The sequence below is a fragment of the Eublepharis macularius genome, chromosome 7 (assembly GCF_028583425.1).
Source record: "Eublepharis macularius isolate TG4126 chromosome 7, MPM_Emac_v1.0, whole genome shotgun sequence".
Classification (NCBI taxonomy): Eukaryota; Metazoa; Chordata; class Lepidosauria; order Squamata; family Eublepharidae; genus Eublepharis; species Eublepharis macularius.
In genome coordinates, this window is record NC_072796.1 from 96,386,252 (window position 1) to 96,458,340 (window position 72,089).

Below are 72,089 nucleotides of genomic sequence, written 5' to 3' on the forward strand. Positions count from 1 at the left end.
CTGGCATATCGGTAGGACAACCTCTTCCTCTATGTTCCACCACAGCAGCTTTGCTCACCTGATCAGGGCTGTCTTCAGATACCGTCGAGGAGGGAGGGAGAAAGCTGCCATTTGTCTACTGAATGTAAAGCCTTTGTCCTTCACATATGTGAGAAGCTGTTCTCTTCCACATATGTGACGGGGAGGTAAAAACCCCCCACCAATCCTTGCCTTTTGAGTGCTGACATCTACAATGGATGCCCTGGCTCCATTTTTTGGGGTTCACCAACCCACACTTTACAAACCAGTGGGTGAAGAAGACATCATTTGTGCATGTTATCTACCTACCTCTTTGTGGCTGCATGGCAGACAGATGTTTGGGATATAAACTTCCCTGTGTCCCAAATACCTGGTTCCAGGTCACAGTGTTAGCAAATATGAATGCTGTGCTGTCACAGGATGGCATTGTCAATGATATCAAAAGGCACTAAGAAGTACAGGAAAACAAACAAGGATGCAGTTTCCAAATAAGAGGATCAGTGTAGGGCATTCATCAGGGCAACAAATGATCTTAGTCTGCCATGATGAGGGCAACAATCAGACTGAAATGGATCATCTTTATGACGTGGCAACGGGGGTGGACAGGGTTGCCAAAGAAGCCATGGAAAATGGTTCTTCACCATTGGTCCCATCCCTCTTCCATCAACACTGCCTCATCTGGAGGAGATCCAACAGATAATGGGCTAATATGCAAGTACAAGCCAGCAGCAGGAGGCAGCACCACAGTGAAGCCAAGGACTATTGCTGCCTGTCTCCCTCGGCTCGTCTTTGCCTCACTTGCCTCATCATTGGTCATCTGTGGCTGGTGTCTCTGATCAAGAGGGATCACTGATGGGGCAACTGAGGCAAAGGCAAGCCAAGTGAGGAGGATAGGCAGCAGCTGCAGCACCAGGCTTTTCTGCACCACTAGACCACTGGCTGATTCTTGCCTAGCCAGCCTTATTGGCCCTCCTGGCTGCCTGGGCACTGACGTGTGTGTGTGTTGTGTGCAGACAGGTGGTACCCCAGACCACCATCCCATAGGAAATTTTCTCCTAGAGCCCATAATGGCAAACCTGATCTTGCTTAGAAGCCCTTTATCTGTTACATTCTAGAGTATGATATTTGCTGCTTCGCCATCCTCAGCCTCCCCAGTCTTACAGTCGCTGACTCCTGCTTGTGCCAGCAGATTTAGGGGTAATATCAGAGGATGGTGTGGTTTAGGAAGGAAAGGAACCTCGGTGGCATATAATGTCATAGAGTCCTCCCTCCAAAGCAGCTATTCCAGGGGAGTTGATCTCTCTTATCTGGAGATCAGCTGTAATTCCAGGAGAACTCCAGGCTCTATCTGGAGGTTGCAACCTTACCCAGTCTCCTTCTCTTCAAATCAGCTCTGCTGTTCCCTCCTGTATGCTTGAACCGTCTCTCCAAGCACCTGCTGACACTTTAGTCAAAACCCTCTTCAGATACTAATACTTCATGCAGCTTTCCAACCAAGCTGTCACGAATTTTTGCATCACTGATTTTGTTCACATTAATCCACTGTTCACTGTACAAACACACACACCCTTCGCATCATTTTTGCACTCACCTTCATTTTGACCCTCTAACTGAATTGGTCTATGGGAAGCAATCCTTAAAGTGGATTCCTTTTTTTGGTTTATTATATATATTAATCGGACATCTCTTAATTTTTTTTCAAATAAATAAACAAATAAATAACTGAAAAAATAGGACATATTTTTTTATTGTTACTTGGAGCATCCAGCCAGGTAACTCCTCTTCGCCTGAGGCTAAGTCCCAGGCTACCAACAGATAATTGTTGGGGTGGAGGGAAGCGAAAAACATGGTCTGGGTGTGCTTTCAGTCCCGAGTCTGCAGAAAACTGCAGTCTGTTTTGTGCTGTTCCGTGAGCATATTGGCATAGAAAGGGTTAATTGAAGGGTGCCAGTCCAGAGTTTTCATTTCTAAAATATTGTTCCGGAGTGTCTCTAACACATCCCACTGTTTCTTGTGGCACTGGCGTTTCTTTAGTGCCCGTTCCGGGCTGTTTTGTGCTGTTCCGGGAGCTTTTTGGCATGGAACGGGTTAATAAAAGCAGGGCAGTCCAGAGTTTTCATTTCTAAAATATTGTTCTGGAGTGTCTGTAACACATCCCCCTCTTTTTTGTGGCACTGGCCTTTCTTTAGTGCCCGTTCCGGCCTGTTCCGTCTCGTTCCGGCTTTTACCCTGTCCCTGCATATCCTGCTTGTCAGTCCAAATCCCACCAAAATCCATGTATCAGCATCACGTTTTATTGTAAAAAGATTTCAGCACAACTAAGTTATCATTTGGGGGGGGGGGGTGGAGTTCTTTTAGCAAGTACAGTTTCTATCACAAAAATTCGCTTTACTGAATAACATGGGGGAGGGAGAAATGTGTTTCTTAACTTATTGCTGTCTTTAAACTTTGTGTTCACATTGCCTTGTGAAGGTTTAGAATGATTTGAAATTAGGAAGTTATCTATTTTCAGCAATGTATTGCTAATACTAAACTTCTGCTATACTATGTTGCGGTCAGAGTTATAGTCTGGGTGCCATTTTGCTCTACCTTTTAAGAAGAAAAAAACAGCTCCTTAAATTTATAATTTCTAGAAATAATAGCTTGTCTTTGGAACAAGTAATGCTTTTTCTTTTTTTAAAAAAAGGTTGGCAGCCACTGCTTGCCCCAAATGCTCCACACTTGATTTACTTACCGTCCGCCTATGTCCCCTTTGGCTAGGGGAGATCTACTGTTGCTGAAACAATACTTAAGGGATCCTGAAACAAGTTTCCCTTGGTAGGGTACTCAAAGTTGCTTTTTAAATAAAGGGCTTTGTTATTAGGTAAAAGCGTATAACAAATACTTGTTCTTATTCTATATCGGTGACAGTCACTGAGTATCTTGGGAGCCACATGTGGCTCTTTGCCATGCAACCTGTGGCTCCTCTTATTTATTTATTTAATTCAATTTATATTTTCCGCCCTCCCTGCATCAGCGGGCTTAGGGCGGATTACAATCAGTATAGTAATTTAAAATTACTCTGAGGGCTGTTCTCCAATATGGCACATGCCCCATGTTTCAGGAAAGTGGCCAGGGCCATTGCACAATGAGCCTTGTGGTCAGTTGGTGGCTTCTGACCTGAAACAACTGCTGCTAGAGGGACTGGTGGATAAATAAGCTGGGTGCCTCCCTGAGGATTATGCCTAATACCCGGAGTGGAAGACTTCCACAGCAACCCTCCCCATCCTTTCTCTCTGCACCTTTTGGGTCATCATCCCAGCACCCAGGTGGCTGGCTGCCAAAAGGACAGCAAGCTGACGGCAGAGAAGAGAATGTAAAACTGCCACCACCACAGCAGACAAGCAGACCCCCAGGACAAGAGCAGGCTGCCTCAGGAAGCTCTTCCTCTCACTCTAGATAGACTAGGGCTGGCAGAGGTTCACCACTGGTGGGAACAGATAATCTTACATGCTCAGAAGTAACCTTAATATGGTACTTTAAAAGGATGTCGTTATATGTTTAATATTAATTGTTATATCTTCTGTTATTTTGTGTGTGTGTTGGTGGGAAGGCACACGGAAAGCAGCAATCATGTGGCTCTTTCGGTTGATGGAAATTAGAAGTGTAGCTCTCTGTGAGCCATGGAGTTACCACTGATCTGTATGTTTCTATTACTAGGAGATCATAGATGAGTAATAAAACAACTATTCAGGATATCTTTTATAAATGGAAAAGAGTTCTAGTTATTGTCTGAAATTCTACAGTTTTTATTGCATTGTTTTATTGTTGTTGTTATTTTGCCTTTCTCACTAAAATCCAGGGCAGATTACACAGTGCAAGTGAAAATACAATATAATCAACAGCTAAGAAAGTCACTGAGCAAAGTACAATTATGAAGAATAGGACATTCAGTGAAAGAGATACAATAGGGTATTGAAGCAGAATATTTTTTAAAAAAACATAAAGCCAAGCACAGAGATGGCATCTTTTTGAAACAAAGCATAACTAATTTATATGGCATGTTTATCAACGTGGAAAACTCCCTAGTAGGTTCATGTCTATGTCAGCAGACAGTTCTCAACAGAGGAATGTATAGTCCCTGTCCCTACTAATGCATCTCTCAGAGCTACTTCTTACGACACAGTCCTATAATCTGGGTAGACAGCCCTTCTAAACAATTCAGTTTTGCATCATTTGTGGAAAGCCAGGAGAGTGGGAGCTTTCCTGACCGCCTCAGGCAGGCCATTCCATAGGGTGGGGGCCACCACAGAGAAAGCACATATGTGGGCAACTGTTGATTTTGCCCAACAGCAGGGCGGTATCTGCAGAAGGCCCTATCCAGATCAGCAAAGTTGCCATGGTGGAACATGGGGGGAGAGGTGGTCACACATACGTGATGGGCCAAGGCCATGAAGGGCTTTGAATATGATAGTCATGATGACCTTGAATTGAACCCAGTAACGATTGAGAAGCCCATGAAGTGACATTATATATTATACTGTATTGTTACCTTTTTCTACATTTTCATCCTACTTGATCATATTTTCTATTGTATTCTTTAATTCCGTAAGCCATTTTTCACTGTTCTTTATATGTGTTTTACTATTTCAATTGTATATTGCTTTTAATTGCGTAATCCACCTTGAGCCTTAACAAAGAGAGACAGACTATAAGTGAAGTAAATAAACAGATACAGAGATGCTTGGGCTTGTGATGGTGCTACCTGGTGATGAAGTCATCTACATAGCAAAATACTGGGCAAGTCCTTTTCATTTGCTTTGTGAATTAACTCCTTCCTCAGTTCTTAAATGGCCATGCCATCGAAACCATGTCAAACATTCTCCTGGAGGCAAATACTTATGACTGGTAATAATCAAGACTGGCATGAGGAGGAGAAACTGGCATTTGACTGGCATGGGAAGAAGAAAATGGGTGTGCCCTCCAGAGCAATCCCTTTTGTTCCTCAGCTGGCACAGACAGTAGAGTACTCTACAACTAGCTAACGGTGAAGAGCAGCCCCATCACAGTGAATTATTGAAATGGTTGCTTGTTTTACTGTTTTGTTTTTTATGTGTTTTCAGTAGGTGATCTGAAGAGTATTCCTTGCCTTCATGGAAGAAAAGCAATGAATCAATTGTATAAATGTGAAATATGAAATTAAAAAGTAACTGAAGCAGTTCCTATACGACTTGTGAATTATAGCCCGGCCTCCCTAAAATGTGGACTATTGAATGAATCATAGGAATGCCAAACCATTAAAAGTTAGTACATTAATACAGCTTTCCAATGGTCCTGCTATACCTGTGGCCTGCTAGTGTCAGTTTAATAATGGTATAGTTTCAATGCTATCTTTACTGCTCTCAGCAGAGAAAGTGAAAGGGGGAAAAAACCAATATAACTTTATGGAACAGAGCATATAGCAACACTCCTTGAACCTGTGATTCCTTAATACTTCATTTATACCCTACCTTGTCTGCTTTGGGACTTATGTTGTTCTCCTCTCCTCTGTTATATCACTACAACTCCCCTGTGAGGAAGGTTAGGCTGGGAGTATGTGACAAAGCCAAGGGCACCCAGCAAGTTTCTGTGGCAGAGTAAGGATTAGAACCTGGGTCTCCCAAATCTAGCACAGCAGGATTTGGGCCCAGTGGTACCGTAGAGATCAACAAGATATTAAGGGTATAAGCTTTTAAGAGCCAAAGCTTCCTTCTTCAGATACAAGTAGGAGATCTAACCAATTCAGATCTAATTTTTGCTCTAATCAAACTGCATTGTAACATTGTACCTTTACATCCTGACTCCCTTCTTTGGTTCACCCCTCCTACCTCCTGACTGGGATATAAAGGCTCAGTGATCTCTACTCCTTCCTGTATCTGAAGAAGGGAACTTTGACTCTCAAAACTTTATACTCTGAAAATATTGTTAGTCTCTAAGGTGCTACTGGACTCAAATCCTGCTCTTGTACTGCAGACCAACACAGCTACCTACCTGAAACAGATCCTAGTACAACAATCTTAACTGTTACCCACACTGATGACACTGCCAACATCCACTAACCATGAAGTGACATGCCAATGACAACTCCCTTGACACACATCTCTCTCTCTCTCTCTCTCTCTCTCTCTCTCTCTCTCTCTCTCTCACACACACACACACACACACACACACACACACACACACTTGTATAAGTTTTAATTTTCTTGTGATATATAATGAATAAATATATTACGTAATGTGGCAACGTTATATAAAAATCAGAATGTAAGTTATATTTCTGTAAACAAATATAATCCATTAAATTAATTCAGAGCTACAATAGACTCTAGCAGTTGCACAAAATCTGGCTATTTGAGCTGTGATCCAATGCTCATGGTCTGAGAGAAGAAAAATACATGATTCCTCTGACCTATCTGGAATTTTGCGGGGAATAAGGTACTGTATGAGATGTTTCTCCCTCTTCTAACACGAGCCATAGCACTTTGGAGTATATGATTGCACCACGAATGAAGCATTTTGTGTGATACCTGGTAACTTACATTGTGGTTTGCTAGAAGGTGCTGTCTTTCATCAAATGCTTGATTGAAAAAGGAGTGCATTTGGGTACACATTAAAGGTATAATGTAGAAACCTCACAGACGGCATCTGGAACTTAGGAAGAGTGATTTTGCATCTTAGTTCTGGCTTCTTCTAAATGTCATTGTGCTAGTCTTCATAATGTTTTTGTTATTTTTACCATACATATACTATTATTGTTCTCATCTGGTAGTTTCAAATAACTGGAACTGGGCTACAGCATTACAAGATGTTTTTTGTGGTTATGAGGGCTTAGGCTGCATCTACACACATGTTCCCTAGCTCCGCAGTAGCTTCTGTTTACAAATGGCTGCTAATACTTTCTGGTGTGTAAAGTGGAGAACAGCTTAAAGATGGACTAGTCATTTTTCATTGAAAAATAATCAAAAGATTTCAAATGCATCAAGAAGGCAGTCTATGTTTTTGAAAACAAACAGTTCAGGCTGTCTACTTGTTAATGATTCCACTAGTCAGAAATCTAGTCAGGAGACTGAATATGAAGATAGACTGCAGTGAGAAAGCTAAGTTAATATTTTCTACCATTTTGGCTGGCAGTCATGGAAAGCTATCTTCTGATTATCTTATTCTATGTCTAAGTGCCACAATTTCATTCAGTGCTAACTTCCCGCTTCAGGTAGTTGTTTACATGCTGATTACAGGTACTGAATTCAGCCTTTGGAACTTTTTCACATTCCTCACAAAAATAGCTTTTTGAAAACATCTGAAGGCTTGCCAAAATCATGAGGCGACTATAGTGTATGCTTTTTCATTCTTTCTACTCTGAGAAACATGCATGCTTTCATTCTGGGAATGCTTTATGTGATTTTAAGCTACCAGCCTCACAGCAAACTTACATGATAAATAATTGGAAATATATTGTGAAGAATTTCATGAAAGTAGCTAAATCTATTGACTTATTCTTTCCCATAGTACAAATTCCAATAATTTAGGATAAGAAAAGTTCCACATAATCTTAAAAGACTCTGCTTGTTTCTTCAGATGTTGGAGAATGTCTGATTTTAGCCTTGCGAAATAAATCTTTACAGCCATAGATCTTTTAAAAGAAATTGTGAGAACGTACTCAGTCTGTAGATGGCAGCAACAACACCTCTTAAAGACAGTTATGAATTCTATCGTTACAAAATTGTGTTTAATTAGCAGAAGATGAAAATCTTAGGAGGACATGCAGTCCTCCTAAGCAGTTTTATGGACTTGACTCCCACTGAAATCAATGGGTCTGAAACATCCATAACTTTATAGTGGATTGCATCTGCCTTCTTTAAGTCACACTGGCAATTGCTTCTTTTTAAAAGCAAACAAGTGTCAGCTGACAATCCTGAAGTGATGTTAGCAATTCTGTGTGGTTGCAGTCAAATTCCATTTTTCACAATTCATTGACTGAAAGAGCTCTTCTGCATTTTTATTCAAAACGTATTGAAGATTATTTTCTTTGGATGAAAATGAATTGAGGTGTGTGAGAAAAAATAGTTAGAAATGTTGGTGGAAAGTACCATCCAGTCATAGTAGAATTATGATGACCCCTGCTGGGATTTTCATGGCAAGAGACTAACAGAGGTGGTTTGCCGTTGCATGCCTCCGCATAGAGGCTCTGGTTTTCTTTGGAGATCTTCCATCCAATTATTATCCAAAGCCAACCCTGCTTAGTTTCCAAGATCTGACAAGATCAGGCTTGCCAGGGATCTCCAGGTCAGGGCATTAGAAACAATAGATGCAAGTTTTCAACTATTTATGGTAAAGGACAAGGTATAAATACTGGGAAGCATCACAAGGAATCTTTACTACAATAAACTGGGATTGAATAGAAGCCTACTTTATGGATTTTTCCTCTTGGGGTGAATTTTTTTTTTCCACAGTGGAGAGAAATCCAAGCCTGTGTTACCTCATTGGTTCCAGTCTTGCTTTAACCACAGATAATGTCTTAGGTTTGTTACTGTGCATTACTCACAAGTAATACAACTATGGAGTCTCTGTTTCTATTTTAAGCCTTTATTATTACAAAATAATTATTTAATATTCTTAATATCAACTCAGTCGACATAAAATCATATAATCCATTATAACTACATAGATCATTCAAGGAGAGAAATTACAAGAGTCCAAAAATTATCTTACCCAAAGATATGAAGGTAACAGCTAGGAGCCTCTTCTAAGAAGAATCTCACTATCAGTTTAGCTTGTCATATTTATAGGGTTTCAGAACGTTTTCTTAACAATAGCTGCATCAGAGACTCAAATTCTTGGCTAACTTATTATCTTATGATTTAATACACCAAACATGATTATTCATATGTGAAACATCTTCTTGAAACATATAACAATAGCTAGTTTACATAGTCTATGTAGAATTAGTGATTAAAAGTTTCTCATACATTTCAGCATCTTTTGACCCTCTACCAGTACATCTATAATATTTCTAGCTTCTATGAAGTTAGACATTCCTGCCATTCTCAGATACTCCCTGCACCTGTGCCTTGGTACATTGTATGCATTAGCTTGAGTTAGATGGCTCTGCTAATCTACACATGGCAATACAACTGGGTAACTCTTGTTTTATTCATCTCTCCAAGGTAGCACAGTGGTTAAGTGGTTTGGCTGCGAATCAACACTTTACTGGTTCGAATCCCACTACTGCCATGAGTTCAGTAGGTGGCCTTGGTTAAGCCACTCCTCTCAGCCTCAGCTCCTCAGCTGTATTGTGGGGATAATAATAACACTAACTTGTTCACTGCTCTGGATGAGGAATTAATTTTCTATAAGAGGGGTTTATAAGCACAATTGTTGTTGTTGTCATTATTCTAACTTATGCTACAATAAAATTGGTTAGTCTTAAAGGTGCTACTGGACTCTTTTTGATTTTGCTACTACAGACTAACACGGCTAACTCCTCTGGATCTATGACCATGGAAAGCACCGCATTCAGCTGAATGGAGAGGAAATCCATCAACCTCATGAAGAAACTGGCACAAATACAAACAGACATCATCTTTCTTTCTAAATGCAAAAGACTGGACATTCTACCCAAGGGACTTCGTGTGAGGAATCCATTGAAATCCACTTACTACACAGACTACAGTGAGAAACTATGTAACACCTTATCCAGGAAACTCTTAATTCACCTCATTGGACTGATGTACAGCAAGCAACAATGGATCAAGCAAGAGATCTCTGAACTAGACTCTTCCATGAAGTGCACTCCCTCTGCACAGACCGGGAACTGGGAGATGTTTGCCACAACCAGAGAAACTATTTATTGCAATCTATTCACTGAATTACAGAACAAGAAGGAGAAGAAATTCTCAAAACTCCTGCCTGCAACAGAGAGCAAAAACACTTTGGATCCAAGCAACAGCATCAATCTTTCCAGTTACAAGCTGAGCCCAGCAGAGGAATCAGTCCTCTCACGTGGACTATCCTTTTGCCCAGCGAGACCCACACAAACCATACAACTTTGTGGAGACCTGGAGGCCTATTTTAGACGCCTAAGACTGAAAGAATTCTTCAACTACTCTGCTGAACAAAACGACGAACAAAGCACTGAACAGACACCATCACAGCAGCCCCCACCCAACCCAGCAATACACAACCATCGTTACAAAACTCCAGGAAAAAGAATTCCACATGGACACCCCCTGAGGGCCGTAACTCCTCATTGGACTTTTACATTGAATGCTTCCGTAGACGTGCTCAGGCTGAGATAATTGACAAACAACAACACCTAAAGCAGAACCTCAGCCGTGGAGAAAGAGAGGCCATAAACAGCCTCCAAAATAATTCTGGGATCGTAATCAAGGAAGCTGACAAAGGCGGAGCAGTTGTCATCATGGACAAACAAAATTATATACAAGAAGCTGAAAGACAACTCTCCAACACAACATTCTATAAAATACTACCTTCTGACCCCACGGAACAATACAAAAGGGAACTCAATAAAATATTAAAAACACTCCCCATGGACATACAAGAATGCATCCATACGGACACACCCCAGGAACCACGACCAGGAAGATTCTACCTACTACCCAAAATCCACAAAGCGGGTAACCCAGGACGCCCAATTGTTCAAACCTCGCCACTGAACTTTGTCACTTCGTACTCACTCACAATTACTTCGAATTTGGTGACAACTTATATCTACAGGTTAATGGCACAGCCATGGGCACACGCATGGCACCACAATATGCTAACATATTCATGGCGGACTTAGAGCAACGCTTCCTCAGCTCCCATCCACTGGAACCACTACTATACTTAAGATTCCTTGATGACATCTTCATCATTTGGACCCATGGGAAGGAAGCCCTTGAGAGATTTCATCAGGACTTCAATAACTTTCACCCTACTATCAACCTAAGCCTGGACCACTCTACACAACAGGTACACTTCCTGGACACCACTGTACAACTACATAATGGACGAATAAATACCACCTTATACCGGAAACCAACAGACCGATACTCATATCTACATGCCTCCAGCTTCCACCCTAAACATACCACTCGGTCTATTGTCTACAGCCAAGCCTTACATTACAACCGTATCTGCTCCAATGCTCTCGACCGAGACTCACACCTAAGAGATTTACAACAAGCATTTTTGGGACTACAGTACCCACCAAATGAAGTGAAGAAACAAATCAACAGGGCCAGACTAGTACCCAGAAACAGTCTGCTCCAGGACAAACCTAAAGGAACTAACAATGGAACACCACTGGTTGTCACCTATAGCTCCCAGCTCAAACCCATCCAACGTATCATCAGTGAGCTACAACCCATCCTGGAAAATGATACCTCTCTCTCAGAAGTCCTGGGTGGAAGACCTTTCCTTGCCTACAGACAGCCCCCCAATCTTAAACGACTTCTCACTTACAATCATGAATCGGCCAGCAGAGTCACCAGCACAGGTACCAGGCCCTGCAACAGACCCAGATGCCAGCTCTGCCCCTATATCTACCCAGGGAATACAATTACAGGACCCAATGGCATCAACTACACTGTCTCTGGCTCTTACAGCTGCTCATCCTCCAATCTGATATACGCCCTCATGTGCCAACAATGTCCTTCTGCTCTGTACATTGGACAAACCAGCCAACCTCTACGCAAAAGAATAAATGGACACAAATCTGACATTAGAAATGGAAACGTCCAAAAACCAGTGGGAGAACACTTCAATCTACCAGGACATTCCGCCAAAGACTTAAAGGTCGCTGTGGTTCAACAGAAACCTTTCAAAAACAAAATCCAACGGGAGGCTGCTGAATTGGAATTCATATGCAAATTTGACTCTGTCAAGCTGGGACTGAATAGAGACTATGAATGGTTATCACATTATCACAGGTAACAGATTCCCTTTACAGAGGCGTGATCTGGGGGAGCCCAGTGACGCCTGGTGTGGGCTTTCGGGGACCACAGTTCTCTTTGTCAGATGCAGCTGGCAGGGAGAGCTGTGGTTATCGAAGGCTTATACTACATAGGAATTGGATACTTTCACTGCTACAAACTAATACGGCAAACTGACTGCACACCAAAAGGAGATGTTTACAAAGGAATGTTTTGATTGCCTCCATGCTAATTGCATTCTGTCCCCTTGTGATTTATGTCCCCTTCTTTCCTCTCTCTCTCTCTCTTCCCCCCTCCTCTTCTGTATCGGCCCAGTTTTGATCAGGCATCTGACGAAGAGAACTTGATTCTCGAAAGCTTATGCTACAATAAAATTGGTTAGTCTTAAAGGTGCTACTGGACTCTTTTTGATTTTTCTAGGTCTCTAGACTCCTTTGTGCCCTGTCTAGTATATGGAGCAGGCGAGTCCTGTTTCTGTGTGTACAGGTGTCTTGAACAACTTCCTTGGTCCTATCCAGCAATTGTTCCCTATAGTTCTAGCCATATCCATGATGGTTAGAACTATAGGGGAACAGTTGCTAGATAGGACCAAGAAACAGGATTAGCCCAGTTCCATAACAAGACATGCCACAAACCTTGGAGAGGAGCATGAAACAAATGAGTAACATGATTGTATCCCCTCACAGCCTTAGCTTCTTTATTTGTTGTTTGCCATCAGCCACTGTGGGCCCAAATGATTACATGCGGGATTGTGCAATATGCACTGCTGAGGGTGAGTTGTGAAATTGGCAACTGCTCTTTTATGCTACCAGTTTTAATTGCTTTAATTGTTTATTTCTGTAATTTTAAACTGATGTGATCCACTTTGAGCCTGCTTGTGGGGAGTGGACTACAAATTGAATGAATAAATAAAAAATGCATAAACAGACAAACCTGTTTGTGTTCTAACCTTGTAGTGTAACTGGTCCATTTTTGGCTATAGGAAATGCATGTAGAGGGTTTTCTTGCATTAAGAATGACATGAATTGCTTCTCTAGAAAAGGTAGATGAGGAGGATTTAGCAACTATGCAGTAGTTTCAATGTGGTTACATCATGATCTATATGGTTACATCTTGGTCTATATGTAGGAGGTCTGGAACTTCTGATAGATGGTAGTACTGGCCCCGGGACATGGCCAACAGGGTGGAGAACCACTCTTGACAGGGCCCAAAAGGGGTGACTAATATGCAGTGAGTCCAGTAATGGCAGATTTTGTAAAGGATCTTGGTGATTAATGGAGTTAGGGGAAAGGTGTAAAAGAGACCTTGAGTCCATGGGATTTGGAAAGCATACCCCAGTGAATTGTCATCTGTCCCAGCTAGGAAACAGAAAGCCCTGGTCTTGGTGTTGAGGTGTGTGGTGAAGAGATCCTTGGTAGCAGGGCTTTTTTTCTGGGAAAAGAGGTGGTGGAACTCAGTAGGTTGCCCTTGGAGAAAATGGCCACATGGCTGGTGGCCCCGCCCCCTGATCTCCAGAACTCCATTCCACCGTGTTCCTGCTGAAAAAAAGCCCTGCTTGGAAGGAAGACCCAACGCTGAAAAATGGGTAAGATGTATTTGTTGTTGATTGTCTGCTCATGATGAGTCTGAAAAATCCTGCTTAGGATATTGGCCTGGCTGTTTCCTGTGCCAGCTATGTGTATGTCTAACTCCTATGAGCTAATTGGTTTAGCCCAGTAGGGCGGAGTCAGTAGCTAGAGCCAGTCAGCTAAGGAAGAAGCCAGTTGCGGGGAGCTTGACAATTAATGTGCTCTTATCACCTTGAATAAGGTAATCAGAAACACGTTATATGTGAACAATAGTAACTAAAAATAGTGTATGTGTGTTATAATTAGTTGGTATTATTGGAATCATATTATTCTTGCAGGGCTGTAATTCCTCAAGAGGAGAACAAAAGCCTCAGTTCCAGTTACTTCACAATTGGAAGGACTGCGGCAAAGGATTCTATCACTTGGTGGGATCTGACAAGTTGAACACTAGTGAAGGGTAAGAAGCAAGTTCAGAGGTAATGCTGGATATGGAGACACATTCCTCCTCTTCTTTCAAATCAGAGAAAGCTGGAGAAATGGTGATGTGTAGTAGACAGAACCCTGTGTAGTAGACATCAGCACTGAAGTCATTGGAACTAGAGTTATCAGAACTGAAGACATCAGAACCTGAGTTATCTGAACCAGAGGCAATGGAACCGATGGGAATCAGTGTTGCCAAAGAATTGGAGCCTCTGGCCATCTTCTTAGATGGTATCCTGCAACCCTTTGTGGTAAAAGTTGATTCATATGTCAAGGACACCACAGACTTTATTACCTTTGTGGAAAATACCGATCTCCCAGAGGGTGCTTACTTACTAAGTATGGATGTGCAATCCTTGTACACCTCCATTCCTCACTTGGAGGCTAGACAGGTGGTAGAAGCGACTTTAGAACAAAGACCCGACAAGTTCCCCCCAACTCATTTCCTACTGGACTTGTTAGACCTGATCCTGGAGAGGAATTATTTCAGATTTGGTAGCCAATTTTACTACCAAGTTAAAGGGGTAGCGATGGGGTGTTCCGCAGCCCCCAGTATCGCTATTCTATTTATGGCCAGGATAGAGAGGATGATGGTCCTTAACAGCGCAATAAATCCCTTTTATAATCAAATTATCTGTCTGAAAAGATATATTGATGATGTCTTTGTGATATTGAAAACTGATAAATATGTTGAGAGACTTATGGATAGGATGAACAGCATAGATCCTAACATCAAATTTACCTATCAGGGTAGTTCCCAATGTGTTACCTTTTTAGATATGGTGGTCTTTAAACAAACATCCACCACTTTGGGCGTCAGGCCATATCGCAAACCCACCAATAGATCAGCCTACCTGGAATATACATCATTCCACCGAACGAATTTAAAAAGAAATATACCTTTCAGCCAATTCCTACGCATTAAAAGGAATGTGTCTTTTCAGAAGGATTACTTAAGGGAGGCGACGAAAATGAGCCAGGCGTTCAAAGCCCTTGGTTATCCAATAGACATAATTCAGCAGGCTAAAAGGAGGGCAGATGGAATTCCCCGCAGCACATTGCTAAAATATAAGGACCGCAGCCCTTTAAGGGAAAATAAAATCACTGGGGCTCTAAACTTCTCGCCTCTCTCTGGGAAGATAACTGAGATAATAAAAAAGAATTGGCACATTATACAGGATGTCCCAGGGTGTAGTAATATTCCACAAATTGGATATAGAAGGACTAAGTGCCTGAAGGATCTGTTAGTACATTCCGATTGGAAATTACCAGCTGGAGTGAATAAGTTGCCACTGGGGCGTTTCCCCTGTGGACACTGTAATGTCTGTTCTTTGAGCATTGATCTGAAGGAATTGAAACACCCCTGTACAGGACGGAGGCTATACTCTAGGGATTTTTCGACCTGTGCTACTGCAAATGTAGTGTATCTTATTATATGCACGTCCACTTTAATATACGTGGGTAGCACCTCCTGGCCTGTCCGTTTACGAATACAGGAACATCTTTCTAAAATTAGAACCCAGAACAGGGAAGCACCTCTGACTGAACATTTTGAACGTCATCATAAAAATGAGAAAGAATTACAATTCTCAGTATTAGAAGTAATTAAACAGACAGGTTATACAAATAAGGTTTTATTGCAGGCTGAAGCCAGATGGATATTCAGACTAAGAACCCTAACCCCTAACGGTCTTAACAACGAAACTGATTTTTCAGCCTTCTTGTGAAGGTTTGATATTCCACCTCATGTGCAATACTTTTCACCTTATGTGCAATAAATTTCATATGGATGTGATGTACATTATGAATTGTATTCTTCAATGTAGGTATTTGTAATGAATGAACATTTTAAATCCAGGATGTTATTTATTTATTTATGATATTAAATGATGAAATTGTGGTTGATTATGAAACAATGGAGTAGTGGTATGGTTCCCTTTAATTATCTTGGGAACGAGTAAGATGAGAAGTATATAAGTGGTCCGAATGGGAGGAACTTCACCCCATTGATATTGACAAATTTGTAGACGGAGGTTTGAATGCATTTGTGTATATTGCTGACTGCAGAACACTGTAAGTAATTTATTGGTCGTGACAGAGTTCGTTTGGATGAGAAATGCCCAGGTGTAAAAACTACTGTGACATTGTGATTTATTGTAGAAATATTGCCAGCTGTTTGGAATTATCACCGGAGTTCTCCCCCATATCATGGGAGACTAACAGCGTTTATGAACTGATAGAGAGCTATGAATGTATTAGCTCTGGTTTTTGGCATTCTCAATGTATGAATGGAATATGTTTTGTATATAAGTAGCTTCACATGTACTATCTGTTGGGGACTTATGTATATAAGTATTTGATATATTGAATTACTCCTATTAAGGATTTGTATATAAAAGAAAAAAAACTTGGATTTGGATACAAACGTAAGGTGTATTATTGTTACACCCTTGTTGTACTTCCTTGAGCTTGGGCTCTCTGTGTTTGATGTTTACTTAGGAAGTTTCCCTCTTTGCTTTTGTATTATTATCTCCACAACAACAGTCACTGTGAGGTGGGTGGGGCTAAGAGAGCTCTGGAAGAGCTGTGACTAATCCAAGGTCACCCAGCTGGCTTCAAGTGGAGGAGTGGGGAATCAAACGTAGTTCTCCAAATTAGAGGTCTGCTGCTCTTAACCACTACATCAATCTGCAGCCAGATTATGAAGTTTTGCCCATTTGCTGTAGGAGTGGGCAAAGGAACCAACAGCCAAGATGACAGATGGGAGGTCTGTGGAATAGGAGCAGGTTGTGATAGCTATACTGTAGGGCCCTAAAAACTGGTTGGAACCAATGTCGGATTTATGGGGAAAATCAAGGTTGAGCCTGCAACCAGTAATGCTGGGAGACCCTCAGCAAGAGTGTACCCATCATCGTCTTGATGTAAAAATGGGGAGAAGGGGTCGAAGCGAAGGTTTACCTCCTCTTCCTCAAAGGCTATTGGTGTGGGAACCAGAGAGTGACCATGAGCACTGCATGTCATTGAAGACAAACTTTAAATGTTTAGACTTCAATTTGGACTTTTGGGTTGGTGGTTCGGACACAGCACATTCCAGTCAGGTTGGAACCAGTGAACACTTTTTCTTGCGTTCTGAGATGCCAGAATGAGCATGGCCAGATGGGGCATCACAGGGCACAGAAAGAGGATCCGAAGAAGACCTCAACAGAACTGGAGAATGATGTTTGGTCAGATCTGATGTTTGGGGGCCTGGAACTGATGATGGTGGTTTACGTTAGGGCGCTGCCTCTTTTGCGGCAGATTTCTTTGCTGCTGGTTTGTTGGAGCTGCTGGTTTGCCCGGAGTGCTTCTAGCCTTAGGAGTAAAATGCTGGCAATGCAAACAGAGTAGAAAAAGGTCATGTTCATCGGAGTAAGGCATCTTCATTTCACCCTGAGAACTTTTTTTGAATAACATTTTCTGAGACATGCCCTGACCTGGATTGGTCAGGAGAGCCTGATCTTGTCAGATCTCAGAAGATAAGCAGGGTCAACTTTGGTTAATAATCGGATGGGAGACCTCCAATAAAGACTAAAGTTGCAGAGGCAGGCAATGGCAAACCACCTCTGTTAGTCTCTTGCCATGAAAACTCCACAGTAGAGGTGGAGCACCCCCTTACAGGTTTAAAAAGAAGAAATCTCTGTGGCTGCACAGAAGAATAACGACGAACTGAGATTATCATACTTTGGTCACATGACAGAACAAGACCCTTTGGAAAAGTTAATAATGCTAGAAAAAGTTGAAGGCAGTAGGAAAAGAGGAAGAATCAAAGTATTAAGTATTGAGCCTTGTGCTCAAGTGATTTCAGCTCAAAGCAACATGTTTATTGACAGCCAGAACAGACAGACCGACTCTAGCTCAATGTGAGCCCAAATATATACACACAAACCCCGCCCCGATAATAACGAACAACCAATAGTAACACGCACAATTCAAGGTGGCTTCAAAATTTCCTAAATAAATAAATTTTCCCAGAGTCTTCAGCGTTCTGTGTCTAGTGAATATGAGAAATTTATTGTTTAACTTCGTGGAATAAAATATAAGCAAGTAAGTGTAACTTATTGATCCTGAAGGCAAGAATGTTATCATAGATAATTGGAATTTGCAATAAAAGATTACTAAGACTAAAGAATAACTGACTCACTCAACAAACGCTGTCACAATTCACTTAGCTGGGAGATTATTAATCACATCACGTGATCTATGAATGGTTGCTGTTCAGTTTACACTGTGCCCCACACCCTTTTGTGTGTGTGTTTTTGTCCTAGTTAAAGACTGCCAAGGATCACAGTACAACTATTCAAAGCGCTCAGAACTCCTGTTCTCAGAGGGTTTTCTACTGAACTTTTAATGTGTTTGACAAGATTTAAGGTAAGTCCTTTCAATGATAGTGTTCTGTATGTGCTGCCAGCAATCAACAGATATAGGTAATATTTATTTACACTTTCTGAACAGTCTTTGAGTGGAAATCCACAAATTATCATAACAAGCACGCTGATCCATAAAGTAGATTTGTCACATTGATCTCAATGGGTTAAAGGTAGCTTAATGGCAAGTATTGCCATTGGTTTCAGAACTGATATGGTTAATTTATATTGGCCTGAATATTAAGTATGCTTCTTTATCATCTGGATAAACATGTTAGTTTTCTTAAATCATTTAAGAAACTTCAGTCTGCAGTACGGAATAATAGGGAGGGTACTTCTTTACACTGGTTCTTGGCCAGTGGTTACAGAAAAAATTGCCTCTAGGAGGGGGCTTAAAAATTCATAGTCACCATAAGTATTTTCAAACATGATACTGAAAGAGGTTTCTGTATTTCCTTCTATAATGCATATTCAGTTTCAAAATGGCTGTTTTCTACTCTGTGTATACCTTCATATACTATTAATACAAGCATGGATCAAAGTTGCTATGAGACATTTTAAATGCCCTAGAACTTAATTGTGCTGCATGATATAAGTGCCTAAAGAAAGCTGGCAAATTCAGATAAGTAGTTGTCAGAATAAAGAACGTTTATTTGTCAGGATTTCACAGTCTGTTGTACAGATGCCAGGATACTGTAGGGAGGATGAGGCAGATAGTGATCATGCTGGTAATAAAAACAGCTATGTTTCAATGGGGAATAAAATAATTGTGTGCTTTTTCAGATGCTGTAGTTTGCTTGACAGAATTGCACAGGTGTTGTTGAATTACACACAGACAGCAAGTTCTGTTGTTACTGGAAAATTTTTTTAACAGTTCTCAAAACAGCAAATATCTGGTATATGAGAATTCTTGTCTCAGCAAATGCAACTGTTGTGGACGTTATGCTGTGCTAACTGACAAGCAATTTGTGAGGCAATTGTAAGCCTTCAACTTACCTTTGGTATTTTGACTGTTGTTCCTCTGGGGTCCTCCCAGAACACCTATTCCCTTCAGACATCCTTAAAAATAAGGTCCTCTATGTTTGAAGACAGGAGCTCTGAGTCTTGAAAGCTTACACTCAGAAAATCTTGTTATCTATAAGGAGTTTCAGAGTAGCATTAAGTAGTATGCTTAGGACAGTGGTCACTGATCTTTTTTAGCAACTGTGTCATAAATCAAGTCCGGAGGATGAGAGCGTGGTGTTCTGGTGTGCCTGAAAATTTCAGTGGAGTCCCTTCTATATTGGTTGTGATTTTTCTTCAGTCTGCTAGCAGAGCACAAAGTGAGCCACATCAATGACCTGCCACTCCATCCCTCCACCAGCATTCAACTTCCCTATATGTACAGCCGTTTATAGTTATTTATTGATTTAGATATTCATAGTTCACTTTTTTCACCAATGGTTTACAACAGGTTTACAACAACTCCATTATATCCTCACAAGAGCCCTGTGAAGTAGGTTAGGCTGAGAGAGAAACATTGGCCCAAGATTACCCGCACAGTGAGCTTCCACTTACAATGATTCAGTTTCAATGCTTACTTGGGTCCATGATATTGTAGCATATTTCTCTTAAATTTAATTTTGAACTAGCTACATATATCTAATGTTTGCAATATTATACAGGAAGTACATGGGGATATAATTAATGAAAGATGATTTCTATGTTCTTCTGCATTCTTCTCCTTCAAAAATCCAATCAATTAATTATTCAATGTTCTTTTCAGGAACTGTCAGGATGAATGAACCATACCAAACTCCATGTGGAGTACAGATGGATACTTTTCAAAATGAATTGTTAGTAATTGGACAGGATTAATCAATAAGTAAGGTTTGATATGCCACTCCAAGAAATACAAGCCACAGTTTCTTCTATAGACAGAGAAAGCTGTATTATTTCTAAGTATCCAATAATGTCAAGAAATGGCATAATATATTTATGCAATGCTTAATCCTGAAAACAAGACAATGAGATTTACAAAGCAAAACTTTGCTATGGTGGTTCTTGGAATAGTGACTTACATCGCTGACATTGGAGCAGATCTTTGGATAGCAAGAAACTATTTCTGCAAGGGACAGTATCTCTGGTGTTCCTTAACATTGACCATAGTACTTCTTTCATCATTGGTGGTCCAGTTTTTCAGTTATACTTGGTTTAAAGAAGACAATGAAGTGAAGCTGAATTGGATTTGTCTATTACATTTCTTTCATGGTGGAATGTTTACAAGGTGAGTACAAAATTTTCAATCTAAAACAAAAAAGAGATTTGTAGTATTTTAAAGACTTACAAATTTGCTAACACATGAAGCTATCCTACTAGAATTTGTAACACAGAATAGTGTATGTGTTATAGTGTACAAATAGATTTTTTATGGGGTGGTTATAGTGATTCAGTCTCCATAGCAATCAGTTGAACAGCCCTGTTTGCACAGAAGTGTAAAGTAACTAAAAAGCAACACAGCAGAGATATGACTTAGACCTGGGCCGATTCCAGATGACTAACCTTAAGGCGCTTCATGCCGCCCTCTTCCGGATCGCGACGGGGAAAATGCGAAATATCGCGTTTCCTCGCGCGAGTTTTGAGGGACGATGTGCAAAACTCGCGCGAGGAAACGCGATGTTTCGCATTTTACCCCTCGCGATCCGGAAGATGGTGGCATGAAGCGCCTTAAGGTTAGTCATCTGGAATCGGCCCTGGTCAATGGTGGCATGGGTCCAGGAGATGGTGCTTGTTGCCTCCTGTACCGCTAACACCGGAAGCAAACAGCCCCTAAGAACATTGGTGTCCTCTCTTTGTTGTACTGCCACAAGCAGCAGCTTGAGTGGCTTGGTTAAGAAACCAGCCATGGAAACAGCGATTTAGAAAGGGAGGAAAGAGGCGTTACCCAAGGAGGCAACAGATCAGGCTAAACTGGAAGGAAATTATTATTATTAATATTTATTATTATTATAACAACTTAATGCCCACTCAGAGTGGTTTACAAAGTATGTCATTATTATCTCCATGGCAAAAGGACAGGGGGAACGGTCCCAAACTCCAAGGCAAAAGGCACACTAAGGACACGCCAAAAGACCGCTGCTGCAATCCAAGCTTTATTCACAAGTGCCGAGGGTCAAATCAAGAAGACAGGGGAGCGCCCACACTCTCCGGCTGCTCCCGGCGGGAGATTGGCAACGGGTTTGCCTGGCTAAATTGTCCCGTTTCGCAAGGCTCACAGCTTCATCAAAAGCCACAAATAAATTCTACAATGGAATATACAATACATATGTTGGTTACATCACAAACTGAAACAAACCCGGCTCTCCAGATTAGAGTCCCATGCTCTTAACCACTACACCAAACTGGAGATCGATTGGTATAGAGGAATGTGGAGAACCAAAGCCAGAGAGAAGAAACAAAGAGAATGGATAGCAAGGAGAGGTACATACATGTGTCCAGGGGACGTGGCGGTGAAGGGGGGTTGGTTCATGCACTGATTTAAAATCTCCCAAATTTTTGGTTGTAAATCTCTGGTTGTTCTAATTTCTTACATCAATTTAATTAAGAATTGTTATTTTCTTAATTGTCTTTTTCTTATATTTTTACATATCTAATGTTCACTCTTCTGTGGAGAGCGAGTCAAATATGGATTAAGAGTGATGCATTTACTATTCACCAAGTAAAAGCAACCGAAACATAAAATATATCATTTCTCTCTCTCTCTATATATATATATACACATAAAAAAAACCATTGATATACAAGTATATTAGCACATTTTTTCTCCATATGTACAGAACTGAAAACCAGTTGCATTTTGGCCCCAAAGCCTTCATCAGTGGTATATATATCTCATAAACAGCACTCATTCAATATAATAAATAAATCACAAATGCATGACCTAGCACAAAATAGACACTAAGATATAATATAAAACAGCTTGCCATGAATTCATTGAAATTCTCCCACAGAACAACAAGAAATATAGTAAGGGCAGTGCATTCCTTTGCCCATATGTCTCTTATATCCAGATCAAGAATATGGGATTCAAGATGGAGTCCTGGAAACCAACCATTTCTGGCAAAGGAATAACAACTCCTATCTGGATGTATTATAGTTATATTTTATTTTTTTCTTTTGTTCCAACTTCCTTGGTTACCCTTCATTTGCAGGGTTGTTGTTTTTTCTCCCCTTTTCATTGGCCTTACCACTTTTTTGTTGGTGGGAGGGGTCTCCCTCTATGCTGAAACTTGGCAACCTTTGCATCTAATTGCATTTGTTTTAGGATTGGCCCATGAGTGAAGGTTAGAATGAAAAAAAAATTCAGCGCTTAGTGTAGTAGGGCTTAAACATTATTGAAAGATTTGAAAACATCCTTTTTTAAAATGACCCTGAGAATGATTCTTAGATTTCTTTGAGATCTAAACTTAGTCTGTACTTTTGTTTCTGTCAAATAATTCTGTTTAGCATGTAGTAAAACAACTCAAAATCACTTAGGGATGTAAAAGTTGACAAAGTCGCATATATGTGAGTTTCATCCAGAGCCAGCAGTTACTTTGCCAAGATTTTTTCTTTGGAGGATTGACGTGAACTTGTATGTGTTCTGTGTTCTTCAATCAGCTTTCTCACAGTCATTTTAGCCAAAAGAACCATTATATGTTAAATTTTCTTCTATTCCATCCTGTGGAGTTTAGGAGTTCTAAAGTCACTTGCAATTAACATGCTTTTTTGTCATCCCAAGAAGACAATAACAAAAGCCCTGCATAACTGATTCCTTTATCTTTGGGTTCCAGCAGAAAGAACAAGATGTGGACAAGTGGCAACTGACTGCTGAATCATTACTAAGGAAACAGTTTGGGCAGTATCAGGATAACACAAGCTCAGGACTGAAACGAATCACAGGAAGGGGAAACAATATAGAAATTCTATTGCACCTTTAAAATCTTCCCTTCCAAAAATTCTATAAGCTTCCAGTGGCTTCAATAGGGAAATTTGCCCTTTATTTTTTCTCAGCTCTCAACATTCTAGATTTCTCGGAGCATCTTTAGTCCTCATCAGGCTGTATTTTGTTGCTTGATCAATTCACAGAGACATCTTTTTCTGTGCACCTGGAGAACTCCCCAAATATGTAGAGACCCCTTACCTTGGCTGTGCGTGGCCTGTTTTGGCTGCTTTTGTGATTGCTGTAGGGGCCTTGGGAGCCCTGTGAGGGCAGAAAGGCAGGGTAAAAATCCTATAAATATATAAATAAAAATAAATAAATAAATCTTGCTGTTAAATATAGTGATGCTACTATTGTATATTGCCAAGCTTTCATTTCTTGACTGCTACATATATTTACGACTTCTTTATTGGCATGAGCAGTTGTGACTGCTGAGACAAGCAAGGTTGGGTCTAGTGGTAGCATTATAGACATGTCCTTCATTTTGTAGGGAGTTGTTGATCAGAGCCGCTGGCACTGGCCAGGGTTCACTGCTGTTAATTCTCTTATGGAACTTTAATCATCCTACTCCTGCATCTTTAGCAACCCTGGTTCTTGGAATTTGTCCTTATTCCGGACACCAGAGCTATTGCTTATTTATTTATTTAGAAAACTTGTATGCTCCCTTTCCCAAACTACTTGAAGCAGCTCACAACTAAAGCAGTAAAACAATAACAACAAGCCAATCGAAAGAAGCGTAGCAAATTAAAACAGGTCAGGGCTTTAAAAAGTTCAAAGTCTGCTGTCAACCGGTCCATTTTTTTCTTCCTTTCCTGTTTTTTCCCATTAAAAACCAGTTTCCAACTTCGCTTCTTTTGTTGTAACTGACCTATCACAGTGAAATTTAGGACAATATTTCCCCATTTATTCAAAAAAGTACACTGATTAAACTTCTTTAGCATAGTAAAGTAATTGAGCTGTGGTGCAGCACTCTGCTGGTTCAAATCTCACTACTGCCATGAGCTCACTGGGTGGCCTTGGGTAAGCCCCTCCTCTGAGCTCCAGTTCCTCAGCTGCACCTTGGGCACTGCTCTGGGTGGGCACTAAACTATCCAGAAGAGCAGTATACAAATGAACTGTTGTTACTATTTACAAAGTTAACATATTTAAATGAATGTTATTACAAAGCCGATAAGGAAGTATTATTTAAATATATGTGGCTGTCAAGAAGTGAAACCTAAACAGAACTCAAACATTTCTCCCTAAGTCAAATGCTCACTGATATCTAATAAGCATCTTGCTTGGCAAGAATTCTTGCCAGAAGTCCAAAGTTCACCTCACACCTGATCACGCTTCCCAGCTGTGAGCTTGGGAGCTTCTCTGTAATGCAGCAGATTTATTCCAACACACAGTTTGGACAACCTCAGAATTGTTGTGGGTTTTCCGGGCTGTATTGCCGTGGTCTTGGCATTGTAGTTCCTGACGTTTCGCCAGCAGCTATGGCTGGCATCTACCCCTCCTGAGTAGATACAAATGACCTGCCAACATCTTTTCCACACTGTGACTCTGAGAGATCTCTGTCTTTTGGTCCTACACTTCTGAAGATGCCAGCCACAGCTGCTGGCGAAACGTCAGGAACTACAATGCCAAGACCACGGCAATACAGCCCTGAAAACCCACAACAACCATTGTTCTCCGGCCATGAAAGCCTTCGACAATACAACCTCAGAATTGTGTGGATGACTGTGTGTAACTTCGATTTACATCAAAATGTTTGATTGAAAATACAGTGGACTATACAGATGGCCAGGTTTCTGTGGCAGGGACCTGATATTTGATTGATTTGTTTTATAAACTGAAAACACTGGAGAGATATTTTCATTCTGAAAGATAAATAAGCATCGACATAATACAAGGAAACCGCACTGTCTGGAGAACTTTGTTCTTGCTTTTATTTATTAAATTCAAAGCCAATAAGAGGCCACTATAGTTTCTCTCTGCATTGCAGGGATTATCAAAGGAACAGGGCTCAGATCTTAGATTTTAAGTTTGCTACTTTGCAGCTGTTACTACTTCTTTAAGGGCTGCGACATGTAACTTCCATGAAAGGAAGGAAAGGAGGTTAGAGGAAAATGCATCACCATCAGATGTGTGATGGGTTACCACAAGCACTTGTATCGCTTAATCCAAGATTTGCACCTCAGTTTCCTTGGAATGTCCCAGAGGAAGCTGGGATGTAGTTTTTGAATTGCTTGTTGCTTTATCAGTGTTTCAAGTTACCTATTCTGATGAGCTGGTGCTGGCCAAGAATTTTATGTATAGCAAGGTGCCAATTGAGATAGAGAATGGCAAGTTAGACCTCTGCTTATTCCAATCATTTTAGCAGAGCAATATTATCTGTAAATTATATCCACCAGACAAGGATAGGAACACTACTAAATCTCCTTCTGATGGCAGGAGTCAAGAGGACACTGAAAAAATGATATATAACCTCCTTCCAACAAAAATGAACCTGAAAATTTGTAGTGATGGGGCATTCTCGGTGCAAGGAAGGTGTGGCAAAATTGGTTACAGGGACTACTGGGAAAATAACTATAAAGGCTTACTGGAAAGCGATAAAGTGCATATGAGTTGGATAAAAAGGCAGAACAACAAAATGGCAAGTTTTTCACTGAAGCTGTTGTTGCCATGGTGAGGCCATCTGATGGCTGCTTCTTCCTTGATTAGTTGTTGTTTATCCTACTGAATTATAGTTTTGTTTATCTGTACCCCCATGAGAAAGAGACTGAAACTCCTGACCTCTCTCATCATCAGTAATGTGTAACAACCCAATCTGTTCCAGACTTTAGGACAAGAGTCACACCTGAAAGATTTATGACTGGATTAACACCCAGGCTATCTCTGCTCCACCACCTCCCCCCCACCCACCCCCGGCCATGGTAATATCCCTATAAAAATGTGGAATATGATCTTCAGCCCATCTGGAGTTCCGGTCATAAAAGCTTATGCAGGAATAAATGTTGGTTTAAGGGACCACTGGTCATATATTTTATTTTGCAACCCCTCTAGAACTGGTCTTCATACTACTCACTTTAACTAGGGATTGCCCTAGGTGTGCAAGAATGTTTCTTCTTAGCCCTTCTCTTGGAAGATAGTAGCCAAAGATTATACCAGGCGATCGTATGTGGTAAATTTGACCCAGTGATTTCTTGGTCCATATAAAAAACAGTTTCGTTCTCAGCCATATGACTGAGTTCATATGGGGATGAGGGGGGAGGATTCCAGAAACATCTAATATTTTTCATGATATTTTATGACTGTGTGGGGAGGGGATATAAATTTGTATTCTAATCATGCTTCCTGTCAAGTTTTCATTTAAAATTATTGATGTTTTTGGGACACTCAAATGATCAGCTTGGTCCTGAGTGAGTTCTGTTACCCTTTCCTTGGAAGGGCTCAAATCTAAAAGTCCAGTTTTCTATAGCTTTGACTTGCTCACTGAGCAAACTAGTGGCTCCCAGCAGGGGCGCAGACTTTCCAATTTCGGGGGGGGGGGGTGCTGGGGCTGGGCTAGAGGCATTGCTATATCCGGTCCTTAAAAGAACTGGGGCCCAGTGACATCATATGGCGGAGCCAGTGACATCACAGGGAGGGGCTTCCATTGCCAACATCTATGGAGGCGAAGCCATGGAGGATTTAGGGAGGGACTCCCCACAAATTTAGGGGGACCCGGACACCCATGAGGATCCCCCTAACAATGACCTTGGGTTGGGCCAAACCTAGGAAAAGGTGGTTGGCCCGTGGTTATAGAGCTATCTCAGTGATCTCCTGCTTTATCCTGTTTTTGAAATTCACTTTTAGGATAGCCACTTTAAGATCTACATATATACATACCATGTGTATAGGACAAATTAATGGTCACAAATTTGACACTAAGAAAGTCAACACAGAAAAGCCTGTAGGGGAACATTTTTTTTTTTGTTTTCCTGGACGTTCATTTACAGGAGTCTTGATTCTGCCTTATTCATAAGGGTGACTTAGTACTGAAATTTACTAAATCGTGGCATTGCAGATGCCTTCATTTGGTAAATGTGTGGTTGAAGTCTGAACCAGGGCAGAATACAAAACAGTTGCTATGCACTCGATTTCTGAGCAATGTGCAGAGTTCAGAGTAGTAGCAATCTCCTTCTTCTCATTTCAAACTCATATCCTATAAGTGAGCACAAGCACATTTTGAGGCAAGTCAGAACAGTGCTAGTTACGACCCCAAAGAAAACTCACAGTTATACTACCTAGGATTGTATATACCTTGCTTTCTTAGCACACTGCTTAGAAACTCCACCTTGAAAACACAGTCATTTTCTGGTGGTCCTAGGAGTGGGGCAGTCCTTACTTTTGGGATACAGCTACTCCTCTCCGAAGGCAGGGTCAGTCAGCTGATTTTGATCCTGGAGGGGAGGGGCTTGTCCCTGGAATCACCAGTCTTTCTGGCCCTGCCATCCGAGCAGGACGTCTTCAGCAATGCTCTGCAGAGTGCAGTGATCTTGGTGAAGAAGAAACTGACAGAGATGAGCCGGGAGTGGCAGCGCGTGCCTGTAATCCCAGTACTCAGGGAGGCCGAGGCCACAGGCAGTGAGAAGCTCGCAGGGGAAAGGAAAGGCCCTACCGCCTACCCCACCCCCATTTTGCTCGGAGCGACAGCAAGCATTAGAGCCGACGGCCCTAGGTTGCTCCTAGGTTCCACGGCCACAACCACAAAACTCCACCAAGGTTCCCCACCTTCGGGTTGGAAGGAATCCCACCCCCTCAGACGGCCAGAGGGTGCAGTGTTTGAGTCTGCGGTAGCCTGTTGTAGAGACCGATATTATCGGGAACTCCTTCAGGCTTTGAAGGAGCAGCCTCCAGCAGCAGCAGAGGACCTGCTCCAAACCCGGCAGCCCCAACTGAACCGTGGTAAGACTGATCCTGCGGGTAATGGGGGCAGCGAAAGGAAGGAGGGAGGAGAAAAGAGTAGCAGAAGCCTCAGAGCCAGCTCACCCTAAATAAAAGGGAGCCCTCCTTTATTTCTCTTTCCTTTCAGCCGGGACTTGTGAGGTACGCTTTCACTTTCATTTCTCCTTTTGGAGGGAAAATTTCTGTGGGTAGCCCAAAGGCAGACCTAGCCACCTCACAGGCCTCAAAGAGTGTAAGCCTCCAGCCTAGACTTTCCAAACTCCTAGGCCTCAGCCCCTTCTAGGCCTTTCAACAGGCCAGTGAAAGAGAAATGTCCAAGGGCCTGGATGGCAGAATTCAGCAAAGGCAGGCCTAGCTACCTCCCAGGCCTCAAAGAGCATATGCCTGCAGCCTAGACTTTCCAAACTCCCAGGCCTCAGCCCCTCCTAGGCCTCTCAACAGGCCAGTGAAAGAGAAATGCCCAGGGGCCTAGATGGCAGAATGTCAGGAAAGGCAGGCCTAGCCATCTCCCAGGCCTCTAAAAGTGCAAGCCTGCGGCCTAGACTTTCCAAACTCCCAGGCCTCAGCCTCTTCTAGGCCTTTCAGTAGTCCAGTGAAAAAGCCCAAGGGCCTGGACCCGTCAGGCAAGAAGGCCTGGAAAATTTTCTGCTGGTGGTAGGTCAGCAAAGGCAGGCCTAGCCTCCTTCCAGGCCTCAGAGAGTGCAAGCCTGCGGCCTAAACTTGCCCAATTCCCAGGCCTCGGCCTACTCCCGGGTGTCTCAAGAGGCTAGTGAAAAGGAGAAGGTCTGGGGTTTGCATCCACCAGGCAAGGAAGCCTGAAATGAGTTGCTGTAATGTTGTGGTTAAGTGCTGTGCCATGAATCATTACCCTGTTGGTTCGAGTCCCATAATTACTTGAACTCGGTGGCTGACCTTGGGTAAAAGTCTCAATTACCTAGCAGTTCTGGGGGAATAATGATGATTCTGACCTTATCACAGCCCCTGACTGTAATATCACAGTCCAGGCAAGCCAGATCTCATCAGATCTCAGTACCTCAGCAGGGTTGGCCTTGGTTAGCAATTGGATGGGAGACCTCCAAAAAAAGACCAGTGTTGCAGAGGAAACTATGACTGGATGACATTTTCTACCACTAAGGAGAAAGAAATCACATGCCCCCTATTTACATAGTCGCAGCCATAGTTACTATTTAACAAATGAACTGGCATGGCCCAGGATGAAGTAAGGAATTCAAAGAGATCCTGAAGGCACACCAATAAATAGTCTAGCAGCTAGACGCTCAGATGGGCAAGGGAGGCATTCCAGTATGGGAGTCTGACTCCAGATAGGTAAAGGGGTGCCCCCTCCCCAGATTTAAGAGGAGGCAAGGGCCATTAAGAGCACAGATCTCGGTTAAGCTTTCAACCTGAGGATCCTGAGCTATCAGTTTTCTCCCTCAGCCAAGAAGAAAGGGGAGCTGTTAAAAGAAGGGAAAATTTCCTAGCAGGTCTTCATCAGGAGCCGTATCCTAGAAAGCTCCCTATGGTGATGAGGGTCCTGGAGTCTTCTCCCTTAAGGACTAAGGGGTTGGAGAGAATCCTCCCTAGAACCAGGAATAATCTCATCAGGGATTCCCTTCCAGTAATCTCACATACTTGTAGAAGTCTAAGAGGAACACTTTGGCAAAACTAACTACTCTTATTTCCTTTCCCCCCTCCCCCCCCAAGTCTTAAACATTAGTTCCAGGGGTTACTGAGAGGATCAAGCTGCCATTGGTGGATGATCTGGTAACCAGCCTGCCATCTAATCCTGTGCTGCCCATTGACAAGGAAGGACTACCTAGGATTCCAGCCTCAGGTGGTTTGAACTGGCTGTGCACAGAAAATTGGAAGTTTCCGCTACATCCTTCAGAGCATTGGTGACAGCTCCACTCCTTCCTAGAGTTACATTCTCTCGGGTCTCAGACCTGGCTGCAGTGAGCAGTAAACCCCTGCCAAAGAGCAAAACTAAGAAAATAGCCCCAGCAATATGCTATGCTGTGGTCAACAAGGACCATGGTTTTCAGGCAACCAGGCACAACACTTAGCTTAGAAATTGGAACGTGGACCATTTGCCCCAAAGCCAAAGTAACCGTGGTTCCTTTCAAAGATATCAACCTGTCTGGAGAAAGAGCAAAACTAAGAAAATAGCCCCAGCAATATGCTATGCTGTGGTCAACAAGGACCATGGTTTTCAGGCAACCAGGCACAACACTTAGCTTAGCTAAGTGACACTGACACTGTGACACTGAGAGATCTCTGTCTTTTGGTGCTACACCTCTGAAGATGCCAGCCACAGCTGCTGGCGAAACATCAGGAACTACAATGCCAAGACCATGGCAATACAGCCCGGAAAACCCACAACAACCATCGTTCTCCGGCCGTGAAAGCCTTCGACAATACATCTGTCTGGAGAAACTCTAAATAAAGGAAAGCAGACCAAACATCGAGAGGAGGGTATTACCTTCTCCCTCAACAAATCTGATCAGAATACTAAAGGGCCAAAGAAGGGAACTCAATGTGTCTACACCAAGGCAGCAGGCGCGATGGTGTTTGGGGGATGCTTACAATATTTGACAAACCCTTGGCAGTTAATAATAACAAACAGGCGGATACTATGACCAGCGGAATTCAGTTCTGTGCCACCTGGTCCCTTTTCCCCTAGATCCAAAGGAATTTGGTCAAATAAAATAGTTGCCTAGGAACAAGAAGGTGGGAATGGAAAGGGTAAAATTTGTCATGACTGCCATTCAGAAGGGAGATTGTCTGGCTTCCATCAATCTCTCAGAGGCACTTCCACCATTGGGCCTTTCCTTTGAGCTGAAAACGCCACCTATGGTGTTCTTCAGAATCCTAGTATCACTGATAGCATGGCGAGGCCACGGAGAGTGGTTCCTTTCCCATATCCAAACGACATCTTGATCTGCGCACTTCAGAAATGCCTGTTGCCATATCATGGGGTGTTAGATCACAAGAGGTCCAAGATAGTTGAATTGCCAGAGATCCTCAAACAGGACAACAACCAGTGGCTGTACCTCATTCAGTCCCACGTTGGTGTCCCACTCAAGGAACCAGAGAGAACAGTGATGACTATGGACATGTCTTTGGGGATGGGGATCCCACACCCAAGGAAGAATGGCATAGGGCATCTGGCTGAAGGACAAATGATCAACAGGGTAAACCCTTTGGAACTCGGAGCCATCAGACACGATATGGTGGAATCTCAGAATCTTCCCACAGGTCACTATATGTTTATACAGAGGACAACTCTGAGGCGAACTGGCTAAGCCAGAGAGTGATGAACCAAGCAGAATGGATGCTATCCAGAGAGATTTCCCCAACTGGTCTACCGCAGTTTTCAACAAGGCGCAAGGAGAAGAAACCCTCAAACCATAGGAATAGATGATGTGAGCAGCAAGCTGCCTTCACACGTCCTGTATATCTTCCACAGTACAGCTATTGCACAGAGCTGTTTAGAAGATCACACAGTAAAGTGCAAAAGTGATGCTAATAGCAACCTTCAGGTCCAGAAAGACATGGTCTCAAAACCTGAAGAATCTTTCAAGCATGGATCCCTGGCACCTCCACTGCAGGAGGGCCCATTGATGCAGGGATCAATACGACACCCCTAACCAGCTCTGACAAGCCTCACAGTGTGGAGGTCGAACACAAACAGCTAATAGGGTTGGACTAAACAGAAGGCATGATTGGTACTATGCTAATCTCCAGGAAGAGTTCCACAGAGTTTATAAAAATTCCTGCCAAGTTCCCAGAAGAGTGCATGGATAGAGTCATGTAATCTTTTGGGGCTAATTAGGGAGTTACTATCCTTTCTTCAAGAGGGGTTGAAGAAAAGTCTTAATACCAACACCCTTAGACAACAGGTAGTGACCAATTAGTGTTTCTAGGAAGGGACGTTCCCTTATATATCACCTTCATGGCAGTGGATTCTAAAAGGGGACCTCATTGTAGAATCTTCCAAGGATTCGCTGGTTTTTCCCACATGAAATCTTAACCTGGTATTGAGAGCATTATACAAAACATGCCTTGAGCCTATGACCTCATGTCCCCTAAAGGAACTGACCTTTAAATCCATCTTTCAGATGAGAATAAAATCAGCTAGACAAGTGTCAGAATGGCAGGCACTAGCAGTAGATAGAGAGCCATGCCCTTTCCTCCAAGATGGTAGAGCAAATTATGAACAAAAACAACTTTCTTCCAAAGGTGAACTTCATGTTTTCATAGGACAGGAGAGATAGTACTTACCTCCTTCTAATCTAATCCAAAGCACAGGAAGAAAATGAATAAATAAATCTCACTACCTTGATATATGTAGAGATGTGAGATTCCACTTGGGCAGGACTAAACAGTGTTTCAGAAGTCTGGGACGCTAGTTGTGTGTTTACAGGAGGCCCTTCTTGGGACCCAGAGTGTCCTTTTCTTGGCTAAGTAGGTAAAGCAGAAGGTACATAATTCTGGCATGTCAAGCCAGAGGTCTGGAGATGCCCATAGATGTCAGGGCGCACTCACTAAGGGTCAAGCCAGAGGTCTGGAGATGCCCATAGATGTCAGGGCGCATTCCATTAAAAATGGAATGGAAATTGAAAGAGGCGTTTAGGAGTGGCTGAAGCAGCCCCCCCCCCTGCCATGAAAAAACTAACTGTTTTCCCACACCCAACCCCAACCCCCAAAACAGCAAGCAAGCAAACAAACAAAACTATTTCAACAAGGAAACATAGGGTCTACCCTTTCCCAGTGTTCCATTTCCAAAATTCAATGTAATGATAAAGTAACTAAAAAGTAAAATAAAATACTCACTTTTCCTCCTATTAAAAGGAACAGAAACTGTTCCTTAACAAAGTAGCATAGATTGCAGAGAAAACGTGATAATGAGTGGTTGGAGCATGCTGGCTAGTGTGAGTGTGAAAGAGAAAGAGAAAATAACAAACTTATACTTGCTTTAGTTTTAGAAGAGTTCTTTATTATAGGAATTCCATACTTTGATAGGAAAGTGGAGCGATAGATTCCTATCTACCAATCTATTCCTGAGGAGGAAGTCCTGAGATTAACAATCTACACATCAAAGGATAGTTCAGGGCAGTAAAGGAGTAAACAGCAAACAGAAACCCTGACTTGTCTATCTTTCTAACTCTCTGGTTTCTCCCCCTCTGAAACCTGAGGAAAGGGACAGCGTTAGGAGTGGAGTCTTGTTGTTGTGACTAGAGATGGGCACGAACTGCATTACGAACATCAAAAACCCATGAAAATGGCGATCGCGCGATCGTGACCAGGTGGATCGTGATCATCCACGGCCAATGATCCAGCGGTCGGGAGAGGCCTGGATCGTGGCGTTCGGGCTCGGTTCGGGAATCCAGACACTCAGGTGCCAGCAATCTATTCCCCTGGCAACGGAACCAGGGGAATGCCTGATCTCTTCGCCCTCCTTCTGTTGCCCTGGAAACCCCAATGGAAGCCCACCAGTTTCGGCTGCCCTCGGTGGGAATACCAAGGCGCTCCACTTTGGCCTGGTGGGCGGGCACATGGAGGGTGCTGCCAGCGAGCGGCGAGACCCCCCGCCTCCTCCCCATGCCCACCAGGCCCAGCGGCTGCCGGCATCACCCACCATTCCTGTATCGTTGGGAAGGGAACAGTGAGGCGCCCCTCCGCTTTTGTCTCCACGATCCACGATTCGTTTCGGGAATGGGAGATGTTTGTTGCTGTTTGGGAATTCGGGATCGTGGTCTGCACCGAACCACGATCCTCTGGATCGTTAATTTTTTTTGGTTCGTGCCCATGTCTAGTTGTGACTAGGGGTGTGCAAAGGCACACTGTTTCGTTATTCTTGTTTCAGGTTTACCCAAAACAAGAATCTGTTTCGGATACAGGCAAAAGCCGAAACGGCTAGCCATTTCGGCTTTCGGCTTTCGGCTTTGTTTCTGCTTGTTTCGGCTTTCTTTCGGCTTTTTCAATGGGAAAATGCCTCCGTCTTCCCGGACGCCTGGGGGAGGCATTTTCCCACCGAATCATCCCAAAATTGGTTGGGACCTTCCTCTAACCACTCTCTAACAACCCCCCAAGTTTCAGACCGATTGGACTTTGGGGGGCCATGTTATGGCCCCCCAAACCAGGTCCCCCTATCCTCGCATAAGAAAGGGAAGGGTGAGCATATTGTTAGCTTGCTGCTGCTCATCTTCTTCTTCATTATTTCCTATGGGGAAAAAATGAAGAGGCAGGCTTCCAATGCCAGGGGTGGCATTTTGCATGCAAAATGCCCCCCAACCCTCTGGGGCCCTTCTCCCACCCTTCCTCCCACCCCCCACCAAGGCACAGCCTGCTCCCACTTGGGGGGGGGCATTTCATGGCCTCCCCAAGTAGGTGCTCTTTTCTCTACTACTTACAGCTGGGGGAGGCTTGTCTTGCCAGGGGTGGCATTTTGCATGCAAAATGCCCCCCAACCCTCAGGGGCCCTTCTCCCACCTTTCCTCCTACCCCGCACCAAGGCACAGCCTGCTCCCACTTGGGGGGGGGGCATTTCATGGCCTCCCCAAGTAGGTGCTCTTTTCTCTACTACTTACAGCTGGGGGAGGCTTGTCTTGCCAGGGGTGGCATTTTGCATGCAAAATGCCCCCCAACCCTCAGGGGCCCTTCTCCCACCTTACCTCCCACCCCCCACCAAGGCTCAGCCTGCTCCCACTTGGGGGGCCATTTTATGGCCTCCCCAAGTAGGTGCTCTCAGCCCCCAAAGTCCACCTCCTACAGCCCCACACAAACCCAATTCCCCCCCAGCTGCCACACACAGACCCAAATCCCCACATTAGCTCCTCACAGACCCAAATCCACCCCCAGCAGCCCCACACCCATAATCCCAGGAACAGGCTGGCAAAGGCCAGCCCTCTCCCTTTGTTCCCTATGCTGGGAACTTCTAAACTCTCTTTCCCTGGGCAATTCTGCACAGCCCAGGGGTACCACAATGGTGGGCACACTTCTGAGTGCCAGCTGGTCCCTATGAACGAGCACCTGAACCACAGACACCCTCCCTCAAATTCCCCCACCACCTACAGAGATGCCCCATTGTTCCCTATGATGGGAACCAACTGCACAACAAAGAATAAAACACGAACAACACAAAATAAAGTTTTTTAAAAATTATTTTTTCCCTTTCAAAGTACAAGTAGGCAAAGTATTATGACACATTACACCAGCAGTCCCCCGCACAGAAAAATAACACAACTCACTTAACATCAGAGAATCACAAAGCACAATTCCTGTCAAAAACACTTTATTTCTTGAACAGCTTTAGGTTACACAGCAGGGGGGCACACCAAAGGGCATGGCAACAGCATCTTACACAAAAATAACACAACTCACTTCACATCAGCGAATCACAAAAGCACAATTCCTGTCAAAAACACTTTATTTCTTGAACAGCTTTAGGATACACAGCAGGGGGGGCACACCAAAGGACATTCCAGCATTCCACCTCACAAAAATAACACAACTCACTTAACATCAGAGAATCACAAAAACACAATTCCTGTCAAAGACACTTTATTTCTTGAACAGCTTTAGGTTACACAGTAGGAGGGCACAACAGGACATGATAGCAGTGTACTACACAAAATAATACAACCCACTTCACCGTTTTTGACAGCAATTGTGTTTGGGTGATTCTCTGATGTGAAGTGAGTTGTGTTATTGTTGTGTAAGATACTGCTGCCATGGCCTTTGGTGTGCCCCCCTGTTGTGTAACCTAAAGCTGTTGAAAAAATAAAGTGTTTTTGACAGGAATTGTGTTTTTGTGATTCTCTGATGTTAAGTGAGTTGTGTTATTTTTCTGAGGTGGAATGCTGGAATGCCCTTTGGTGTGCTCCCCTGCTGTGTAACCTAAAGCTGTTCAAGAAATAAAGTGTTTTTGACAGGAACTGTGCTTTTGTCATTCTCTGATGTTAAGTGAGTTGTGTTATTTTTCTGTGTGGGGGACTGCTGGTGTAATGTGTCATAATGCTTTGCCTACTTGTACTTTGAAAGGGAGAAAATAATTTTTAAAAAACTTTATTTTGTGTTGTTCGTGTTTTATTCTTTGTTGTGCAGTTGGTTCCCATCATAGGGAACAATGGGGCTGGCTGGCCAGCCATCTCTGTAGGTGGTGGGGGAATTTGAAGGAGGGTGTCTGTGGTTCAGGTGCTCTTTCACAGGGACCAGCTGGCACTCAGAAGTGTGCCCACCATTGTGGCACTCCTGGGCTGTGCAGAATTGCCCAGGGAAAGAGAGTTTAGAAGTTCCCAGCATAGGGAACAAAGGGAGAGGGCTGGCCTTTGCCAGCCTGTTCCTGGGGTTATGGGTGTGGGGCTGCTGGGGGTGGATTTGGGTCTGTGAGGGGCTAATGTGGGGATTTGGGTCTGTGTGTAGCAGCTGGGGGGGGGAATTGGGTTTGTGTGGGGCTGTAGGAGGTGGACTTTGGGGGCTGAGAGCACCTACTTGGGGAGGCCAAGAAATGCCCCCCCCCAAGTGAGAGCAGGCTGAGCCTTGGTGGGGGGTGGGAGGTAAGGTGGGAGAAGGGCCCCTGAGGGTTGGGGGGCATTTTGCATACAAAATGCCACCCCTGGCAAGACAAGCCTCCCCCAGCTGTAAGTAGTAGAGAAAAGAGCACCTACTTGGGGAGGCCATGAAATGCCCCCCCCAAAGTGGGAGCAGGCTGTGCCTTGGTGCGGGGTGGGAGGAAAGGTGGGAGAAGGGCCCCAGAGGGTTGGGGGGCATTTTGCATGCAAAATGCCACCCCTGGCAAGACAAGCCTCCCCCAGCTGTAAGTAGTAGAGAAAAGAGCACCTACTTGGGGAGGCCATGAAATGCCACCCCCCCCCCAAGTGGGAGCAGGCTGTGCCTTGGTGGGGGGTGGGAGGAAGGGTGGGAGAAGGGCCTCAGAGGGTTGGGGGGCATTTTGCATGCAAAATGCCACCCCTGGCAAAGGAAGCCTGCCTCTTCATTTTTTCCCCATAGGAAATAATGAAGAAGAAGATGAGCAGCAGCAAGCTAACAATATGCTCACCCTTCCCTTTCTTATGCGAGGATAGGGGGACCTGGTTTGGGGGGCCATAACATGGCCCCCCAAAGTCCAATCGGTCTGAAACTTGGGGGGTTGTTAGAGAGTGGTTAGAGGAAGGTCCCCACCAATTTTGGGATGATTCGGTGGGAAAATGCCTCCCCCAGGCGTCCGGGAAGACGGAGGCATTTTCCCATTGAAAAACCGAAACAACCCGAAACGTTTCGGGTTATTTTCTTTCGATTAACCCAAAACGTTTCGGGTTTCCCAAAACGTTTCGGATAACCTGAAACAACCCGAAACAAGTTTGTTTCGGGTTTCTTTCGGGTTTCAGAAACCCGAATTGCACACCCCTAGTTGTGACCCTATGAATGAAATACCTCGAAAATGTCCTATCATTAACAGATTTGCTCAGATCGTGCAAACTGGAGGACATGGCTTCTTTTAATGAGTCAAGCCATCTCATTTTAGGTCTTCCTCTTTTCCTACTGCCTTCTACTTTTCCTAGCATTATTGACTTTTCCAGAGAATTTTGTTTTCTCATGATGTGTGCAATAGTTTCAGTTTTGTCATTTTAGCTTAAAGGGAGAATTCAGGCTTGATTTGATCTAGTACCCACTTATTTGTCTTTCTGGCTGTTCATGGTCTCCGCAAAACTCTCCTCTAGCACCACATTTCAAATGAATCCATTTTCTTCCTGTCAGCTTTCTTCACTCTTCAACCTTAACATCCATACACAGTAATGAGGAATACCACAGTTTGGATTATCTTGATCTTGGCTCCCAGAAAGACATCTTTATCTTTAAGGATCTTCTCTAGCTCCCTCACAGCTGCTTTTCCAAGTCTCAATCGTCTTTTGATTTCTTCATTGCAGTCTCCCTTTTGTTTGATGATCGAGCCAAGGAGTACAAAATCTCGCAATTGCCTCATTCTCAGCTTTAGAATTGTGTAATTCCTAAGTAGTCATTACTTTTGTCTTCTTGATGTTCAGTTGTAATCCTGCTTTGGCACTTTATCCTTTAACCTTCATCAGAAGTCATTTCAAGTCTTCACTATTTTCTGCCAGTAACGTGGTGTCATCTGCATATCTCAAATTGTTAATTTTCCTTTCACCAATTTTCACTCCACCTTCTTCTAGATCTAATCCAGCCTTCCTTATGATATGCTCTGCATAAAGGTTGAACAGGTAAGGAGATAATATGCATCCTTGTCTGACATCCTTGCCAATTGGAAACCATTCTGTTTCCCCATGTTTGGTCCTGACAGTAGCCTCTTGGCCAGAGTACAGATGTTGTGGCATACCCATTTCTTTTAACAGTCTCCATAGCTTTTCATGATCCACACAGCTGTATTCTATAAAACAGCTGTATTCTATTAAACGCAGACTAATTTTCTTCTGAAATTCCCTAGTATGTTCCATTTGCCATTTGCAATGTTATCTCTGGTGCCTCTTCCTTTTCTGAATCCAGCTTGAAACCTGGCATTTCTCATTCCATATATGGTAAGAGTCTTTACTTTAAAATTTTGAGTATCACTTTGCTTGCATGGGAAATTAATGTGATAATTTGATAGTTGCTGCTCTCTTTGGCATCCTCTTTTTGAGGAATTGTAATATAGATGGATTGCTTCCAGTCTGTGGGCCATTGTTTTGTTTTCCAGATGTAAATTGGAGCCAAGCAATTATGTTGCAATTATGGCCAACAGAGGCCTTGCAATCTGACTACATCTGTTGCTACATTGAAAGTGGGTGCAGCCAACCAGGGTTAAGGCCTAAGCTACCTGGTGTTGGCCATAGCCATACGTATTATAAGGCAGTATATAATTTTTTTAATATAAAATTTATTTTTATAAATATAAGCAGAACAGAGAAAAAATAAAAACGATAGCACGCTTATAATTACATTAAAAGAAAAAGAAAAGAAAGAGTAAACATATAATAAACAATATAAATAACTCAGGTTTTTCATATCCAGCACATATCAATCCTTGAATGTGTTTGGTGTCTGTCATGAAAGAAAGTATAGTCTCCAGTCTTCAGATTTTTGATCCTCCAAGCATATTCCAATTGTAACATTTCCATATAATTAAACAGATTTTTGGGAAGTTTGCCTTCTTTGCTTTTTTCTTTTTTTTAGATCCATTACCCCATTAATGTCTCCAAAGATCATTATCTTCTTGAAAATTGAAAATGGATTGGAAAACATTTTCATAATTTTTTTTCTCTTGCATTGTTTGGCGCATATATTGTTGCTAGTGTGTAAATCTTGCCTTCTAGGAGCCTGATTTTCAAAATCATATATCTTTTGTCAGAGTCTCTTAATTTTTCAGTAACATTTATTAGTAAATTGCTTATATAAACTGCAACTCCTTTTTAAAATTATAAATTCTTAATAAACACAGAAATACTTAAGAGCAAAAAACAGGAACAAAGCCCCAAAGATTCACGGAAATTGTAATATGATACAACAGGAAGGGTGGACAGTCCTGTGCTGCATCTGCCATTATAACTGAGTCCCTCGTGAGTTTGTCACTACTTGCCCCCCAGCCAAATCCGAGGGGGCTTGAGCCCCTCAGCCCCCATGTAGTTCACCAGTTGCCCGGGGAAGGCTCAGCCCCCCTGGCCAAATCTGGGGGGGGGGGCTTGAGCCTGTCAGCCCCCCCCATAGTTTACATCTATGGCTCCCAGTACTATCTTTTGCAAGATTGCTGTTATAGTTATCAGCATTCCTTGTTCATCTAACCATGTACATCCTCCTTGCAAAAAATTTATTCCCATTACTTCACACAGACATCAATATAGCCAATGTGTGCAGTGTGGGATCATAGGTCCCTCATTATCCTGTGGAGGCTGTGATCTAAAATTTCCACTCAAAAGTCTCCTCTTAGTCATGGGCTATGGAATTGGCTGGCTGCTAGGAAAGCAAGAAGCCTTATTTTCCTGTCATTTGCAGGCTGTCTCTCTTTTTCTAGTTTTTCAGTTTCTGGTTGCAAGTGGGTTGTAAGGAACTTGGGCTGTGGCAAAACTTGCAACTGCAGAAACTGGAAATACCTATCAAATTGAGATATAGATTTTCATTCCCCTTTTTAATATATATGATTTCATGGACATAATTCCCTGTCATAATTCAGATTTTGAATTTTTCCAAGAAGCATTATTTATTTCTGCAAAGCAAAAAAAAGAAGAAGAAGAAGAAGAAGAAGAAGAAGAAGAAGAAGAAGAAGAAGAAGAAACTAAACAATGCTGGTGAATTTATATATACACTTTTTTAAAGGGCTCCAAATATCTAAATATAAGTCCATACACAATTGTCTATGTGTGATATGTTCAAATGTTGGTAGTTTATAAGTTCCTCAATTCGATGAATTATGGGAAGTGGGCTTTTGTCTTTCCAATGCTGTACCAGAAGTCTTTTAGCTACTGTAAGGGCACAGAGAGTCCATTTTTGAATGTTAAAATTTCTGACAACCCCACCTCCCAACTTTTGCATCTAACATATGTGTATCAGTAACTGGTGCTCCTGTATCTTAGATTTAAATTCTAGCAATTTTAGGTGGGATTATTTAAAGAATTAACTGGTGAAGTTTGATTAAATAAGCAAAGCAATTGTCAAGTATTTTGAACTAATCAGGCTGAGCATGTGTAGAATTTCTGTCTGGGTAAATTAACCTCAGTTTAATTATCAGATTCATAAAAATAGCTTGATAGTCCCCAAATCAATTATTGAGAATTTTTGTGGTGTTTCAACTGTTATCTTCAGCATTCTTCTGAAACCATGTGAGGGGAACCAGAAGCATGGAGGCCACCAACACTGTTCCATGGAAAATATTTCCACATAAATTTACCCTAGAGTAACAACTGTAGAAGTCATCTGCAAAGCCTGTTGGAACTGACCACAAAGATGTCATGATATGTCAAAACATTATTCAGAAGTTCCCACAGGAGGAATGTGTATTTGTTGGGATGTGCCATTGTAAGAGTTTTACAAATAACAAATTGAAGGAGGGAGATCACCCTGTCATTCTGAAAAACAGCAGGATGTTGAGGTTTACAAAGATTGTTGGCCTTTATGTTCTGTTTGCATTTTCATATTTGTGAAAATTTTTGCCTGAACGAAGTGAATACATTCATTTTTGTACTTATTCAAAAACATCTTTTGCTCCTGTTTGGAACAGAGAGGATGCCTCAGTTCTGAAAACAGACATCTGAATAAACAGCTTGGTTATCTGTTGAAGCCAGTAAAGCTACTCCAATGTACTGGTTTGGCAAAGGCATATGAAGGCACATTGCCTTCATTCCAGTTCCATGCCAAAGGATGCATGATATATTTTAATAGTGGGAATAAAATCTATAACTCCCAAAAGAAACAGAAATGTTTCAAGCAGAACGAGTTCATCAGAATAGAAAAAGTTTCCTAATATCCAGCCGGTACCTTTCTACATACCTTTCAATCATGAGGCAATTAATTAATCAGTTATGAAGTATTTTTTGTGACCTGTAAATTACTGCCTCACTGATTTAAGTGTTCTTTTATATTTCTGCTGCCACCAAAATCTTTTGCCTTATGTCCTTCTCAGTTTCACTTACCATATTGGATGTCTTAGTTATCTATATGGTATGCCAGAATGGTCAGCACGTAGAGGTGGTTGTGAGGGAAAAAAGGAATCCTTTGTGCTAGATGAAACAAGGGTTGCCAGCTCCAAGTTGGGAAATTCATTAAAAAACCACCTTGGGAGACCACCAAGGAAGACGAATGTTGCTATGCAGATTCAAGCAATTGCAAACCACCTATGTTAGTCTCTTGCCTTAAAAAACCAGGGGGCGGGGGCGGGGTATTCCCATAAGTCGGCTGCAACTTAAGATCACTTCACATACACACAACTTTTAATTAATGAATGTTATGATTAAGAAGTAAAATGTTTAGGTGTGTATTGCATATATTTAAATCCCCCACCCAAAAAAACGTGCCCTCCCTTGGCTTCACAATTTTTGGAAATTTTACATTTCTATCTTAAATGATACAACATGGATTCCTGACAAAAGTATCAGAGGAGAGTTTCCGTAATTTGGGAGCCATTACAGAGAAGATTCAGTCCTTGATAGCCAATCAGAGTGTGACCTCCTTAGAAGATCTTACGGCAGAAGATTGTTCTTATGATAAAGACCATCTAGGTCTTTAAATGTGAGAGTTTAATTGTGCTTGGAAACAAACTGGCAGCAACTGTATGTTTTTAATGTTGTTAGCCGCCCTGAGCCCATCTGTGGGGAGGGCGGGATATAAATAAAATCAAATAAATAAACAAACTGTATATTAGAGAGTTTTATTGCAACAAAGGTGAAATGAAAACACCACCAAAAGGCCAAACTAGACATTTCCTAGTAGATGTGAAAATGCAGTTGGGAGAAAAAATTTTTGAATGGAACAAGAGCCAAAAGGAAAAGGGTTAAGCAGCTCCCCATGGCTGCTTTTCATTTTAAATTGTTAATTTTCATGTATTGCAGCTTAATTTGAACCCTTCAGAAGAAAATCAGGCTGGAAATGTTTTAAATTACATATATAATTCTAAAAAATCTTATATGTCCTTGCTGCTTAAAATTTAATTTGGTCATAAATCCAAAGAAAATGTGTCATTTTTTTCTGTATTTTTTTCTGTTGTAGGTATTGGATTGCATTGAAATATGGTTACCAAGCTGCATTTAAGCAAATCAGTTTAGAAGACCGATTGATAGATGACCTCTCCAGCATCATTCATAAAACAGCCATTGATGCAATAGCTGATATAAGTATGCTCCGGCTATTTAAGACGTTCCTGGAAAGCACTCCCCAGCTTATTCTTCAGATCTACATCCTAATGACATCTAACAGTTCTGCCATCAGTCAGTGTAAGTCTGCTTCCTAGCTAGAAGATGTACTTAGTTGATTTGCAAGCAAAGAACTCAAATATTGGGTAGTTTTCAGGAAGCCCAATTAGTTTGCAGTACTTTGTTGTTTGCATGCCATAAAAACAAATAAACCACCCTATTTGCTAGTGTCCTAGGGACAGATGTAATATCATCATAGAGGAAGGAGAATGCCTTTTCTACCGAGTGGATGAATGTTCAAAGTACTGAGCGCCAAATTAGACAAAATATTGATAAGTTCATGATCAATTTTTTAAAAATTCAAAGCATTTTTAAAATTTCAATTTTAAAAAATAAATATTTTTTTTAAAAAACCAAAAAAATCAAAGCAGCTATGTAATAGTTTTACACCGTTTTGTTGTTGTTGTTAAACTTTTGCCTTTGGACCTTTAGATTAGCTCCTCTGTATGTTACCTTAAATTTTTACCTCAGTAGAGCCCTGGTCCCAGCCAACACTCCTTATATTTCCACTCACATAGAGTTTCAGGTGTTCTCTACTGCTCTACTCAAGCTGTATACCTTGAGAACACCTTCCTTTTTTGTGTGTGTGCAACCTATATATTGCTGCCTCCCCAAAAGGGTTTTGCTGCCATCCAAGACTTTCGCAGAAGATCTCTTCTGCTTAATTGCTACTATAGGAAGGCTTTGATCTTCACTAACAGAACACTCATTCACACAGACATAGATTCACTCAAGCGTTTCCATACAGCTTGCCTGACATATTGCATCATAGGAGACATTAAATCTCTCTCTCAGATGTACACAAACACCTAGGTGCACACCCAGTTTGCCTGACAGAATTGAGATGTAGGCTTTCACACAGTTTACCTGACTAGAATGAATATTTTCTCTCAGAAACATACAAAGACTCTCTCAAGCTCCACACAGTTTGCTCATTTTAAATAGGCTGTGCTATTGGATACTGTCTGCTTATGTAGATATGCACCTACTAGGGAGTTTCTACATTGCTAAACGTGCCATGTTAATTCGTTATATTTTGTTTCAGAAAGATTTCATTTCTGTTCTTGGCTTTATACTTGTTTTCAGATTTCCTGCTACTATATTGTATCTGCTCACTGAATGACCTAAATGTTGTTCATTATTGTATTTTGCTCAGTGAATGTTCTAGCTGTTTCTTACATTGTATTTCACTTGCACTGTGTAACTTGCCTTGAGTCACAGTGAGAAAGGTGGAATAACAACAACGAAGACAGTGTAGGCCCCACCACAAGGTTGTTGACACCACATGATGGATGAACTCTTGGCTCCCAGGCACAGCTTTTGTGAACAAACAGGATAGAGTACAAGGATTAACAAAGGGAAGATTCAGTCAGACTGGAGAGAAAAAATAAGACATTTCTGCTTCTTACATCGGGAGAGTCTCATAAGTGAAAATGTGCCATTGTTTTTTAAGTATCTGATTAACTGCTTGTGTCTTTTGAATCTTATTATATGGTTAATTCATTCTTCTGAATATAGGTAGATGATCTGAGCCCCAAGCTAGCTCCAGAATCCTATTTCCAATGCCGGTGTGAAAATGTCAGGCAAATGTTCCAACAACATACACCCACACAAATGGGATTACAAAACAAATCTCCCAGATTTGCAGGCTTGTTTTTCAGACAGGCTTGAGGACCGCATATCATTTATTAGAAATGTAGTTGCAGGAATCAGGGGTGGTAAAATGTCAGGGCTAATTTGTCTCAGATCTAGACCTTGCTTTGAATGCACTCTGGAATTGTAAACAAGTTATGAAGACAGAAGTGCAGGGCCGTAGCGAGGATCGCTGGCATGTGGGGGCAGCTCCAGGGCTGTTGCTGCCCCCCTGAGCACTCGTGCACATGCACCCAGATGGCGCAATGATGTCACTACGCGTGGTATCATCATGCAGGTCACACTGCTGCGAGCCAGCCACCCCATCAGTGCAGCAGGCAGCTGGGGTGGTGCGTCGTTGGCCTCCTAGCCCTCCTGCTCAGTTGCCCTGTGTGCCGCCCAGGCTGCCTGCTTCACCTAGCCTGCAGCTGTTGTGCCCGGCTGGGAGCGTGCACTGGCAGCAGCAGCACAGGGCAACAGAGTGGGTCTGGGAGGCTGCCTGCTCAGTTGCCCTGCGCTGCTGCTGCCAGCTCTCATTCCCAGCCAGGTGCAGCAGCTGCAGGCCAGGCACAGCCATCGGTGTGGAAGGTGGCTGAGGCAGCGCGCAGGCAGCCTCCCAGCCCTCTTGCTCAGCCACCAGCGCTGCCGCCGCCAGCTCCATGGCGTGCACTCCCAGCCAGCAGCTGTGCCTGGCACCCACTCTTTGTTGGTGCTGAGGGCAGGCAACCCCCCTGCCCCCCCGTAGATCCAGCCCTGCAGAAATGTCTAGTGCCACCCTTATCTACACAGTTCTTTCTCCTCACCAATGAGTTACCATACCTACTATTTTATGATCTGGGATCAGAGTGTGGAATTGGAGAGCAAAATTCTCTCAGGAATTGCCTTGCAATATGGAATTACTAAGGATGGCTCTTAAATTGGGCTCTGAAACTGCAAGCTGGCTGACAATGTGGTCCAGCATGATCTGAGTGAGTCCAAGCAGGCCCTGAGGATCCCCTTTCTAGGACAAGGAGTATCTGTTCTTGCATTCACCCATGTGGCACTGTGATCACTTGGCAGTTTCTTTGGCATCTCTGGAGAGAGGCACTGGGTGACTGTACCAACAGAGGTAGTTGGTTGGCCAAGCTTTTAGGGAATTATGACTGATACTTTGAGTGGTATTGATATACAAGATGAAGAGCCTATAGTACCTGACAAGGATAAAAATGATCCGAGACTATGCTGGAATAAATTGTCATTAATTAGTCCTAGATGTTGGATTTCTGCTTCTGACTATTACATTTCCTGCTGGACTAGAGACCTGGATTCACTCACTCACTAGTCACAAATGAAAATAAAGCAAATGAACTCAAAGCAGCTTACCCTCCTTTGGAGAGCCAGCCCCAACAGCCCTGCTAGCACTCACTCACTCACTCACTCACTCACTCACTCACTCACTCACTCACTCACTCACTCACTCACTCACTCACTCACTCACTCACTCACTCACTCACTCACTCACTCACATGAGTCATGAATGAAAATAAAGCAGAATGAACTCAAAGCAGCTCCTCTGGAGATCCCTCACTGCTTGCAGGCCCAGATGACAGGCCTGTAATCTAAGTTCTTGAAGAAAATGACAGTTTGATTAGAGTAGCTTTGTGGGACTCCAGCTAGAGGGCTCTCTCTCTCTCTGGAAGTTAAAAAAAATCCCTCAAAGGACAGGGAGCCCACAAGCAAGGTTGCTGAAGAATGATACAGAGTTAAGGAAACGGGAAAGAGTAGGTGTGGAAAGGGAGGAATGAAAAAGAAGATACAGGATATTGAAACAAGGTGGTGTCTATGAGAGAGCATCATGGAAAAACTAACAGCACCTAAGCACTGGAACGGCTTATGCTATAGGACAGCATGTTTGGGAGAGAGAAAAATTGAGTGTTAGGGATATAAGAAAGAGGTAGGCTAAAAGAAGAGGGATTATAACCGGGGACTCAAAATAAAAGAATATAAGAATTGATGTGTTTTAAAGACATTAAAGATATGGTGCTGAAAAAGGATGAACCAAAGAGAAAGTATTATTATTGGTAGGCAGGAAGCAGACATGCAAAGGCTGTTTAGGAGTATGGGAAATATGGTTGTTGTGGATTTTCCGGGCTGTATAGCCGTGGTCTTGGCATTGTAGTTCCTAGGCATTGTAGGAACTACAATGCCAAGACCACGGCTATACAGCCCGGAAAATCCACAACAACCATCGTTCTCCGACCGTGAAAGCCTTCGACAATATATGGGAAATATGTTTGTCAAGTCTGAAGTTTAAACCTGACAAAGTTGCTCTCCCTTTAAAAACTGCAGAGACAGGAGATTACATCTGTGCCATGTACTTAAAATTTTTGTGATAAATATTTAAACATGTGCAACCCTTTTTCTGATTTTTTTTCTGTTTTTTTAGACTTCTCCATTGTCATGTCTTTCAGCAGTGTTACCTGTTCAACTGTGGACTACCAGATAGCTTTACGAAAATCCTTACCGGATAAAAATAAATTTACTAGGTTATCTTCCAAAATAACTTACCTTTTGTATAAATTGTTGACTTTAACATCTTGGATACTAAGCATCACGCTAGTCATGGTTCTGAGCACCAAAATTGCTTTCATTCTAGTTGCTCTGTTTTGGTTTGGTGGTATATGTTGGACGCTGAAGCAACACACTGAATTTTGCAAATCTACTGCAGCAGAAGTTGTATATCGGACTGTAGTGAGCATCATTCTTATTTTTACCTTTTTCAATATAAAAGGAGAAAAAACAAAAATTCCCCTTTCTGTTTATTATGTCATTCGAATACTTGCAACTTCAGCTATATTATGTACTTGTATGATCCAGAAATTATCCTTCAATGGGAAAATACATTTGTTATCTATGACCATGGTAGTTGCTTTCACTTTAGTATTAGGCATTTGTTCTCTTCTTGTTTATTACAAGTTTTTTCATCCAAATAATAATTGCACACAAGATGTAGTAGATGGAGCAGAAACTGAAAGAGAAAAAATATGTAGAATAAGCAAGTGCACAATGCAGTGAACTTAATAAACATATTTATAGTTCTTTCTTTGTGTGTGTTTCTTTTTAGCAGCAGAATACATATCTGGATTTCAATTTCCTGTATCCTTATGCCCAAGTTCATGATGCTCAGCTTGATCTGCAACTCTATCAACAGGCTTTATTTATACTTTATAAAAACAATAACTAAATATGCAAATTGAATAGCAGAATCATTACACCTGGTTGATGGTTAGGACTTTTCAACTTGATTTGCTGTTTGACATTCTGGTAGGAGCAGTAGCTATCGCAATTTTTCATCAACTCCATCTACATCCTACATGGTGTTTCTCTTGAAGAGTGGGGCTAAGACAAGGTTTTGGACAGGTTACATATGAAGCCCCCGGCCCTGCTCTTACTGGGGTCCGGTGTTTGCGGGCTTGCAGGCAGGGAGGAAGAGCAGGAACGGCTCCTCCCTCTGGCCCTGGCTCAGCGACGCGCGGCTCGACTGCGAGCCGCGCGGAGGCAATCCCCTGCCAGCCAATCAGTGGCTGGCTGGGGGAATTGAATTATGGGCCGTTGCTGGACCTAAGGGAAGAAGTTTTCCCTCAGGTCCTATTGCAGCCCACTTATGCCGGAACCAGAGCGCGTTCCCGGCAGTTGGCTCCTGAACTGCGAACGGAGCTCTGGCGGCCGTTGGGCATGACGGCCCATCGATTGGCAGGAGCAGGCCGGCCACCAGGCTTGCCTCAGGAGCCCTGAGACGTTCCAGGGTGCCAACTGCAGCGGGTGGCTCTACCAAGCCCAGGGCAAGGGCTGGGGGACGGGTGGCTTCCACCCGGCAGGGGCAGGATCCGGCTCCAGTCGGGCCGCCTCGGCATCATGTCTCTGCACACAAGGGCTCTTCTTTACGGGGCATTTCTGAGGCACTCCAGGAGCTGCAACACAGGGTGTCTAGAATGGAGGCCCCCAGTTCTTCAGATGGGGGGGGGCTTCGGCCTCTGAGGCTGAGGGCTCTCCGGGTCAAGAAGCAAGCCCAGATCCCACACGAGGAAGGTCTTCCAAGAGCTGCAGAAGGGCCCCTTCGCCATCCACTGATGAGCCCTCCAGCCCAGACACACGGAAACGCACAGCAGTTAAAAAGAGGAAGAAGAGGAGGAGGACCCGAAGAGCAGCTAAGTGACGGGAGGACTCGGAGACGCTGTCTTCCTCAAGTGAGTCATCCTCAGAGGAGGGGGACAGGGACTCAGAAGGGGATTACTGGGGGGTGGCTTCCCATGTTCCCCGGATCCCTCCTTGGGCGGCCCGTAGGCGTTCCAGTGCGGGGTCCCGAACACCGGGCCCTGGGGCAGTATGTGGAGAGGAACAGAGTGCAGAGGTGACTCTCCCAGTGGGAGCACACGGGGAGGAGGAGGACCCACCAGGGGCACATTTATCTCGCAAAACACGGAGATGCATCTTGGATGGATATTATGTGGACGTTTTTTCTCTTATACGTCCAGAGGCGGAGGAGGGTCTTTCCCACCCCTTTCCAAAAAACACAAAGTTAAGGATAAGAAAGGAGAGGTGGACAGGACCTTCGCCAACTGGATGGAGGGATTCATGGTACTCATGGGGGTGGTACAGTTGGCGTACCCAGAAAGGGGGTGGCACTTGTCCAGTCACGTCTCCAATGTATTGCAGGCCAGGGCCCTGGCGGGGGATACGGCGGCGATAGATTATGATGAGGCCTTTCGGAAGAGGGCTTTGCATAATGCGTGGCGACGATGGGACTTGATTAGCCAGAAATTGTGGTTGCTACTAGTAGGGCCCAGCATGCGGGGGAGGGCTGATTCCTCGCGCCAAGGGTGCTGGGGCACCAGAAAGGACAGGAGGGCCGTCTGTTGGGAATATAACATGGGAAAATGTCAGCGCACTCGCTGCAAATTTGAACACCTGTGTGAGCAGTGCTATGGGTCTCATCCCCGTTCCTCCTGTTCCCGGGGGGGATCCATTCAGCCCTTTCGGGGGGGCCGGCCCTCCAATGCAGGTGCCCGTAAGGAGGGAGGTCCTGCCGGCTCCAACAGCGCTGCCTCTCAGCCCCCCTCCAGCAGCAAGTAAAGGGGATTCTCGGGGACTGGCCATGGCTCCCTCTCCCATCCGGAAGGAAGCACTGCGCCCCCTATTGGATATCTACCCCAACAGATTGATGGCAGAATACTTATGGGCAGGTTTCACTACAGGTTTCCGCATCCCATTTACTGGTCCCAGGGTGCCCACTACTTCTGGCAACTTAAAATCCGCCAGAGATATGCCAGAGGTGGTTGCCAAAAAGCTGGATAAAGAGCTCAGGGTGGGACGGATTGCTGGCCCCTTTTCAGCACCCCCCTTTTCTAACCTCAGGGAGTCTCCTTTGGGGGTGGTTCCCAAGAAAGCTCCAGGTGAATACCGCCTTATTCACCATCTTTCCTACCCCAAAGGGTCCTCGGTCAACGATGCCATTCCACCTGAACTTTGCTCCGTACGGTACGCATCCTTCGATCATGTGGTGCGCTTGGTTAGGTCCTGTGGCACTGGAGCCCTTATGGCAAAATGCGACATTCAGTCTGCATTCCGGTTGCTACTAGTACACCCAGATGATTTCTGTTTGCTGGGCTTTAAGTTTGAGGGCTCCTGGTATGTGGAGAAATCCATGCCCATGGGTTGTTCTATTGCTTGTGCAGCCTTTGAGGCTTTTAGCACCTTCCTTGAATGGGCAGCCAAGGGCCGGTTGGGGTGCCCTCAGGTCACGCACTACCTGGACGACTTCCTCCTGGCAGCGCCCCCTGGGGGTCATGTATGTGCTGACAGGTTAGCTGGTTTCCAGGCTCTTGCGGCTGAGCTGGGGGTCCCTCTGGCAGAGGAAAAAACCGAGGGTCCGGCCTCAGGGCTCACCTATTTGGGGATTGAGCTGGACTCAGTGGCGGGATGCTCCAGGCTTCCTCAGGATAAGATCACAAAATTGCAGGAGCTCATACGGGACACGTTAGGGTGGCCCAAAACCACACTAAAGGGCTTACAGTCCTTGTTGGGTCACCTCAATTATGCATGCAGGGTGGTTTCACCGGGTCACCCCTTCTGTGCCCGTCTGGCGGGGGCCATGCACGGGGTTACCTCCCCCCGGCACCACATCAGGGTTTCCAAGGGCATGAGGGAGGACCTCTGGTGCGCAGGTTTGTCCTGGAGTGTCTGGAAAGTAACACCTGTTTTTCTGTAAAGCACATAGCAGGTACAGATAAAGGCATTGCAGACGCATTATCTCGCTTCCAGACGGAGTAGTTCTTTGCCTTGGCACCGGAAGCACGTCGGGACCCGGATCTATTCCCGGAGGACCTCTGGAACCTTGGTGCAGGGAGTATTAGCATCTGTCGCTCCTTCTTCCTTGAAAGCGTACCAACGGGCCCTCACAGGTTTTTTATCCCTTTCAGTTAAATGGGGTGGGTCGGGCAGGCTTCCTACCTCAGAAGGCATGGTACTTCGTTATCTGGCCCACCTTCGGGAGAGGGGTTTCGCCCCCAGAACGATGAAATGCCACCTAGCCGCCATTTCCTTTTTCAGTAAGGCACGTGGCCTGCCTGATCCCTGCATGAGTTATGCTGCTCGCAGGGCTGTTCAAGGGTGGCGGCGTTTGGTCCCCCCTCCCCCAGATACCCGCCGACCCATCACGTATGCAATCCTTAAAGGGATTATTCAGCAACTGGGGGGCGTATGTATTTCTGCATACGAAGCACTGTTGTTTGAGGCAGCATTCACTTTAGCCTTTTTTGCCGCGTTCAGGGTAGGGGAGCTGGTTGCTGGCTCCCGTCATGAGGCAGTGGGTCGGGCCCTCCAGATCAAGGATGTCTCCTGGCTTAGCAGGGGAGTTCTAATACGTCTCCATTATTCTAAGACGGATCAGCGGGGGAAAGGGACCCAGATTTCCCTGGGTAGGTCCGATACAGGAGGGCTCTCAAGGCCTACATGGGCATCCGCTCCACGGTCGGGGGCTTCCTTTTCATTCACAAAGATGGTACCCCCCTTTCCCGTTTCCAGTTTGTCAGTGTCTTGCGCATCGCCTTGGACAAGGCTGGTTTTCCAGCCCGGGATTTTGGAGCCCACTCTTTTAGGATTGGGGCCGCCACGGAAGCCTCTGATATTGGCTTGCCTCCTAGTCGCGTGCGGGCCATTGGCCGGTGGCGGTCCGGGTGTTACAAGACACATCTCAGGCCGGAGCTGGTACTTAATGCGCCTTCTGTTTAGCTCCTTCAGGTCATTGCAAGCTGGTGTGGATCGTGGGTCACAGCATCGTCTTCTGGGCGGCCCGTTATGCCAAGGCATCTGGCTGGGGATGTGATCTCGGCCTCGCTCAATTTGTCAACATAAAGTGGATCAGGTCGAGGGGAATGACCTGGGATTTGCTGCTGCCTCGTTTTCAACAACGGACGGAGCGTTTGGGACCACCGGATGCGGTTATCCTGCAGCTGGGGGAAAATGACCTGCCCAGAAGAACCAAGTTGGAATTGTTACAGGACATGTTACGGGACTTGGGTTTGTTAAGGGATTGTTATGTGAATATGATACTGATGTGGTCTGCTCTGCTTGAGCGATGCACTTGGAGGGGAGCTTGGGATGACTCTAAGGTGGACCTGGCCCGCAGGTGGCTGTCCAAAAAGGTGGGTCAATTTGTTAGAGATAATGGGGGACTGGTAATAGATCACCCTGACATTTCCTTCAGGATTGCGGCCTTGTATCGCCCGGATGGAGTGCACCTGTCCAGCTGGGGTCAGGACATATGGTTACAGGGCATACGGGATTGTTTGTTGTGTTGGTTAAAGGATTAGGAGCTTTGGCGGGGAGCCATTTCGTGGCTCCAGTGGCAGTTGGGTGTTGGGCACTGATCTCTTTGGGGGAAATCAGGGCCTGCTGGCACTGTTTCCCATAGATGGGGATCCCCATAAGGGATCTTGGACCAGGCATGGTAGCGGCAGGCCCAGCTCGGGGGGCTGCCAAGGCATGCCTGTGTCCAGGTGATGGGGGAACCACCCAGAGGCTTCCGCCCGGTGTGGACCCCTCAAGCTTCATCCCGGGTGTCCCCCTTCAGCAGGCGTGCTGAGGGGGTGAGAGGGTCATCGGCTGGCAGGCGGGTCACCTGATGCTGGGATCCATGCCCTACGCTGGCCAACACTCCTTTTTCCTTTTCTGTAACCAATAAAGTTGTGGCCTGTTTTCATCCAAAATTAGCTGTGGCATGATTTTTTCCTGCACCAGGACCCTGCCTTGAGCTTGCCCCGCAAGCCCCCGTCCACGCTCTTACCGGGGTCCGGTGTTTGCGGGCTTGCAGGCAGGGAAGAAGAGCAGGAACGGCTCCTCCCTCTGGCCCCGGCTCAGCGACGCACGGCTTGACTCCGAGCTGTGTGGAGGCAATCCCCTGCCAGCCAATCAGTGGCTGGCTGGGGGAATTGAATTATGGGCCATTGCTGGACCTGAGGGAAGAAGTTTTCCCTCAGGTCCTATTGCAGCCCACTTATGCCGGGGCCAGAGCGCGTTCCCGGCAGTCGGCTCCTGAACTGTGAACCCCTCCCACCCTCCACTAATTGGCAGCTGTAGTTCGGTCTAAGTTCATTGCAGGAAGGTTGGATTGTATTAGCATACGGTTAGCGTTATTTGTTAATGACGGGTATATATTGTGGGAACGGTTGTTAAATAAAGAGACTCCTTGGAACAGACTCTCTGTTACAATAAAATTGTTGCAACTTGGAGTTGGCGGTTGGGCGTTGGGCACTGATCCCTTTGGGGGAAATCAGGGCCTGCTGGCACTGTTTCCCATAGATGGGGATCCCCATAAGGGATCTTGGACCAGGCATGGTAGCGGCAGGCCCAGCTCGGGGGGCTGCCAAGGCATGCCTGTGTCCAGGTGATGGGGGAACCACCCAGAGGCTTCCGCCCGGTGTGGACCCCTCAAGCTTCATCCCGGGTGTCCCCCTTCAGCAGGCGTGCTGAGGGGGTGAGAGGGTCATTGGCTGGCAGGCGGGTCACCTGATGCTGGGATCCATGCCCTACGCTGGCCAACACTCCTTTTTCCTTTTCTGTAACCAATAAAGTTGTGGCCTGTTTTCATCCAAAATTAGCTGTAGCATGATTTTTTCCTGCACCAGGACCCTGCCTTGAGCTTGCCCCGCAAACTGCCTTACACTATGTCAGACCATTGTTCTATCAAGGTCAGTATTGTGTTATCTGATTAGCAGCACCTTTCCAGAATCTTAGGTAGTGGTTTTTCACATCACTTACTATCTGGTCCTAGACCAGATCCTACCCTAGTTATGTACTAGTTATCCGACAGTTGCTTTTTTAATTTATCTTTATTCTACAGTCCATGATGTTAAGTTTGACCTGTGAATCCACAAACACTTTGTTTATGTACAGAGCTTATTTGGAAATGCTGTAAAAAATTGTGTAAGAGGCTCTTTGGTCACAATTAACAGGCAACTCTCCTATTCTGTTCTTTACTGTGACCATAGGTATTTGCAACATGGCTGTTTTTAAAATCTTCCTTTCTCCTGACTAACCTTTGGTAAAATAACTAAATTTGAGGAAAGTATTTCACCAGCATGGATTTTTTTAAAAAAAAAACCCACAGGGTCGGTATACTCCCCATGAAACTGATAAGGCTTTGCCCCAGCTTTGTCAATTAAGTGGGAGAATGGGCCCTGGTGAAATTGTTAAAGCTTTCCCTTTACAAGCTATAATTATGTTTAAAATTAGTAGACAGACATACCTTGAGAATGCTTTATTGATGTGGCAGAAGATTCCCGTGTAATCCTGAAAGCATTTGAAAAGGTGTATGATTAGCACATTTTGATGAATATGCCTCAGCTAGAACCAAGGATTGGGGACCTGTTAAATTGGAGTATAACATTAGAAGACGTTAATGTGGCAATTAATTCATTAAAAACAGGCTCTGTACATGGATTAAATGGGTTCACATCAGAATTCTATAAGGACTATAAAGGTATTTTGGCTCCCCATTTTCTTCCTCTATTTAATGAGATCATGGAAAGTTCTCCATTGCCTCTCTCTTGGTTGGAAACTAAATTAATTTTTATACCCAAAAAATAAAGATCCAATATCCAGGGAATCTTATCGCCTGATTTCATTGATGAATATAGATTACAATTTTTTTACTAAAATATTAGTGTCTAGATTGAGAGCCTGCATTCCAAGTTTAGTAAATCCAGACCAATATGGCTTTATTCCAAAATGTTTCATTGCAGATGCAATCAGGGAAGTTGTGGGTCTCTTGTTTCATTCTAAAAAAGGGAATTTAGAATTAACATTATTAGCTCTAGATCTCTATAAAGCCTTTAATTCAGTTAACTGGGATTACTTTAAAAAGGTATTAAATTTTTATGAATTTGGAAATAAATTTAATAATGCCATTTCAGCTATCTATTCATCATACACTGCTAGTATAACAATAAATAATTGTGTTTCTGGCTCAATAAATATTAACTGTGGTACTACTAAACAAGGAAGCCCACTCTCCCCGTTGCTTTTTATTTTAGCTTTGGAGCCACTAGCTAATAAATTAAGATCTAATCAAGATATCAGAGGACTTAAATATGGAGAAAAAGAATACCTGCAAATGATGTAGGCGGACAATATGTTGCTATTTATTACAAATTTGACAGTAGTTATACAACCTTTAAAGGAAGACCTTTCAAAATTTTCCAAAAGAAGGCAGTTAAAGATCAGTTAAATAGACCATTAACTGAATTTGAAGAATTCAAAATATAGATGAGGATAGGAAATTAATTACTAAAATATATAGGATATTATTAAATCAGGGACAAACTCCAGTGCAGATGATTCAAAAGAATTGGGAAGCAGAATTGAATACTAAATTTAATGACAATGACTGGAAACAAATATTTAAATGATTTCCCTATAAATCAATTTCAAGAGGTTTGCAAGAGCATGTATTAAAGCATGCATATATATATATGGTGGTCCTGTCCAGTTATAGCAAATTTTTGGAAATTAATATTTACAGAGATTGTTAAAATAACCTGGGAACAAATAAAACATACTGTTGAATTAACTCTGCTCAATTTATTTGTCAATGAAAACTCCCAATGTAAACAAAAGACTCTGATTAATTTTCTTTTAGTCTCAGCTAGTACACTCATTGCTCAGCACTGGAAAAATGCTAAAGAGATTTCCTTGGATAGGTGGTGCACCTAAATTAAGAAATATAGTGGCACTTGAAAAATTAACAAACAAGATTAGATTACCCGTTAGGGGAGAAAAAAGAAACACAACTTCAAAATAAGTTGGATTAACCTCATAGTTTATTTAATGGAATTTCCAGAATACAGCTCTTTTAAAAGTGTTTTTTAATTGGATGGAAACCCATATCTGAAAATTTGACTAAGGTATTTGTGACACTCTCCCCTCTGGACTGGCAGCACCTCTGGGTTTGGGGTCAGCCACTGCCCCTTTAACTGCTGCCCCTGCCTTCTCAGGATACTCCTGTCTCTTCCTTGTCACTCCACACTTCTAATCTAACTCCTTACTCTCCACCCCTGCTTGTAGGGGGGGGGGACTCCCCTTTTATCCCTTCACCAGTTCCAGCCTCCACCTCCTAGACCTGCCCCTAACAACCTAGCTGCTGCCTTGACTGCTTTAGGCAGCCACACCTGTGGCTGCTCTGCTGTTGGCTCTTCTAGGCCACTCCCTGCCCTTTCTAGCCTGTCTTGGTTTGCTGTGCTGCTGGATCTCTCCAGCTGGGCTCTGGATGGTAGTGTGGCCTGCTGCCTCCATTGCTGCCTTCGGCCTGCTGCTTGACTTGGTGCTGGCTGGCTGTCCATGCCCTCTACCTCTTCTTCCCCTGGCTGGGAAGTTGTTCTTCCCCTGGGCTGAGGAAAGAGGCTGCCCTGGGGCCCTGACTGGGTAACTGGAAGTCCTTAGGACCCAGGAGACATCGCCTAGCCTGCCTCCTGTTGTAGAGGCTTTGCCTGAACTTTCTGCACCTGGGGCTTCTTTGGCATTCTTGGCCCTTGTTGGTTTCTCTGATGTCAGTCCTCTCCTGGCTGGGTGAGTGTTAAGGGTGGTAGGGCTAGACTGGGGGGCTGCAAGTCTTGTTTCTGGGGTGGGTTTCCCGGGAGGTTCCCTAAGTCTGGCCCTGACACTGGACAGTATTGAATAATTATATTATTTATTATTTATTTTATTACACTTCTTGACCACCCTCCCCATCAGACAGGCTCAGGGCGGTGTAACAACATATGACATATTATCACCATATTTGAGGATATTATCATTCAGAAATGTCCCTAAGTCTGGCCCTGGCACTAGACAGTATTGAATAATTATATTATTTATTTTATTACACTTCTAGACCACCCTCCCCATCAGACAGGCTCAGGGCGGTGTAACAACATACGATCTTTACATAAAGATTAAAAGCAATAAAAATATTATAAAACATTATTCCATATACAATTAAAATTGGCGGATATAAATATTAAAATACAGCATTTTACATGCAGGGCTTGGCTCTTGCATCATGCCCTGCACCACACTTATGAGAATATTATCATTCAGAAATGGGTCAAATGATTTTCTGTTAATTTATAGTCATTGGATGGAAGCTCCCCCCCCATAAGAGGTTATCAAGTGATTGTTTTGTTTTGTTGTTGTTTTGTGTGGTATTTGTTGTATGTAGAATATAAAACAATAATAACTTTTAAAAAAGAAAACGTGTGTGTGACTTTGCTCTCTATCCTGCAGGAAGATTCCTTCTGTCTTGTACATCTTGATTTTGCCACAGGAGGGCTCCTTTGTACAAATGAGTAAAGACAGCATGCAGCATTATACAAAAGTGACTTCCTATAAACACTGCTTGGAAGGCCTAACCCTAAGGCTACATTTTTTCCCTCAGTCAGGTGGGTTTAAACTTATTATCTTCTGTTGATCTCCATAAATATAAGCCGAATGTACTATATTAGGAATCCTGTATCTGCGGTCACAACAGTGATATGTAAATGTATATATTGTTAATTTCCATGTGCTTGATAAAAAACCCGCTCACCTCAGAAATGATAAAGCCTTCTAGGATTTCAGTCTATCACATATGTACAAATACTTCCTCTTTCTCTTCTGGACAGCTCTTAAAATTCAGCTGCCAGTCAGCCTGTGGATTGTGCTTGACCTTGTCATTTTAATCTAACTGCAAATTGAAAGCAAATGTTATCTTTCCCCCCCTCCAGTATGGCCATGACATCTTGCAACAAGTATTTTAATAAGTTAAATGAAAGATAATAAACAATTTCTTCCTGTTTTGACTACTGTCAGTGCTGTGGATGAGGGACAGGATGCCACCCAATTATTTTAATTACTGTGCTGGTCTCACCGATGACATCTGGTGGCACTGGTGAGCTTAGCCCATGTGCCACAGAAAGCCCTGATTTATGAAGCTGTAATTGGCTTTCCAATAAACATTTGTCAAAATAATGTACTCATTCAAACCAAAGCCTGCTTTATATGTTCATATAAAAGAGCACTTAACTTTCAGCAAAGAATTATCTGCCATCAAAGACACTCCATAAATGGGGAAAATTTATGAAGGCTAAGTACTAAAGAGTGATCAGTGGAGGACTAAAGTTCACTTTGAACCTTTGGAGTGTTGAGTTCTATTGCATGCTTGTTAATGATATTATATGTACTGAGGCTTATAGTCAAAAGCCAGCCATTTCATTTGTGGGCATGAAAATCTACTTTTAAACACAAATAACTAGAAAAGTTTATAGCTACTCTACTTCTAGCATTGTTATTTACTGAGCAGGAACATAACACAGACTTGACACAGAAAAAAATAGGAAGCAAATCAAAGCCAGTAGAGCTAGCATAATTACACTCTAACTACTGAATACAAGTGTAAGGATGTTGCACTGTTTGCAGTGGAGTTTCCAAGATGTCTGCTAGGCCTGAGGCTGTATCGTTGTGTATGTTTTTCAATATTTCTATGATACAGTTTGGGTGCAAGAATATTACTAATTTAGTGCAATACATGAAGTCACTTCGCAAAGAAATTCACTGAGTGTTCTTGGGCTTAGTCATTATATGTGTTATAAGAACTGTAAGTTGCTTTGTATAATGAAATATGCTGTAAAATATTTTTAGTATTCACAGAAATTGTAGAGCATAGAACAATTTCATAGGTCGCCTAGTATACCTCATTACCCAGAATGCCTTCCTCCCACATTTGTTGCTTGCTTTTTTTCTTCCTTCCCTCAAAAGTGCCAGCAAAGAAGTTTCAACAAACAAACTATATATCTAGAATGGTCACATACAGCTCTCAGCTCAAACCACTTCAACACATCATTAATGACTTGCAACCTTTGCTAGACAATGGTGCTCTTCTGTCACAAGCATTGAAGAGCAATTTTTTTCTTGAGCACAGACAGCCCCTAACCTTAAACATTTTCTCACTCATAATAATTTCTCACTCATCCCAACACAGATGTGAACTCTGGGACAAGGACCTGCAGTAAACCAAGATGCCAACAGAACAATCATCGGTCCTAAGAACACTAGTTATACCATTTCACTTATTTATCTTCCAATGTTATATATGCTCCACTCCTCAAACAGAGAAACTTCAAGGGAAGATTACAATGTGAGATTAGTGAAATTGAATTCATCCACAAATTCAGAACAATGGATCCCCTCTTCCTTCGGGAGGGTGCTGAATTCTTATCTCTCTACAGATGCCAGTTTCTGCTCTAATCAAGCTGTATTGTCCTTTTACACCCCGACATCTTCCTTTGGTATACTCCTCCCATCTAATTAGCTGCATTGTACTTGTGTGTCCTCTTCCTTGTAACATCCCTCACACCTTCTGGCTGAGATATGAAGGTTCAGGGATCTCCATTCCTACTTATAGCTGAAGAAGGGAGCTCTGACTCTTGACACTTACTCCTTGAAAATCATGTTGGTCTCTAAGGTGCCACTGGACTCAAATCCTGCTGTTTAATAGCAGACCAACATGGCTACTCACTAAAAAAATAGAACTCATAAAGCTGAACCAGCAGCCACAGTAGAAGAAAGATTACTGTCTTCCTTCTATTTTATCCTGTCTGCAAGGCTAGTTAATTCCAAAGGCCGCCACAGCCCAAACAAAGATTCTCTCTGGCCCTGCCTCGCACCACCCAGACCCAACATCCTATGAAAACAAGTACATTCCATGCTGTTGGCATGAATAGACAAAAAATTGCTTCTCCTTATGTGCAGGTTGCACCTACCTTTTTCTGATTCCATCCTGATATTAGTAACTCATTTTTCCTCCTTGGAGCTTAGATCAATGTTCATGGTTCTCCCCATTTTATCTTTACAACAACCCTGTGAGGTATGTTAGGCTGAGAAATAGTGACTTTCCCAAGATCACAGTTTCATCTTCCCTGCAGTAAAGATGACAGTGAATTTATAGTGGCACACCAGTGAAACCTTGCCACAGGATCTAAGGGCAGCGCGGTTGCCTGAAATTTGCCCTGGATTTCCTCCTGTTGGTTAGCAGTTTATGCTCTTGATTCTGGAGTTGTGTTATGGCACTGCTAAAATGGTATGTTTTGAATATCCCAGGACAATATTAATCCAGATCACAGGAGACTGTTTATTTTTAAAGTAACTAGATATTAAACCAGACATGCACAAACCAAATATTGTCATTTGAACTGAAAAAGCTGTCAAAAGGATGATCTCCTTTCTTTCTTACTGCAACATGAATGTTTACCTGAATTTCTGCTAGAATTGACCTTACTTTCATGTTTACTTGTACAGTTATATAATACCAAGCACAATAGGCAGGTATGGCCACAGTATGTGAAAAACAATTCCTTGAATAACATGCACATATTGTTTTCAAAACTGCTATCACAATATGTAAATACATTCTGAGCGTATGCAATGGTAATATGATGTCTTTGGTATCTGTTGCATTTTCTACTGAGCACAGTTACTCATTTAACAAGAAGAATGTTTAGTAGAGAAGGTGTAAATGTTAAACCAAAAGCATACCTCTTTTTGACATCTGTTAGATATTCTTTCTATTAAATAATATCAAATAAGTTTTGAAATTTTTTAAAAATGAGTATCAGCATCTGGAACTTTAAAACATAAGACTGCGGTATAATTAGCATTCTATGTTACTTTGAGCTCTGCCCAGGAATGGACTGGGAGGTAGGGTCTGGTAGGGCCTGGATATCTTCCAGATTAAGAATAACTGGTTCCCAAACTACAGAGATCCACTCCTCTGGAGAAAAGGGCTGCTTTGGAAGGTGGACTCTATAGCATTATGTCCCACCAAGGTCCCTCCCTTTCCCAAACTGCATACTCCCCAGGCTCCACCTCCAAAATCTTCAGTAATTTCCCAACCTGGATTTAGCAACTAGGAGTGTGCAAAACAAAACAAATGAGCGAGAAATACATTCAGATTTTGCTGTTTTGTTTAATTAAAGCTGTTTTATTTAATTAAATTAGAGTGTCAGGATTCAAGCTAGCTTGATAGAGCAATAGTGCAAAGTGCAGAAAATTAGCATCTGCAGCACGAGAAAAATCCTATGTCCCAATTCAGCTTGAGGGGTGGGGGTGGCATTGTTCCAAATTTGCAAATAAAATCAATTTCATCAGTCTTGCATTGTGGAAATCGCATTCCCCCCCCCCCCCCAAAATCTTAATACGTGGTATTCGAAGGTATGGGACCAATTGATCATGGAGAAATTAACAGAAAGGATGCAGCTATTAAAGAACCCCGTCAAATCTTCAGATTTCTATGAGAAGTGGTTCCCTTTCCTGGATTTCCTCTCTAAGGAAAACCTACTTATTACAAAGCTACTGTACTATGCGATTGTTAATCCAGAAATTTAAATCCGTGAATGTAATATAGCATTATAACTGTAGTAGTTATATTAATCTAAATATAGTGTTGTATTGGAAATGTTAACACTGCTACTATTGTTTAGTTATATAATCGTTGTTATGGTAACATTGTATTATAATATGGCTATTTTTTGTATTTTTTCTTAAAAAAATAAAATTTATTATAAAAAAACCCTCCAAATGCCCGCCTCAGTGGCTGAGGCCTGCTGGAGGGGTGTATGTGGCCTGTCCCTGCCAAAGAGGCAAGTGCCCAGGGAGCCATGCTCAGTGCAGCTGTTCAGGCGAGGAGGGCTCTGAGCAGCCCATGGCAGGACTCCGCTCAGACGCCCTTGGTTGCTGCCCCGTAGGGCAGAGGAGAGGACACAGCCATGGGCAGGGGTGAATGAGTACTTGTTCTGGCAACTCTTCCGTGATGGTGGGTGCATGACCCCTTGACTGTCTCTCTCATAGGAGCAGGAGCAGCAGAACTCCAAGCAGCCACAGGAGCGGAACAGCCAGATGCAGACAACAAGGACCTCCCCACCATCCATCATCTCGCTGCCAGCAACACCCGTGATGATGGAGCTGCTGCTGATGCCTCTGGCCATGGATACCCTCCCAGGATGTAGCAGTGGGTACATCCAGTCAGCCAGGGCTATGTGAGGACTCCTCAGAGGAAGAGGAGCTCCGTGCAGCCAGCCTTGAATGGCCAGAAGCTAAGGATTTCTCCGAGGAAGGGGAGCTAACAGATGCTGACCAGCAGGGAATACCTGCTGATCAGCCAGCACCACCAACAGCTGAGGACCTACGCCCTCTAGCTCTGAGCCAGCAGGTGAAACCCAGTTAGCCGACCCCAGCCCTCCAGCTTCACCTCTACCCTTTGAGCGCCGTAGACAGAAGCTGAGAACTGAACTACAGGCAAGGAGGCAAAGCACACGCCTCCTGGCCAGATGCCAGATGCTGATTGAGAGTGATGAGAAGTGAGCACAGGATAGCTCCCAAGCAGCTGGCTGCTAGCCCCAGCCTCTCTCTAAAACCTAGCCACAGACAGCCAGGAGGCATGGAAGCAACATGTTGGAATCCTGTTCCTGCTGCAATCACTCTGCTGAAACTTGCCTTGCCCTTGCCTTGCTGTGTGACCATCGGACGGTGACTTGACTCTGCTTCTGGATAGCCCTTGCTCTGACTGGTAACTGACCTATGGACCTCTTGACTTGGCTTTCGGATTCTGGACTTTGGATTTGAAACTCTCACCTGGCTTTGAACTCGTGCACCGACCTCGGACCGGATTCAGACTATCCTGCCTGTGCTGACCCAGCCCGTGACAGGCAGACTTGGCCGTAGACTGCACATGGCCTAGCTCTGTGCCACATGTGTCTGTTTCCCTTTCCTGAGAAGGCAGCATGAGGAATGGGTCTCATCACTCCAAACACTGTGCAAACAGGTGCAGCTCCTGTTCCAGCTGAAATAAGTTGGCAACACATGGCTGGACATCCTCTTTACTGTTAGCAATTTAATAAAGTGTGTCTCAAATACCTACTCACTCCCTGCCTATTTCTCTTTCTGCACCTGACCAAGTCTCCCCCCTCCCAGGGCAGCCCCACAGTGCATCCCCAAGGATGGTCTCAAGCCCTGGGCTGCCAGGGAAGCAGTGACCACAAGGACCCACCAGGAGCCCTTGGCCCATTGAGTGGCTTGGTCCTCCATGGGGTGGGGTGTGTGTGGATCCCATGGGGGCTTTTACCACATGCAGCCTCCTGCCCGGCTTGGCCATCCATCACATGGCTGGGAAGTCAACAGGATGGGACGTAGGGTCTTGCCTGTGTGTGGGAGAGCTAGCAGGTCCCCACAGCACTGCCAAGGCCCACAATGCCAGGCAGATGGCCATGGCAGCCTGGGGGCAGAGATAATCTATGGGAGAGGGTGCTGACCAGTACACATGCTGCATCCTCATGGCCACTGAGGGGGGAACTCCTCCCCCCTGCAGAGTTCTTCTCTTCACCAGTGAGAGTGGGAGTCTGGACAGGTGGCTGGCTGTCATTCTGTTCTGCCCAGGACCATTAACCCAGGGAGTACTGAAGGAAAGAAACAAATGGAGGAGGGCCAAGCGCCCCCCCCCCGATTGGTGCCACTTGGAATGCCGGTCTGGGGAGATGGGAGCGTGCATGTGGTGTTGCAGGCATGTGCATACTTTCTAGAGGTACTCTCAGGGTTAACAGTCCTGATCGGACAGGCCAGGTAGCCTGAGGGCCACTGGGGCAGAATTAGCCCCCCGCCCCACTTGAGGCCTCCCCACCTTCTGTCTCCAGGTAAGTTTCAGGTTCTCGGTGAATGGCCCTTCCACCCTGGTGCAGGGGCTCTGGTCAGCAGCTGTGTGGGGGCAGGCCCTGTCCAGTGGACCGTGTGATGCTGGCACAAGAGGGTGTCACTGGCACCTGGGAAGGGAGTGGAACCATAGAAAAAAGAAATTTAGCCTTCTTCAGGGTCAGTTGTTTTGGATCGATGGTTTAGAAGGAGGAGTGTGTTCTGTGCAAATTTTGGTGCCATTCAGTGCAAAAACAGCTGCCCCAAAGAGTCTGGAAACCTCATTCCGAAGAAGAGGGCAGAAACTCATGATAACAAAACCAAACAGATTAGATCCAAGCCAACAACACTTCATCCAGAAGAAAAAAAATGATGGTACATAGTTCTTTCAGAAATCCCAGATCTGAAACTGAAATGGATTTTTTTTCAGTGCAGAGTCTCCTAGTATTTGGTTTTCCAGATTTGGTTCACTGTTCTGGAAGCTACTTTAATGAAACGAAACAATGATTTCTGGGTGTATTTCCAGTTTGTTTGTTTCATTTTGCACACCTTTAGTCTGTATAGGGCGAGTATTCTGTCAGCTTCCAACAGATAATGCAGTATTTAATTATGCTTTTTTTCATTCTGTAACTGTCTTCCTCCTTTCCAATGAAAACATGTTTTTTTGCAAACTGGCTTTATTTAAAATTTGTGATAAATTTTGATGGCACTTTATGGCTGAAAAACACAGTATAAATGCATACTGAGAAATAGCAGTTGTGAATGTCCCAATTTGGATTTGAGAACTGTGGTGTGTAGGGAGGGGCTACCTCCCTACTGCATTATTTTACTAGTTGAAACTGCCGTCCCCTGTACTGTTATTAATCTTTGAAAGGGAAAAAGATATCTCATCATATTCTATTTCTATCTCATTTTATTTCTATCTTATTATCCTTCTGTTTTTTCTTCTCAAAATGGCTTTGCTCTTCTTTCCAGCTATTGGTTCCCAACCAAACACTTTGAACCACTTTCACCTTCAGTCTTCCTTTCTTTGTATTTCTTAGGGAGAAAAAACAATGGGTTTTACAAATCAATATAACTATTATGTTACAGCAGTGGCTGCAAGTTTCCCATGGTACTTTCTACAAGTTCTTTATTCCTTAATCTAGGTAGTAATCCCTGGAACAGGCCACTGTTCGTGGGGCAGCAAAATTTCTAGATATAGGGACTGCAGTTTGAACTATAAAAGCAATTTCAGTAGGGTTCAAAGGGATTGGAAAATTAAAACAGGAATAAAAAAGACAAACATCTGGTATACTAATGCATGCCTTAATCTACCCAGGCAGACTTACAAAAGTACATGTTTCAGTAAAGAGCTTACAAAGCTGTTCACACACGTACAAAGATGTGCTATTGATCTCCTCCTCATGCCCAGCCAGAGGGCCAGTGATTGGTCCACTCCTGTGCACTGCTGTGCCAGGAGAGGGATGGTGCTTGAGGCATGAACCTGTCTGGGCTCTCTGAGAGCACCACCACCTCCCATGTAAACCTGTCCTGGGTATTTTTTAGAGACTTGCTTAAGCATAGCTGAAGTTAAGTTAGACAGGTGGCCATATCTGAAAGACATGTAGTAAGATGTTCTCAGTAATTTCTCTGGGAGATGTCTTTACCGGTGGGGTGGAAAAAAACATAAACACAATGGAGAGTAGAGTCCTAATCAGTACATAATGCTGATCAACAACATTGGCATCTCTTTGTTGTACATGAAATTTTAATCTTGAAAGATGGAATCAGAGGAATTTTTATCAGATTTTCCCAATTGGGAAATCCCTCCAAATTGGAGAATATATGTTCTTGGCAGTATGCCTGAGCATGTATTTCTACTTCTTTAAAAAAGAAATTAACCACATGGCATTGTAAATCTCTCAGTGTGTACATCATTTTTGAACGGGCAGATAAGATTTTTTTAAAAAATTCTGAACATTCAAAGGTGATGTAAAGATAACTGATAAAATGACTTAAAATACCAGAGACAAAAACAACAGAGAGAGACTTAGGCTTTTGTAGGTTTTCCAAGTATATCTGAGTAGGAGACAGCTTGTTGTTCTAGAAGGACCTTTGATCTGATTTAGATGGCTCTTAAGATTCTAGAACAGTTGGCTCCTACTCATGACTCACAGGTATATAAGACTGCTTAAAGCAAATTTTGCTTTCTACAGATGATTTCTACAGGAGCCCAGATTAGTGCAAAAATACCGCTTGGTGTTACATGTCTTGAAGAAAGCCTGTGGTACAAGGAAGTATGGGTTTGTAATGGGTTTCTAGGGATAACTGAGTTGGCAATATCTGAAATCAGAGATATTATTCCAGTGCTACCAGCACATGGCCTCCAAGCTGTGTACTTCCCTGTTGGTCCACTTGACTTACAGCGGCCAAGGCAGGAGAAGTGCAGGCTTAAAGTTTACATAGTTCACATACCATCAGGAAGGTTCTGGAATAAAAGCTATTTGCACTTTTCGTTGCTCATATTAACATAATGGAAGGAGCATAGAGAGCTCCCTACTGGACCAATAGGTATAGATACACTTAAGTGACTATGTCTGCTCAAAGAATGCTCATATTACAGAAACAGTAGTCTAACAAAACGCTAAGTGTAAGATCTTGTATAGTGAGGTAGACAGAGTATTGGACTTAAACTACAGAAGTAAATATTCAGATCTCTAGGTGAGAGAACCCTTGTCCAGATAAGAAACAGAAAGCCTCAGGGTGCCATGTACTTTACCCATCTCTCTAGCATAGGAGAAGGATTCTCCCATACAACTGTCACCAGCTCACTTTAATGCTATTCCTTTTGCTTTACAGGAGGTACATATACCTAAGTTCTGAACTGATGCCTCTCAAACAGAAGTTGTTTCCATCCACAGCCAGAATAAAGACCTGAATTTTGCCAATCTCAGTGTCTCCTAAATGGGAGTCCCTCTGTCTGTGAGAGAAATAGAAAGCTCTGGAGCCCACTTGAGAGTGTCCTTCTTTGGCCAGTACATTCATGGAGGAAGGCTGGTTCATGCTTTCTTCAGTTGTATCATCATTCTCCTCAGTTCTTCCTGCTAGGCCATTAAACTCTTGCAGTAGCAGGGGAGGCAGTGGCAGCAATGCTCCATTTCTGGCCTGGAGACACAAGGCCAAAGCCTAGCTTAAAGGATCCCCTTAGCCTCATACCTCACTCTGTCATTAAGTTTAGTTGGTGACCTTGGGCAAGATACTGCCTCTTAGTCCAACTAAAGGTTGTGAGAATTCAAAACTGGTACCATGGGATACCATGTATAACGCATTGGTCTCACCACATGACAAGTGAGATTTAAAAGTAATAAATAAATAGGAATTGGTTCTGAAGTATCAAGTTGATGCGGTTTTAATTATCTAAAAATATGCTTTTTTATATTCATATATATTGCTGAAATTGACTTTCTGAGACAGACTTCTTGTAACACTTAATTTTTTCTGTTTTTTTTTAAAGGTCCGATGAGCAATGATTTATTCATTTATTGAGTGGTTTGCAATGACCGGAACATCAAAGAAGCCTTATGGTTGTAAATAAGTACCCCTGCCAAAAAAGATGATTCAAAAGTTAGTTGTAAGCATACACTTACTGGAAATCTTTCTTGCACATGAATGCTGGTCCTAAGGACTCTGATCAGAATTTATGCGACTGAAGTGTGTGTTAGGAAACTTGCAGTTTCGGATTTCAATTTTTGATCAATGCCCATTGAAATGAAGGAGCACATCCACTCACATAGGCACTCAGTGTTAGCATCAAAATATGGTACACTTAACTGGAAAGGTAATTTTTTAAAAAAAGTGCTTGAAGGAAACTGTTTCTTACCTGTGTTATCAGAGTGTTTTCACTGTTGATAATAAGTCATTCAGATTATGCTTCTTTGAGTGGAGGAAGCAGAAAAATAGATTTTCTTTCCCTCTCTGCTAATAATTGGAGATACTCATACACAACTGAAATGAACAGGACTTGTATACTTGAGAATATATTGAGAATATATTTTGATGCTTAATATGTTTAGAAGCCTATTTTAACTACTTATCATGATTATCTCCCTACTGCTTTGGGAGCAACAAACTACTATAAGCTGAATTTTAGGGTATTTGAAATGACTCCACATGGCTCGTAGGATGAGCTCCAACAAAGAAAAATGGGGGGAGGGAGGAAAAAGCCCCCACAAACTCAACCCAAACAAGCAGGGGAAAAATAGAGGGGTCAAGTTACAACCTAAAATAGAAAATATATTCCAAGAAGGTATTTATTATGGATGTGCACAACATATAGGTTAAAAACAAGTTAAAAACATAAGGCCTGAATGGCAAGCTACATATGTTAAAATTTGCTAAAACATTCTCCATGCACAGATGATGATGTAGTTCAGTGACCAACACAAAGACAGACCATACGTGTTTCAGCCCTAAGGCCTTCCTCAGTGGTCAATAATCAAACGCACCCACACATTCAGAAACCAATATAGAAATGCTCCTGAATCCCGATGCTTTATCTCTTGTATTAATACAAATATTACTACAGACCAAGACTGCACTCACACAGTGCTATTCATTTGGTATTGTATTCTGACTAAGGCTTGATTTCCAATGTATTTGGGTGTGTTTCATCAATCTGCAGTTGAAATAAAGTGGCACAATGTTTAAGTTGCAATTTGACCCCTCTATTTCCCCCCCTAGTAGGATGAGCTCCCCAGTTAAACCAACCCCAGCTGAAGGAATATCTATACTACTAGAAGGTAGCAGCAGCGGTGCCAGGGTTTTCAGTGTTCACAGCTGGCCGGCTGGCCAGGCACCCCCCCCCCCGGTGTGCATGCGCGCACACACATGCACCAGCCTTCGTGATGACATCATGTGTGATGTCATCACGGGTGCACGCACGCTGCCAGCCCGATTGTTGTGGCGGGTGGCTGGGATGGCACGCGGGTGGCCTCCGAGCTCTCCTGCTCGGTTGCCCTGCACCGTCACAGACGCCTGCCTGTGGCTGCTGCGCCTGGCCGAAGGCGTGTGGTGGTGGAGCGGGGCGGGAGGGCTAGGAGGCTGCAGCTCCATGGCACGTGCTCCCGCCCCCCTGCACCTCCTCCGGCGCCCCCTCCGGCACCCCGTGCCCTGAGGCCACCACCTACCTGGCCTCAATGCGCGCGCTGGCCCTGGAAGGTAGAATGAAACATGAAGAGGCTTCCCAAGCATCAGAGGTGTTGGCTGGATACAGGGTATTATTTAATTAGATTTACAAAACACTTTCAGATTGAGGAGACTAAGGGTGAGGAACAGGTTTCTATGGGGTTAGCTACAAAGTAAGCTGCAACAACAAGACTCTAAGAGATGACTGATATGTCATCTCTTAGAGGCTTACACTGATTTCACCTCCCCCGTTAACCTGCCTTTGTCTAAAAACAGGGCTCAGAGGTACTCTGTCTCATCTCCAATTCAGAGATCTATTCCATGTTTAATATGCATTCATGGTACTGTAGTGTGATGAGCTCTAAGCCAAGTTTACAAATAGCTTTCTCTTCAGGTTGGATTTGGACTAGTAGTTGTGAAGGACTCTGGTGGGCCTCATTATAATTTCTTTGTTCCATGTTCTGTTCTGAATAAATATCATTATCATCATATTTATTGTCAATGGCAAAAGGCCAATCTTGACATATAAAATACAGAATTAAAAGAAGAATACAAGAACCACACAAAAAGCACACTTCCCCCAAAACACAAACATTTATAATAAGACACTAAAATCCAGATTTCCTTCCCACAAAAATACATTTAAAATTTCAACAAATAATACAATTTGCCCTTTAATGAGACACAACTTTAATTCTAAGTTTCTTAGCTGTCAGTGCATAGAGATCATGTAAACATTCATACTCCACCTTTTCATGTGGTTGAAAGTGGCTTACAGAAATAGTTTTTTTTAAATTTCCAGTTAAAACCAAGATAAAATAACAAGCCCAAAATCTCTTCCCCCCCTCCTTCCCTCCCTCCCACCCTAAGAGACGCCTGCCATTCACCCTCACACCTGGCGTTGTAATTACAGGAGATCTCCAGGCCTCATCTGGAGTTTGGCAACTCTATATATGTTACATATAGGACTACATCAGATAATAAAAAAGTGATTTTCTCTCTCACTGAACTCAAATTTGCTTTCAAATGAAGTTATATCTGAGCAGACCCTCAGCATATCAGTGAATGGCTGCAACATCTTACAGAGACCACTAAAATTCTGACATACAGTCTTCCTTAATAGACAACGAAATATGTTTAAAATAACAGTAGCTAGTAAATAAATAGCAGACTTTCATTTCAGGTCATCTGGTTTAAAGCTGAACTGCAGTCAGTTGGAAATAATACCTTTACGTTGTTGATTGTGGGAGGAAAGGCGAGACGGTCCTTCTCACTGTTGTCCAATTGCATTCAACTTTGTATTTCTCTATAGGCCGCAGCTATCGGAGTAATCAAATTTACAAATTAATTGTTGTGAGAAAGCTGCTTTCGGCAACCAAAGCAGTTAACAAAAGTAGGATATCTGGAGTGGGAACCCAATCCAGCACCGTGTTTCTTTTATTATTATATGCAACTTCCTTAATGACCCCCAACTTTTAAAAAGGTTGTTTGGCATAAAAGCAGTACTAATCTGATTAGTAACTGTGATAGAGTAAATCTACTGTAAAAATGGATCATACCATGGGTTTTGAACATGATATCATACAAGTCATTTGAGAACTGCCACTGTGAAACATAAAAGTCTCTTTGATGGAATATTTATTTCACAAGTTTTAAAAAAAAAAAAAAGCAGTAAGAAATAGTATTTGTTTTTCAAAAGTCGCTTGTAAAATTTTATTAGTGAAGGAGGCGATACTTCGAACATGAATGAATAAGGTCTGCAACACCATAAGGGGAAGGAAATCCAGCAATGTGGAATTCAAGCATTTTGGATGAAAAACTGCTTATTTTTGAAACTCCTTTTAGCAGCAGCTGCACAGAAGTTTGGGGGTGGTGGAAAATGCTTTGGAATCCATGTTTGTTAAGTGGAAAAATTAGTACACATTTCTACATGGGACTTGGAACTCTCCTCAGTCATCTTTGTATTCACTTCCTCCCTTTCTCTTGTACTTCAGCATGTCAGTTTTGGCACTCACGCACGGCTATTCATTTTAAAGCAGCAAAACCTCTTTATTCTTCATAGTTTGTGTGCGCTGCTATTAGATTTATTAAAAAATGACAAAAACTCTCAAGCAGCTGCAATAATGGCCAGAGATATGTCAACATCTATGATGAATGGGTTTCCTGAGAGGAAATGGAGAAAGGCCTGAATAGCAAAATGTAACTATGGTCCTAAGTGCTGAAAGTTCCAGATCTTGTGTAATATTTTTGAAGACACAGAAATCAGTTTCTAAATCTGATTCCATTTACTTTTGTCTGTCTGTCCTGGGAATTCATAGAAAGGATCAGAACATCACCAGGGACAGCCCTATAAAATCAGGTCCATATGGCAGCTCACCACAGCATCTTTGCCATACTGTGCCACAAGCAAGCAGCACACGATGCCTTTAAGATTCCCACAGAATGGATCACATCAGCTAAGATGGGCAAATGTGCACTGCATAGGCAAGCGAGTGTACAAACTAAAAGCAACTTACTTGTCTGAGTGTTGGGCCAGTCTGACTTCGGGCTTTGTCACCATTGCACTATTGTACCCAAATGCAATTTTTTTTAAAAAAAATTCTCCTGAGGAAGTCAACCTGGACTCAGGGGATGGTATTGTTTGTAGTAAATATTACATCTTTCAGCAAGGTGATCAAATAGGTGGTGGAGTCTCAGCTCCAGAGGTACTTGGATGATGTTATCTTGACCCATTTCAGCCTAGTTTTTGGCCTGAATTTGGCGCTGAAAACTCTCTTGGTGATCAGTTCATGGAGGTAGACAGGTAGGCAGCCTCAATGACCATTCTGGATGTCTTA

General features: G+C 43.2%; 1 protein-coding gene across 1 annotated transcript; it reads left to right on the forward strand.

Annotated features, from left to right (window-relative positions):
• Window positions 1-18,335: 18,335 nt before the first annotated feature.
• On the forward strand, window positions 18,336-47,940 carry XKR9 (XK related 9). Its single transcript, XM_054984321.1, has 4 exons — window positions 18,336-18,424; window positions 20,186-20,686; window positions 43,025-43,248; window positions 47,285-47,940. The coding sequence occupies exons 2-4, from the start codon at window positions 20,403-20,405 to the stop codon at window positions 47,911-47,913; spliced, it is 1,137 nt and encodes a 378-aa protein (XP_054840296.1). The 5' UTR covers window positions 18,336-18,424; window positions 20,186-20,402; the 3' UTR covers window positions 47,914-47,940.
• The last annotated feature ends 24,149 nt before the right edge of the window (window positions 47,941-72,089 follow it).

What these genes read in the sequence shown, in the direction of transcription:
- XKR9 (XM_054984321.1), top strand. Translation starts at nt 20,403, where the DNA reads ATGCTTAATCCTGAAAACAAGACAATGAGATTTACAAAGCAAAACTTT. An exon ending in CATGGTGGAATGTTTACAAG is followed by an intron (nt 20,687 to 43,024) that starts GTGAGTACAAAA and finishes TTTCTGTTGTAG; the next exon opens with GTATTGGATTGCATTGAAAT. An exon ending in CAGTTCTGCCATCAGTCAGT is followed by an intron (nt 43,249 to 47,284) that starts GTAAGTCTGCTT and finishes CTGTTTTTTTAG; the next exon opens with ACTTCTCCATTGTCATGTCT.